Source organism: Anas platyrhynchos, chromosome 1 (genome assembly GCF_047663525.1).
Source record: "Anas platyrhynchos isolate ZD024472 breed Pekin duck chromosome 1, IASCAAS_PekinDuck_T2T, whole genome shotgun sequence".
NCBI lineage: Eukaryota > Metazoa > Chordata > Aves > Anseriformes > Anatidae > Anas > Anas platyrhynchos.
The window spans coordinates 21,823,339-21,878,517 of record NC_092587.1 but is presented as its reverse complement, the minus strand read 5'-3'; the positions used below and the strand labels follow the sequence as shown (position 1 = coordinate 21,878,517).

The 55,179-nt window shown below is 38.3% G+C and overlaps 1 protein-coding gene and 1 long non-coding RNA gene across 6 annotated transcripts; one reads left to right on the top strand and one right to left on the bottom strand.

Moving 5' to 3' along the window:
• Positions 1-25,357: 25,357 nt before the first annotated feature.
• On the bottom strand, positions 25,358-40,224 carry ZNF800 (zinc finger protein 800). 5 transcript variants are annotated; one of them, XM_027458213.3, is made up of 6 exons: positions 39,968-40,224; positions 39,618-39,728; positions 37,357-37,452; positions 32,062-32,205; positions 28,169-29,912; positions 25,358-26,853 (listed from the first exon to the last, which is right to left on the bottom strand). In XM_027458213.3, exons 2-6 carry the CDS (start codon positions 39,676-39,678, stop codon positions 26,844-26,846), a joined length of 2,055 nt encoding a protein of 684 aa, XP_027314014.1. In that variant the 5' UTR covers positions 39,679-39,728; positions 39,968-40,224; the 3' UTR covers positions 25,358-26,843. The 5 variants fall into 5 exon arrangements, with proteins under 5 accessions (XP_027314014.1, XP_071889221.1, XP_071889243.1 ...); XM_072033120.1 differs by having other exon boundaries at positions 39,618-39,725; XM_072033142.1 differs by lacking the exon at positions 39,968-40,224 and adding an exon at positions 39,866-39,908 and having other exon boundaries at positions 39,618-39,725.
• Positions 39,779-53,721, top strand: LOC140001528 (uncharacterized). The gene is made up of 3 exons (XR_011806800.1): positions 39,779-39,922; positions 48,371-48,465; positions 53,156-53,721. It is a non-coding gene; the product is annotated as an uncharacterized lncRNA (long non-coding RNA).
• The last annotated feature ends 1,458 nt before the right edge of the window (positions 53,722-55,179 follow it).

Genomic DNA, 55,179 nt, shown 5'->3' with positions numbered 1-55,179 from the left:
CTTTTCCTAGCAGTCCTCAATGTCCCTCTCCACAGCCTCTGTGCAGACAGCTCACATGGTCCTGCTCTGAGCCATGGTTCCTCCACCACTTCTTATGAAACATTGGCCTCTCCTCACCCAGGGCCTTTGGAGAGAGATAGGAGGACAGCCTGCCCACAGCTCTCCACTGTCACCCAGGACTACGCATGGGACATGCTTGTCCTCCCTGTGCAGGAGCAAGGTCCCCCAACATGGGGTGGGCTATGGTGCTCCTTGTCATCTACTGGGGTGGGCTATGGTGCTCCTTGTCACTGCGCAGCAAGAAGCACCTGTGTCAGTACAAGTACCGTAGGTAGATTTCCACCTAAATCCAGCCTCTCTGCATAATCTAGACCAATGTCATCACAGGTGTTTTTGTAGTCACATCTCTGAACTGGAGGAGCTCTGCAGCCCCAACACATCCTTGGAAAAAGTACAAGCACGTGACTTAATTGGGAACAAGGTTTTACCATACATTAGCACAGGAATTTTCTTCCTTTCTGTGGTCCCATTGGAGGCCATGAAAATCTCTCTTTTCATACAACACCTTCCAAAGAGGAATTTGAAATTGAAGCAAACCGGTACTTGTGCTCAACTCATCTCTATTTTATTAAAATATCCCAGCATTTGTCTGCATGTGCAAAATTTCAGAAGGGGGTAATTTGGATGCAGGTTTCTCAATGCAGTGCAGATATATCCTGTGAATTAGCTGTTGTATAAACAGGATTTTAACGATTAATGCTCATAATTGTAGCCTTGCAGAGGACTGCTCAGTGAGCACACTTTGTCAGGATTCTTAAATGCTTCTGTTTCCAAGCTGTGATATTTAAAGTTGTCACATCAACCATGAAAAGTGTTTAATTGAATAAAAGGAAATTAAGATTAAAACATATACACATTTACTAAAATAAAATGTAATTTGCTCTGGTATCTGTCAGTTAAAAGTACACTTTTACAATTAAATTTTAAAGCTCTAGAGAAGCTAATTGGGTTAATCTGGAAAATTTTTAAAGCTTTTTCTCAGTGGAGTCAATTTCAATTTGGGGATTAAATGAACAGCTAATAGAGACATTCTGATTTATTTTTTCCTTATATATGATGCTTTTTTTTTTTTTCCTCCTTGATGTCTGTTTAAGGACTTTTTCTTACCAACTGCCCCTTCAAAATCACACTACCTTCAATGAGTATTTAGAACACGTGATATTACAAACTTAAAATAAGCCCTAAGTTATTAAATTTGCATCCATTAATACCCTTGCATTGAGAAATTACTTTTCTGTAAGAGCCAGTTTTAATCTGCTGGTACTACTTGTTTGTGTAATGACTACGGGCTTTTACCAATATTTTTAGAATTTAAAAATTGTGCAGTCCTCAGCAGCTATTGATGACATACTTGGCACTAACAACACTACTACAACCTCATGCATGTACTCCATATCATGGTGCCTGTGTATACTCCACGTACCACATTTCCTCTTCAGTAGAAAGAAGCATGAAGTCAAAATAATGTAAACTGTGTGCAGAAAAGAGAAGGAAAAAAAATGTTCGTCTGTGGACAGTGACTCCTTGTGAAATAACCTTTGAATATTCCCTCAGATCAGGAACAGTCCTGTTAAGCTTGTTAAAGCCTTATTTAAAAGTTTTCCAGACAGTAGTTTACCTAGGATTAACTGATCTACAATATCATGTGAATGAAAAATTGATCCATTTTGGAATGGATTTCTTGAGAGATTTCTTGTTTTCCAGCCTGATCCTTCTGACATCCTCGCCATCTATTTACCACTTCCAGTGTTCAGTATACTTCTCTATAACTCAGCCAGTTTCAGTTCTGCAGCTACAATTCAATCAAAAGTCACGTCGGGGCTCAGAGTTATATTATCTGAAATTAGGAAGGCTGGCCATTTGTTACTTTTGGTGTCATATTTGTCTTCTGGGTCTCAGCTTTCCACTGAAGACAAATTCTCGAGGTTTTTATAACAACTGAAGAATTTCATTTAATTATTTATTTATTTATTTTACAGAAACTTAGTGCCCTCTGGTATTTACCCACTGTCCAGGTTTTTACAAATGGTCACATATTTCATAAGACATATGACCAAAATCACAAGAGCTGGCAGCACTGACATTTACCCACCAAAATTACGGGGTGAACAATTACAAAGACCATGTATGAGATCATTAGATATACAGAAGAACTGTTAAAAATATTTTTTTCTTATTCATTTTGGTTTGGATCCAGTAAAGAATTTAAGGGCTGCAACCCCTGACTTTTAGGCTGACTTCCAGAATGAAACCCAGATGTAAATACCTGAGCTCCTTCCCAAACTTGAGCTGCTTGGCAAGAAGAACTAAAAACCCTGCACATAGATGAGAACCCAGGTCTCATCTTTGCACGTTGTCTGCCCTCTCCACAGTTAAATCCTCAGGAGGCCTTGCTCCCCCCTGAGCCTCACCAGGGGGCCTCACCCTGCCCCAAGGTTACAGTGCTTTACTGCACAAGCAGGAGCCTGAAGTGTCTCAGGATGAGGATGTCCCACTCGTTTCTACCTCCTGGATGAATGTTCCAGCCACAAGATTATTAGGTATGAGAAGTTCATTAGAAACAGTTTATGTGTAGTTATCACTTGGGAGGAACCCTGTTTTAGCAGTGCATGAGGCAGGCAGGATTTTGCACGTTTTTCCCTCTAGTTTCGGGATCCACTGAAGCCAAGGGCAGGCTGGCAGCATTGCGAGCTGAGGAAATAGGTTCCAAAAGTAATTAGAAACCATCAGGGTTAAGCAGTCACTGGACAGGGGTGCTTGGATTAAAAAGCACAAAGAGCTCTTCCCAGTTGTCTAGACAGAGAAGATGCCTGGTATTTTTTGTCACGTCCTAGCAAGGAGCAGCTGGGAGACATGACAGAGGCCACACAAGAGACCTCTGGAGTGGCAGCAGGAGGTAAGTAGATGCCCTGTAGTCCCCATAAAGGGAACTAGATTTTAACAACTGGAATAAGCCTATAAAATGACCAAATCCCATATTAGGCATGGAAATCTTGGGCCTTGCTTCTAGCCTTTGGTGTACTGGGAGGATGCTGCCAGGAGCAGTAAACACCAACCAATTAGCGAGAGGTGAAAAGCAGCTGAAAACGTGAGCTCTCCTATACATTTTATTACATTAATAAAATGTTACAGGAAACAGTCCGTGCCAAAGCACAGACTTAGATCTGCAGCTGCATGTTGTAAAAACTAGTGGGAATTGAGAATTACAAAAAGGTGAGATTCAGCTGCCTCCAATTTCCACTCTCTTAAGTCGAACAGAACTTCCAATAGTTTGCAGTCTTCTGGACAGAGAAATCTATCCATGAGTCTGGTCTAGTCTAACTAGTTGTAGAGTGAAAGCCCAATGATGGGAGAGGAAAAAAAAAAAAAAAAAAAAAAAAGGCAGCTACATAGCTTTGGGATCAAATGCTTATCCCAGCAGGCTGCTTGTTTTGGACACATGATGGAGAAGGTTTTTGCCAATTTCTGTTTAGCTTGGCAAACCCCATGGCAAGTGTAGCCAGAGTGAGCATACTCTTAAATCAGATGCTACATGTGGTTCCAGAGCTGATACGAAATGGACAGATGAGGCCTAGAGTGTAATGCAACCAGTTTAAGCACTGTTTGACAGCAGTAGCTTTGCATACTGTTGCATTCAGCATATCCAGCCAAAACCAGTGCCATAAGGATCTTAGTTGTGTGGTTTTTTTTTTTTTTTTTCCCTCAGACAAATAGCAGTGGGAGTGAAGTAAAAAATGAAATTATATCCAATTGTGTATCCAGACAATATTTTTCCCAGACACAAAGGCTGATCTTGGACACAGTCACTAGACAAGACTCACAGCAAAGTCAAACTCAATTATAAAACAGATAGCAAGACATTAATTTTTAGCAATTGGGAAATGTGAGCAGGAGGAAAGAGACAATATCAACATGCTGGTGTGAAATCAATAGGAACTGGGGCAGCCAAGCAGCCTAAGGCTTTTTTTTTCCTCATTTGTCTTCAAGGGGATCTTTTTATTATTATTAATAATAATAATTTATTCATAATCATTTAATCCCATGTGCTCCAGGAGTACTGGATTTTTGAAAATGTGACCATTTGAATCCTGGACATTGTGAAGCTAACACTTTAGGAACTTCCAGAAGCTCACATGGCATTTCTCTTTATTTGATTTGCCATAATTTTTGCTATGTGCAGCAAATAGCACCATGACAGGATAAAAAGGGTCCAACTCAGAAATTTATGACTGTAAATGGATTTGTTATACTTAACAGATTTTCTTGTTTGGATTATTAATAAATCATGAGTTCCTTATGCCAGTGGAGATGAAAAAGCCAGTACATGGTACATAAAGCCAGTATGGAACAGAAAAACTGCAAGAAAGTTTGAAAATTCTGTCACTTGCTGACCTACTGCAGTAACTGAGTGGTTTTTCCATATTCACCCATCTACTCTGATACAACTCAGTTGAGCCCTAGATGTCGAGCTTCTAAGTGTCAATCTGTTCTGATCTTCTAAGTGTCAATCTGTTCTCAAATCGCAGATAACTGATAATACCTTAGCTAACCACAAAGTCCTTGCTACAGAAGGTCAAACCAAACCATACAAATGCGGGGCTGCAAAGCATCAAGAAAGTTGTTATAATTCAAAGTAAATCACAATCATCTTCCCCACTGCCTGCACACCTTTATGATGATGGACAATCCTTGCTTAGGTTCTCCAAGCACTCATAAACATGATGTGGCTGCACATTTTCCCCATTTTCCCATGAGAGCAGATGGGGAGAGTCATGGGCTGTGACTCACATGCATGAACAGATCAAAGAGGTATATGCACAATTTGTAAATAATATTTTCAGCTGATGTATGTAACAACTTCAAGACAAACATAGATGTCCTCTTCTGATTTTCAGATACAGAAAGTTTGTTACCAGAAAGAATGGTACACAAAACACCATGGAAAGAGTGCGGCATAAGCCAGCTGGGACACAGGACAGCCCTTGTCTCCCAGATTGGGGCCATGCTCAGGGACCTACAACACCCTGCCTTTCCCACGTTGCTTTACCTTTCTATCTGGCTAATGAAGCACCATCACTAACATGAGGTGACTGTGTAAGGTCTTGCCAAGATCACTTTAAGTAGTTCAAGGTGTTATAGCCTAATATGTTTCTCCAAACTACAGTTAATTAAGTATACAGTTTTCACATCCCTGGGAAAATTTCACCAGAAACACATTTTCCTGCTGCATACAACTTAGTGTAATATAACTAGTTTTTGAATGGCTCATCAGCATCTGGCAATGGGACCTGTGTGTATAGTTCATAAAACCTCAGCATTCCCTATGAATTAAAAGGGCTTTGTCCTTGAGCTTCTTCAAGAAACAAGAAAGTCTGGAAGAAGATGGACATTGATTTTTAAGAAATATTGGTATAATGCTCAGAGAAGAAAGAGCTACAGAAAATCTAATTAGATATTAAGAAGGTTAAAAAGGATGACCTAAAGGGATAGACTGGTATTGATCGCACACAAAGTGATGGAAGGCTGATAGGGATGCCATTTGCCATGAATAAGAGTATGGTAGCATAATTAATGCCATTCAGTAAGATTACAGGGAACAGATTTTGTCACACAAATACCATTACTGGAGGAGATTAGAATTTTAGGTGATAAAGGTAATTATACTGACATAACCAGCTTTGACAAGGTATTTTACATCATGCTGCAGGACTTCCTGTTTAAAAATAAGTTTTGTATAAAAAGAAGTGTAGCATTATAAGAAAAACAGGATTGAAAAGCTTCATAAGATTATCTAGTTCATCATCCAGTTGCAGATACTTGATTATTCAAAATAGATTTCAAATGGAAATTGGATTTATAGATAGCCAAAGAGGAGTACTTTAAATGGTGTTGCACAAAGTTTCTATTCTTGAATGAAAACTATAAAATATCTTTGTTATTGAATACAAAAGAATCACTGCTGCTAAAGTACAAACTCTGGCAGCCAGCTAAATGATCAGAATGGGTCAGCTCAACACAGTGACTGTGGCACTAGAAGTGCTAGTTTCATCTGAAAAATTGAATGTAGGTTAAACATTCAGATATGGAAAAGCAGTATCTTGTAATTCAATGACTTTAAGAAGAACTCTAGTTTAAGGGAAAGAGCAAATGAAAAATAAGCTCATAACATGACTGCGTGATTACCATGGCTAGTGTGATGCCCAGATGTGTAAATAAGAACAAATCTGCTATAAGTAGGAAAAGTACATACCACCCAAGATCTATTTAGATTTTTTTTTCTGACATATTTTTCATCAGAAGACTCCGCATGTTCCACAGGGAGGTAGAATTTCAATAAAACTCTTTTTTTAGAGGAAACAAAACAAAAAAAAAGTGGGAGAAGGTTTTGATTTCCACAATATTTCTCTTGTATTTTAAAATATATGTTTTATTTTTAAATTTGGCATGACTTCTTAAACCTTAGGTAACACCATGTGATATTAAAAATAATAATAAAAATTACTTTTGAACCTACAGTTAAAATCTCTTTTTGTTCTAATTTGGGAAAGGGAATCTGATTTCCCACATTTTCTTCCAGCTGAGATTGTAATTCAAATGTTGGAACCTGAATCCAATGTCAATATCTGACAAATACAGGAGGCCAAGAAATGTTATAAACAAGCGTCAAGAAGAATCTGAAGTACGACTTCTTCAAACTGTTTGAAAACAGGGGCGTGAATATTTCCTTAGCTTGCTAGACCAAGAAAAGCAATACAAGACCTAATGCAAGAACCAAAAGAATTTAAATTAGAAACTAACTGAACATAAAGCAATAATGCTTTTGTCTTGTGGCTTTAGATTAAGAAATACATTTTCACACTTTGCTAATCTTTGTATAATGCTTGCTTCAGAAAAACAGGCCTATTAATAATGAAATTATTATAAAAACGGAAGTAATTGTGAAGCTGTATGAATATAAGAAATGTTTCTTAATTCAGGTCCAAAAAAAATAAAAGGACAATTCTTACTAATGGAGACATTTGCATATGACTGATCAGATAAATAGTCATCTTCCAGATCTATTCAAAATTCAATAAATACAATTCAATAAACTCCATCTACTTGCCTTTATCTATCTTTAGACTGCAAGTTCTCAAACCAGAGACTGTCTTTTCCTGAATTTTTGGAAAGTGTTCAGCAAATTGTAGGAGCTGTCATAAATAAATAATAACACTCTAATCACTGGGGACATTTAAGTAAATTACACTCTGCTTTAACTGTTACACTCCTCTTCCAAAATCCCAGGTGAGCAACAATGTTCAGAATCCTGATTTTCATTTATCTTCTTTCATTAGGAGTTTCCTTTCATCAAAATACTGAAGAAACTGTACATGGCTAGTTCATATAGTCTTTCACCATGCACCTGCTATGCTCAAGACAATCATCTTTCTTAAATGTCGTGTGACTGATTCTGTTTTATTTATTTATTTTTGCAATACAGAGTCAGCCAGAACTGAAGAGGGAAGAACATGAATCTTCTTTTGCCAGTTGTTTATTGCACCTAAGGGATGCTTATGTTAACAGATGATGTAAGGGAATCATCGCATGGAAAAAGAAGACACCAAGGAGCCATCTAGCCCTTGGGGAGGACAGTGAGAACTTCCTAGGAAAGAGCAGACTGGAAAGAGTTTGCTGCAACTCAGCAAACCACTGAGGTCGCTAAAATAAGGACTCACATGGAGGAACAATAATTAATATATTTTTTTCATTCCCTTTTTATTTCTTTTAAGATCTTTAAGTTCTCTCCCTTTGAAAACTTAATTTCTTATTTTTTATTCAAATAAAGTTTGAAGTTCCAATAATAAATAATAATAATAATAATAATGTTAGTCTTTTAAGAGCATTAATATAAGAAGAGGTCTTCAGAAATCCACTTGAAAACTGTTTGATGCAGGGTCACATCACACACAACAGGGACAGGAAGAGGCCTGCCTTCAGCACTGTCCCCACAGCAGGAGCAAGGATGGAGTCTTTCACACCCGGAGGCTTCACTGCCATCAGAAGTGGAGCAGTAAGTGTAAAAGAAGGAATGAAGTGGAGAAATGGGAAGTATTTTGAATGATAACAGGCCTCCTCACCTCCCCACACACCAAATGTCCTCCTGCAGAAAGGACAAGTCCAAATGAGAACAACCAAAAGAGAATGAAAATAGAAAGCAAAGGAATATTCAAGGAGAACAGTGAAAAGTTAAACAAAGGATGAAGGAAAGCTGGAAATCACATGATCACTGGCAGCAAAAGCAGAACACCACAAGTAGATCTTTCCCTCAACTTATCCAGAAAACTCTTGGTTATCCTAAAAAGAGAAAGTTATCTCCTTGAGATACTGAGTTCAAGAGTGAAAAGACAGCTACGGCTCAGATGAGATGATGTGAGATCACCTTAGACAGGTGGCAAAGGCTGGAGACAAATGTTTCTGACCCATAAGAGGTGGTGTAAAATACAGATCATGCACCAAAACAAGGAGTTGCAAAATTGTGTCTTCAGAAGAGGAAGAGGGTGTAAATACTCAAGTCCTTCTTAACACATAGCACCTGGAAAAGATATGTGGATTTTAGGTTGCAGTTTTCTAACACCCTTTGAAAAATATAGTTAGAATGAGGTGGTGCTACAAGACAAACATGGATTTTGTTGGTACAACCTAAAGTTTTAACTATATCAATTAAAGATGGGAATTTAAAACAAAATAAAAAACCCACAACCCCCCCTCTTTTTAACCACAAAGTTCACCTTCATTTAAGTTTGCAGGACCTGCTGCCAACTGAGATGCAGTTTATCTCATTATATTTGTGGAAGGGTTCAAACACCAGTCTTTCTTCCCCTTTTTTTCTGGTGTATCAGTTTGTCCTTTGCCAGTTGACCTGAACATGTGCAACAGCAAACCTTCCTTTCCTCAAATGGGAAGAATAAAGGCCGAAATCTGTGCCTGAACATAGTGGTTCTACCTGGCACTAATACTTTTTCAACTTTTGCATCCTTCTAAAAAATACGATTGTTTTTTCTTCCCCCAAATCAAACTAGATAGAACTAATCAAAGTAGATACATAAAGCAACGAGAAAGTCAAAATGATAATCCTGTGGCCAGAAAATTCTCAGACTGGGATTAGAGGTTTGCATCTATGCCAGAGCATTGCCATATATATGAGTAACCATTAGAATAAAAGGAGAAGTGTCACACGGGGTTCTCCAGGGGTCTGTCCTGGCTGCAGTACAGCTCAGGATTTACTCCATGATTCAGAGAATGCATATTAAGTTTTCAGATAGCATGAACCCAAGAGGAAATAAAAGGACTGCAGAAGTCAAAATATTCTCAACAAAAAAGGAAATAAATTTTGTGGGGAAGGGTGTGTGTGTGTGTGGAACACCAACAAGAATGCACCCCATCATGGACAAAATGAAGATACTATAAATATAAAAGCTATTGAAGCACATAAGCATTGGTGCCTCTGTTCAGTACTGGTGAGGCCATACCTGGAGCAGTGTGTCCAGTTCTGAGTTTCCCAGTATGAGAGAGACTGGGACATATTGGAGGGAGTCTGACTAAGAGCCACCAAGATGACCAAGGGACTGGAGCACATCTCTTAAGAGGAGATTATGAGAGAGCTGGGGCTGTTCAGCCTGGAGGAGAGAAGTCTCAGGGGGCATCTCATCAATGTGTATACACACATTGATGTGTACAAATGTGAAGGGAGAGTGCAAAGAGGACAGAGCCAGGCTATTTTCAGTGGCACCCAGGGACAGGACAAGTGACAGTGGGCACAAAGTAGAACACAGTTTGTTCCCTCTGAACATCAGAAAGCATTTCTGTGCTGTGTGGGTGACTGAGCCCTGGCACAGGTTTCCCAGAGAGGCTGTGAGGTCCCCTCCTTGGAGATCTTCAAAAGCTGCCTGGACGTGGTCCTGGGCAGCCTGCTGTGGGTGGCCCTGAGGGTTGGACCAGGAGGCCTCCAAAGGTCCCTGCCAACCTCAGCCATTCTGTGATGCTGAGATAAGAGAACATAAGAGGGAACAACTGGTTAGAAATCAGTTCTGTATAAAAGGACCTGGAACTACATGACACAGGAGCCAAACAGAAATCAGCATCAAGCTACCACAGAACAGGTCAGTTCCTTTAGGTACCAAGAGGATTCTGCATGCACCCAAGAGCCAGAATAGCACGCAGAGCACAAGACATAACTCTTGTACTTTTTGCTACAGGGTGCAGCTGTGACACTGCCTTGTTCTCAAAATATAAAAATAAATTAGTAAATAAATAAAAACTCAGCTGGGGCAACTGGAAGGAATGCAGAGGACAGCTGGAAAAACAACACTGGGAAACATTACCTTGGAAGAAAGATGGAGCTGCGAGGTTTTGAATCCAAGGAACACAAGACCAAGTCATGGCATAACAACAGCCCTCAAGCACATAAAACACTGCTGCAAGGAGGGATTGAATTAGTTCTCCATGTCCATCCAGGAGAGGGTGAAAGTAACAGCCTTTAATTTTAACAGCAAGGATGTTATTGAAGACAAGGAAATATTCTGCTGGCAAGAATAATGAAACGTGGAAATAGATTGCCTGAGGAAGAGGTCAGATAAACCTTCCTTGAGAAAGATAAAAGGTATAACCGACCCTGTGTTGGAGTAAAGATAAACTCCAAAAGTCCCTTTCAGCCCCATCATTCTCAGCTTGCCTGTACATATATTTTATTATTTTTTTTAAGTGAAGATCTCACACCTTTTAGAAGTAGCCAGCCTCCCTCACTGATTAGATAACTATGTCTTGCTGTGTTCTTGCTTATCTGCCCTCCCCAGATCAGCACATAGTCTTTACTTGCTCTGGAGCTACTACCTATTTCCTGTGCATACACCGGGGCTATTTCTGCTTCCTCTGAGCAACACTCTGTAGAGGATACAAAAACTTTTATGGATGATTAATAGCTAGCTTTCAAGGCTTAATGATTTGGCTTAGAAATGACATCTTATAGATCAGTCAGCTAATCTAGATCTTGGCCAGCTTCTCTTTTACTCTTTCCAACAGACAAAGTGACTATTCAGCTCAACATCTTTCATTCTTCCAGTCATTATTCTCCATTATTAACCACCTATTCAGATGCCTATTCCCAAGTCACACCACTTTGCTCAACAGCCCATCACTACCGTATTCCCAAAGGGTAAGCAGAGAGACATTAAACACCGATCAAAAGAAACTGTTGCTACAGACACAGGAGTAGTTCAGGAATTAGTCCAGTTCTCCAGTTTTGTGCATTTAGTTTTCCATTTTTCAGCTCCGCAATGATGAGACTGCATTATGTCTAAAGAAGAAAACACCGTTTTACTACACATTGGGCAACGTATACAATTTCTAACAGCAGAAGCTCTTTCCTTCTGTTACTGGAATAAAGATGAATAATAATGTTAAAATTAGTTACAGCCAGTATGTGGTAGATGGACTGTTGCCATATGGTGGTTATGTAAATTAAATGACAAAATAAGGAGCTAGCATTTATAAGCAACTTTTGTACACTACAGAAACCCAGTCTGCATGTGCAATACCTACTAGTCTCTACTTTGGGGAAAAGATGACATCAAAATCCACTTTTTTCCAAGCCACTTTAACAATTATTTCAATGAAAATTCAATCCTCTTACTTGCCTAATGCACAAAGAAGATTAAATCCAATCTCCACTCTTGTTTGATATGCAAAGTAGTCTTCTCCAGTTAATTTAAATGTCTATTTTCACCTGGCAAAACAATCTCCTGATAATGCACGGCTGTGTTGCCTGTCTAGAAAGGTGTCTGACCACACTTTGCAGATGGCTTAAATGACCAAACTTAGGGCAAACAGAGTCTCTGTCTGGAGGCCATCAAAGCTACCAACCTGTTTTCCTTGACTAGATCAGAATTTAGGACCAGCTTTAGTAGTCCTGATACTCCATGTATGTGTCATTTAAACACAAAATGGGGACTTCAAATAGGCAGGCAAGATTGTCCCATACCACTACTCAGTAAACTTTAAACATGCTGGAAGCAGCATTTCAAAGTCCATACGAAGCAGCAAATTGTAGTTGTACTTACTATACATAATTTAAACTATTTCAATTTTTTATTATTGAGCAGGCAAGGGCAAAAGGTACCAAGAGAAAGAGATAACTGTATCAGAAATCAAAAAAACAGTTTATTACAAAAGCTGGGCCACTGTATTAAGAGACCAACCCTCAATTCTCAGGTTATAATGAAAGCATAGCACCTGCTATGGAAAATAAAAATTGAAATTAATTATGTTGTATAACAGCTTCATGAATCCTTGACATACAACACAGATTAGATTCAGGACTCCTACTGTCCCACCACACAAAACCACAAATATTTTTTCTCTAAACATATGCACAGAGGCTAATTAACACAAAATCCTTTTTCCTTACTGAAAAAAAAAAATAGTCTTCAGGCTTTATTAGAAGAACAGGAAAGCAATTAACTAAAGATTAAAGGGGCTCCATCTGCAAGAAGCATGATAGGAATTGCCAAAAGGAGCAGGAGACAGGTAACAGAGGATATTATAAAAGAGAGAGTGAGGGAGAGAGAGCAAGAACAAACAATAGGAGGTTAATATTAAAGTCAAGACTGGAGATCTTTCTCAGTAACCTGTTGCAAGTCAGCCAGAGAGGTGACAGGTCTAATGTAGGCACAAGCCTAGGCAGGATATTCAGGTCGGATTATGTGATTGCAATGGTCCTTTCTAGACTCATAAACCTAGAGGACATGTGTATGAAGGCAGAAGGAAATATTAATCATAAAACCAAGGTGTAAACTGATGTTGAACTAAAAAAAAAACTTACACGGTCAAGATAGCAGAGACAATACGTAAAAAGCTTAACTGTTCCTTGACATCTCTATCCAAATATATACTCCTCTACCAGTTTTTACAGGCAGTTATATAATTTATAGGGAGTAGTCCCTTGGCATCTTTCTGAAGAGTACAGGACTATGCCAAAATTATCATCGGCTTTGACCCTTCTATCATAGAGTAGCACATGGTTAACTTACAGTCTCCTGTACAAATTGCTAGCATTGGAACAATGTGTAAAATCCATAAAAGTTGAACAGATCACAGTCTCTGTGGATCAAATGTAGCTATTTTATGGCACGGCTCAAAGGAGGTCGAAGTTTCTACATAGGTGTCTCTTCTAATACATCCCAGCCTTTTGCCCTATGGAAAACTGCAATCCATATTAACTGGCTTACTTCTGTCAACATCAAAGCTGACATATATCTGAAGCATCCCCTGTGATGAAGATGGCTCGGGAACAGGAAGAAAAGGGGAAGGAAGATCTCATTAAGAATTTCAGTAAGTCTCAAGGGGTCCCAAGGTACTCTGACACACAGCACATGGTGGTCAGAGGTCTTCCCACGAGCACCCGCATCCCCTCTACGCTTCCAGATATTAGATCAACTTCGCAGTCCATTTTGACAGAACAATGCAGGTGCGATCCATACCAATGAGTATGTCAAACCTGGCAGACAGCTCCCGCAACACCATGGACAGACTTGGTGTCATGAGCAGAATTATGCACTAGCATAAGAGAGAAGCAGTAATATATTTATTGACAAAAATAGTGATTTAGCAAACCTTAACCTTGAATAAAACAGTGATTTAACTAAGTTCTAATGGTAAACGTAAAATTAACAAGATTCACGATAGCAAGTTCACTTGATTATTTACTGCATAGAGGACAGCTTCAGATTAAAAGCATCAGGGAGATTCTCATGTCAAGTCAAGGTTCACAAGGGAGTCCCTTTTGCCATCCAAACTCCAAGGAGTCTAGATACAACCAGATCCTATCCCAATCCCAGACTTTATTGTTTATTCTTAAAGGATATTATGCACAATCAATCCTTTATATCACTTAGATAGGTTACAAAGTTTCAGCAATGTTTAGCAAATTACTTGCAAATTTTCAACAAGCTAGCTATTAGTCATTTACCGAGTGTTTGTTGCAGGTAAGGAATCTCTTGACCTCGAGGAATCCCTGCTCAAGGGGAAGATCCTGGCATGCAGCCTCCTGCAGCATGGGCTCCGGGCTACCCACTATTTGTGGTGAAAGATTGAGTCAAATATGATTAGTCATACTAGTCATACTTGAACACCAGCCATATGGTTGGTGCATGCCCCGCCAGCCCTTGGATCCATTTCCCCCAGATGGAGCTTGAGGCCAATTCAGCTATCAGGACCAGACATCATGGCCACCAGTGATAGCTATGGCTTGAGCAGAGCTACAGGTGTAGGGCCAGGGGGAGTACATCACCACACTTAGCTCCCTGGGGCTCTCCATGAGACCCCTTCCACAGCCAGGCACTGCAGCACACAGCACCATGGCTTACGCTGTCAGCAAATGGGAGGAAAGCTGACACATCAGGGCCTTCTCGCGGCTTATCAAAAGCTGAGAGGTCCTTGAGGAGAGTGACTAGTCCTGTAGATCAGCTGGCAATGAAACCACGACTGTGAATTTGGCAGATGGAGCATCCTGGTAACTCATTTCCTCTGCAGATAAAAATATTCTGCATATTGGATGAACAGCTTCTCCCTAATGACTGTAACTGGTCATCACCGATACAATCAGAAAGACAATGATAGCCCTCAGAGAACAGCTCATTCCCTTAAAGAGATGAATTCTCATTTTTTCTTGAGACAAGGCTGAAGAATTTAATGGAACAGAGCACCTTCACTATAGATAAATAATGCCCTGTGATTTTTAAACAGTTGAACTTCAGCTGTTTTCAGCCAGAACAGAAAGATCTGCAAATCCCAAGGGAATGGCAAAGACTGAAAGGCAGGAACATTCTGCTGGTGCTCGTAGTATTTCACTCACCTAAAAGCAATACAAAGACCTTGGTAGGAAAATAATAATCTCTTCTAGTACAGATACGAGTCAGAAACACGTTCCTACACTGTCAAACATCTGTTAATATCATCTGGTTGTGAAGTATATGATACAACTGCAACAGGTATACAAGGGCCATGGTGGGGTGGGTGTAAGGATGGGACAATCTTCTGGGTGAAGCTCTCCAGAGCCCAGAGTACTCTTCACTCTGCAGAGCTGAAGCTTGAGTTACCTGTACATCTCCAAGTTTAGGAGGACCAAGAGGTCTGACCTGGGCTAAAGTGTGGCTGTGATTAAGAGAGAAGCAGAAAGAAGAGCACGAAGAAGGCAGCACTAAGTTTTCGTGTGCGATTTAGGCATTTAGTACCTTGATTCAAGATTTCTAGATGTTCAGAACTGCAGACATTACCATTGCAGAGCACTCAATTGCAGCAATCCCGTCATTTCACATAAGCACTAAATTTAAGCTGCACACTTTGTGCATCCAACAAATGCGACACAAAGTGCTGGAGAGTGCTCACACATGCAAATGGGCTTGCAGACAACTGAGCAGCATCCGTGCATTAAATCCAGCATGTCCTGAGGAGGTCTGATTTGACTGTGTACAAAGAGAATAACAGCTCACTGCATACATTTTAAACAGCATGCACAAACATTTCTTCTCACGCAGAATTACAAGCTGTGAGAGCAAGGGACTGACGTGGCACTACTGATTTTAGCCATCACCAAGACACAGAGCAGTCACTATACCATACACTGACCTGTGTATGCCTCATCATAGCTACCAAAATATTATTGCATTCCCTGCAGTTACTCCTCAGAATATGAGGCACTGAGTTATTTCCTCTCGTCTGGTGCCTGAGGGAAGAAAAAAAAATCTGGCGTACTTATTTGAAAAATATGTTAAATGCATATTTTTTTATGTGTGTGGTTTTATTTTGGCAGAGACTTTGCTAACTTGAAATTTGGTAGTCACCTTTACCAAAAGCTCAAGAAGATGATATCTATCTGTAGACATGACCCGTGTTTCTCCTTTCTGAACGATAAGTCTGAGAATATAATGGTATTCAAGATCTGAAAACAGCGTGTTTACAGACACTAAATAACATAACAATGCAGCAATTTCTATTTACGATATCTCTTCCATCATCCCCCAGATAAAGCTTCAGCATTTTAAAAGGTAGAGCTAATTTTGCTGTCAGTAGTTTGCTTTTTAAAAGCAGAGGGATGTTAAATGAAGCTTGGAGGAGGTAACGCATTAATAAAGTACAATTCCTCTATTGATATTCAGCAAAGGATTAAATAACAGCACTAAGCCTGAATGCTGTTGAACTGCACAGGCTCTTGGTGTGCCGATTTTGAGCGTGTCTGAGCAGATGACACCTTACAGAGTGACAACGCAACATCCCCAGCCCTGTCCCAGCACTCACAGCCGGGATTCAGAAATGAATGCAATCAAGCAGACTTAAAGCCCTTGTCCTTACAAACATATTCAGGAATTTCAAACACCACAACCTAGAAAGTGTTTAGGGAAATCACAATAATGACTCATTCCTTCAACACAGGCTTGACCAAATCTGGCCTTTCCACAGTCATTTCTCTTCACTTTTAGAATATTCACCTTTTTTTTTTTTTTTGTTAATCTTTTTCTTCTCACGGATGTGCCTCCAGAAATCAGCGATATTTTAAAAAAAAAAAAAAAAAAAAAAAAAGCACAACTTGTGGATTTGCCATCTCCAAAATCCTTCTTCTCGGGCTCTCTCCCACGGCAGCAGACGGCGTGCTGCCATCTCGCGGTTACAGAGGCAGGGCTCAAGCCACAACTTTCTGTCACTCAGCCCTGCAGGAGCACCGAGACGCTTGGTGACAGGGAACACTGCAAATGCCTCTTTTTTTTTTTTTTTTTTTTTTTGGAAAACAGCTACAACGCCAGCTAGGATAAGTGATTTTCATTCAATCCTCTGAAAGTCAGACCAGTGGGAGCTCAGGCTGTGTGCTTCCCTCACCATCCTAGGAAAGGGCTGAAGGTGCAGACGGGCTCCCAGCAGGGCTCCCAGCAGGGCCCCCAGGCATCCTCTGCACCAGCTCCCCAGCCACATCTGACCCCATCCTCAAAAGCCGCTGCAGATCCCATTGCCACACCAGAAAGAGCCTCCTTCTCCATGGTCTCAGCGCTTCCCTGCCCAGTTTGCTCCAAGCAACCCCTCAACACACCCCACACTTGGATTTTGTGCCGTTCCTTTTGCAGTAACCACCTCAACAGCCAGGCTCCTTCCTGGCTCAGGGTCCTCACGTTTTCCTGACATCTCGCTGGTGGAGAGAGGAGGTCCTGCCAGTGTAACAGCAGATAGGCACAGCTGAAATGTAATCATAGCCCTGGTTTCCTTCCTGCCCACACACAAAACACTTGTCCAAAGCCCTGCACTCTTCATACCTAAGTAAAGTGAAGACAAAATAACCACTGTGTAAGACTGTGAGCTCCTCAGGGCACCAACTATCCCATTCCTCTCACATGCACTTGTTATAAAGCAATTCAAACACATACACCAACCTCAAATGCTTTCATGAGACCTACTATAGTTACATAGCTGTTCTGCTGAACATTTTTTTTTTTTTTTTTTAATATTTTGTTGTGCAATGAAGACAAAAATAAGGTGCACATCCATAGGCAGTAAACCTGCTCCTAGCAGGAGACAACAGGATCCCTTAATGATTTGAACTGAGGTTTGTGCTACCTTTCACTGGCTCAGAATGACAATTTAATGACTAGGGAGAAAATAATTCAAGTGCACCAAACCTCACCTGCAGAGGGAAAAAAATAGAAAAATTAGCACTTCATTTCTGATTCAGACACAGAAAAAGTGAGAAAAGTAGTGTTGGACAGGGCCTGAAGATTTCAAACCATTTGCTATGTGCCTAGTGCAGGGAGGGAAATGTTATTGCTGGCAACTGCTCCTCTAATCTATTTTTAAAGGCATAAATATAAAAGGATCCACATTATTCCTGTCTCAATCTCTCCCTGTCTTGCCTTTTCCAAAATCATTTAAGAGACTCCATAAACTAATTTTGATGTCCCAAATTGTGAGGTTTGCATCACCTTGCTCTCCAGAAAAAAAGTCACTGACCCAACACTATCAAATGCCAGTTTCAGAACAGATACATTAACAAAATCTTAACTCGCACAACGTTACATACTACATAATCATACTCTTACCTCTGACAATCAAAGTAGGTCAAAAAAACTCCAACTTGCAGTAAGTGGAGTTGATAAGTGTTTAAAAAAGCTAAAATAAGCAGCAGCTAAATAGTTCAGCATAATTCAACTACAGCCAAACACTGAAATGTTGAAAAAATAGTCTGAGGACTAAACAGCTACATAAGCAGATGACCATCTCACTGATGAAAACAGAAAAACAATGCAAGTTTTTTAATTAAAGAATGAGAGATTTAGCTACAGTAGTACAGCAGCAGGATGTCATAGCTACGTATTTCTACCTTTCTCTCATTTACGAGATTCTTACTCACTTACTAAGTCTTGTCCCCAAAACCTGTTCAAAAAAATGATCTTGATGATCCTGCTGTTTTTAGATTATAATGCCCTGTGCTACACTATTGTGAACACTGGAAAACAGACTACAAAGATGAGATTAGCTCCAAGATAAAGAATTATAATGTTCTATACTTCAAGATACAGCAGTATCCTAGTCTGTTAGTCTGTTTTTGAAGCCAAGAATGTGAATATATTGCTTGCTATTTCCTACCACAGTGAGTCAGTCCATGGCTGTGCATGCATTCTCAGAGAGTTTAAAAGCCACTCTCCATGCTCCTCAGTACGTGCTTTTCCATGAGGAAATTTCTTTTTAAAAGGCAATCTCACTCAAAACATAAGGGAGCGCCTGGCTCTGCATTGCTGCAATCAGTTAGTTGCCTTAACATTCACAGAAAGATGACAAGGAAAACAAACATTGTATTATTGCATCTTGATAAGCTGACTGTAAACTATCAAGCATCTTACTGAAAACAAAGCCCTGAAAACAAATCTTCAAATCAGCGTAGAATATCTCCAGGATCACCTCAAGTAGAATAAAATCAAGTTATGAAGTTAGGAACATGAAATACTGATAATTTAACTGTAACTCAGCATAGCAATGGACAGATTAAGTACTATTTATGAGATGTTTGCCTGCTGTTACACTGCAGAAATGATGGCATGCACAAATGGAACTAATCCAGCCTGAGCTTCCAGACATTATTGAAATTTAAGAAAATAGTCCATTAAATCTTTTAAGCATGCAAAACTATTTTCATGTTGCCTAATTTGCTAATAGTTTCAAGCCCGTTTCCTACATGCTTTCAGTACCAGCTGCAAGCTTTTCCACTTGCAAGAATCCATAATACTAAACAGTTGGCTTCAGCTTCTTAGGAATAGCACTGCAGCCAAAACTCTTTAAAGTGAGATGTCAGTACTGCTAGCTGAGGTATTCAGCGTTCCAAAATCATTAATGCATTATACATAAAATGGATCAATCACCTTAGTAGGACCCAGACAGATGCTTAGGCAAGGATAATTAGAATTAACCTTTTAATTAAGAAAATGCACATTGTCTAGAAATCTACATAAATAAATAACACTCTTACAATGTTTTCCAGAAGTCCCCAGACACAGCCTGTAGAGTATGTTAAATTCCCAGAGACTTGAATCAAACCAGTCCACCTTGGCACTATTCTCCTGTAAATGATGGGACCAAAGAGAGTGCATGCCTACTGTCCTGTGATAACACCCTGCCAGGGAGAGGCAGTTTAGGAGGGTTACAGGTTTACCAGTGGTAATTCCAGCTTTGGACACCAAGAGAAGAGGGTTAGCCAGTGTAGGTCACCAACGGTGCCCTCACAGGCAGGTTTGCTACCAGTCTCCAAATGTTTCTACACTATAGCTCTACCTCCATACAGAGGACACAGTGAGACAACTGCTGGCGCTGCCCTAGCTAAGCAGAAGCAAAAAGGGAGCTGGTCCTTGCCCAGTGGTAGCTGGAACATGGTCAGCTGGGAAATGGCTCCAGGCTGCTGGACAGAGACAGGAGGGAGGGAGCCTGCTGTAACGCTAGTGGACTTTAAGAGAAGCAGGAGAATTGCAACGAAATGAAAACCTACAGTCATGGTGGGAGCGTCTTTGAGGAACCTCAGGAGAGACAGCAAGCAGTTGGTGCAACCAGGAGCCACTGTAAGTTAGCTAATATTAGAAACAAACAAAAGAAGAAAAAAAGAAAAGAAAAAAAAAAAAAAAGAAAGAAAAAAAGCATGCAGAATGTGCTTCATTTTCAACCTTCTGTTTTTCTGTTGTTGTTTCCTACATCTGAACTATCATATTCTGCTCCAATATAAGGCTTTATTCTTCCATTTTAATACTTTGTGTTCTAACAGCTTACACGTATCAGTAGTCCTCCACACTGTGAAATAACCACTTAAAAGAGAATGTGGGACACTTTTGACCCATGGCTCTGGTCATCTCAACCCCACCAGTTAAAGATAAATGTATGTACCTCAGTCTTGCTATCTAAATTCTCCCAAGTAGTCCATCAACATTCCCTCAGCCTTCTCGTTTTTATACTTAGGAGCCATCTTAAATGAACAATTACATTTCAGCATGCCAAAGAGATTTTCCTGTGCATCCTTCCTTACACGTTAGTATTTACATCCTTATCCATCCCCAAGTCACTTGTACACAGGAAAAAAAAATAGTACAGGGGTATCTACCATATGCAAGTGTTGCATATCAAGTGTCCACATTCACCTACTGAGCTCTAATAAAAAAGTTGCCCATAGCCTGTTCAGTTCTAAGCAAGGTCAGAAATGTGCACTTTGTTTTCTTCATTTATACTGACGGGAACAAGTACCCTAAAAGAGTATAGACTCCTGAACTTAAATGGTATGAACCCAGATAACACCTAATCTACTACTGGTTTGACATTGTGCAGGGAAATCAGGGAAACCTCAATGAATTTAGAAACATCTTCTGACTTTCATAACTGAGATAAATAATTGATCTTCTGTGACCTGCCTGTATCAGGAATGCATTTTTGCTAGAAAATGTGGCTTTAAACGGTTAAATGATGAAATGTGCCCATTTTAGGCTTGCTCATTCTTAGGTAGTTATGTGCCTTCAAAGAGAGAGTGACAGATCAGATTTAGATATGTAATGAAGGAAGATGATTACTGTGTTTTGCACATCCATGTCTATTTTAAAACTAAACTGTAACTGACCTGCCTTGCTACAAGAGTGACTTCAAACCAGCGTTTTCATAGTCTTACTCATCCCTTTGTTTGCCACAGAAAAGCCGGGGAGAATTGTAAGACCACGACATCCTGGAGAACAAAAACAGATTGTGTTTATCTGTCTACATTCTGCATCAGAGCCCACTGAACTCTTCGAGGTAGCATTAACGACTGCAGGAAAATCAGCAAAGCAGATTGTTTTGCTTCTAATAAAGGAACTGACTCCCAGGATCAAAGAACATTAGTTATGTGGAAAAGTAAATCCTGTTCAGCTGACAGAGTTAAAGTTGCTATTACTTGGAAAAGGCTTGGCACTTAGAGGTCAGACCAGGTAAATCTGAGCTCTCTTAGATTGACGTGGCAGGAAGGCCACCACCATAAAAACCCACCAGTATTACCAGATGCCAATACATTTAGTGCAACTGACGCAAAGAACCTCAATCCCATCCCTAACAGAAGTAAAAACACTATGAAATCTACTTCTGGAGAATAACCTTATAGCAAGATACAACAGCGTACCCTCATCAATCATCCAGACTTCACAGCCCTGTCAACATTGCTCCTGGCAACACAGTGAAACACTTCATAGTTTAATCTGCTTTGAAGAAAAATGTACTTGGCCTTACGTGCTATCTAAGTCTCAGGTTATCTTCATTTCCCACTAAGTCCTCCGAAGTCAATGATATTGTTTCCTCATTGCAGATATTGTTCACAACATTTTTATTAAGATTACCAATACCTTGCCAATCCCCAAAGGGATCGATGAACTCAAGCAATCATAACTTCTCAAACTGCATTCCATTTTGTGTCTACAAAATTACCAGTTTAAGACAGTGACTGAGGGATACAGGAAAGCATGCTCTGCAAGCTCCAAACAAAGAGAACTAAAAAATACTCCATATAATTCACTTCCCCTCCACTCCCTTTTTGAAGATGGTTACTGAACTTCTATATCTAGCCAGCAGTCCCTCATGGAAGTCTCCTTACTTGCACAAATGCCAGGGGTTCTCCATTAACAAAATGACTGCAGTCCCATTATCTATCATCTAGCCAACCCATACGAGACCAGTATAAATTACCCCTTCTCCACTGTCCACACAGCTGACTTCACTGTCAGCACCCTCTTTCTCCAAAGACCTTCACCGTCACACTGCTTCCAATACCAACTTTACTCTGCTGGCATATTAAAGCAGAAGCTGACCATCTGTACAGCTATGACCACCTAAGAAAACAGAGACAATTTACTCACTTTGCTGACTTCTAGCATCAAAACCAAAATCTTCATTTGTAACACTAGTTCTATATTTAAATCCTGCAGCATCAATAATTCATAATAAAAGGAAATGAAGGCTGTACAAACTAATCTCTAGCTATCTAATGAAATGGGTGTAGCCAATAATATTTATTAATTCCTGAATTATACAAGCATAACATACTGGTATTTCAAAACTATGGAAATTAGTCAAAGTAGCATGAAAAGGTTAAAGAATAGATGCGTATATAAGAAAGGGAAACAGTGTCACATTATTTATTGTAGCTCTTCGATGTAAAGGAGTAATTTACTGCTCAAATGAGAAGCTTCTTCTGTTAAGTTTATCAGTAACTGAATTAAAGCTTTGCACTAATAGAAAAGAACATTTTAAGCCAATAAAAGATAAAATTAGAAATCAAATCAAAATCTCATTAAGAACACTTATTTTTAATACGATTAAGTTCCTTTTACTTCCAAAACACAACTTTTATTAGAGTCCTCCTTAGAACAAACTTTCATACCAAGGATAGTTTGTATCTGCTGAAGACAGCCTTACTGCTGAAGCTACCACTGAAGCTGCCCAGCTGTTACAGACTGCGTTGCCCATTTAAAAATCTAGTTACAAATTCAAGGGGGGCAACCTGAACTAAGCCACATGAGCTCTTTTAGGTGGCAAAATCTGTTTACTTTTTGGATTCACAACTTCCAAGGTCAGCAAGGCCCTGTATCAGCCACTTAGGAAGAAGATAATTTCTCTCTTTTTTAATAAAGGGATTCTTTTTTTCCCTCCATAAAAGAGATTGGGACAACCAAATGATTTATCAGTGTCTCAGCAGACTTGTTTCTACCGTAAATATCCAGCTTCTTGGATATCCAAATAAGCGATGTTATTTACTTTCTACTTCTCATCCCCCAACCAATATACGTCTACGTTTGTGGTTAACCAATGGTTGTACTTCCCTATTCAGCAAAAGGGAAACATGTAATTATCTACCCACAGGTTCTTACAACCATCAGTCAAAACTCATCTCCCATTTCCAAAGTACTTCAAGCATTTGACAAGTCACACGAATTCTTCACACAGTAGCTTCAAGTTCACCTCGCTGGAGTCCAGCAAAAAACAAACGGTGATAATGACCAGAAACCATCTCAACTACAAATTTCTTTAACTCTTTTATAAAAGAGAGTGAAACAAACATTACAAGGATTTCAGGCCCTGGAACCTAAGATTTCATAGAGAAAAGACAAGTAAAACATTAAAAAAAAAAAAAAAAAAGTTAAACATAGCAAATAAATAAATAAAGCCACAAAGAAAAGACACTCTCAGCTAAGAGACGATTGACTAATGAAAAGGTGGTTTTGAGACAGCAGCCAGCACTTTATTACACTGGGAACTTCAGCAAGTCTCAAGTTATTTTCACTTCTCTTTTATGCAACGTTTCACATCAATTTGACATTAAAGCTAGCTCTCATAGCCTTGGCATTAGAAAAGATACGTATCGCTTCTTTTCCGCACTAGTCAGTCTTCCATACAAACCATTTAGAACACCCTCAAAGTTTTCCATAAGGTATGTCACATGCACTCTGAACCAAAACCTCTTTCACAAGGCTCAGCTTCATTTCTGAAGTCACACTAGACAGTTCACATTTCTCTTTGGCCATTCCAAGCAAAACAAGCCAAACCAACATGTCTTATCAATGATAAGACCTATGCAAGATTGAATCTTAGTTAACAACTTATATCATGCCACATTAACATGGAATCCTATTTATAAAGTGCCCACATGGATCTTGATTATATTCAAAGCTCTATTACAAATTTCCAGGATTTGCCAAATATATATATACATATACATATATATGTATGTATATTGTGTTAATTAAAAGCAATTAGCAATCCTTCTCATTTTTCTTTTGTTCACGAGAGTTCCATGAAAAGATTTTAAAAAGTTGCATATGTTGGGCTTGTTCAAATCAGTTATTTATTTTCTTGTGCATCAAAAGAGCTACCCAGTAGATTTACCAAAAAAATAAAAATAACAATTACTAATTATTAAGCCACATCGTTAAAAGAAAATATACTACCCAAAAAACATCTTTTTCCCCTTGAAGTTAACTATGTGAATGCAGAACTGGAGGTCCCTTAGCAGAAAGCTTACCTTCGAATACCAGGAATACCTTCACCTTCAAATAAGTAAAGATGCAGCCTGCACACCCACCCAAAACAGACCAGAAACCACAGAAAGGCTCAGCTGAGAAATGAACAGTTATCCTATCACTATTTCTTCATTTTAACTTCCTAATCTTAACCCACAGGCATTCAGGGCCATGACTTAAATTGCACTTACATAAATAGCTTGCCATCGTCCTTTGGAGAAGAATAAATGACGACTATAGTAGTTCTTATATTCCAACCATATAAAGAATTAACATTAGCTGGCCACCAACATGATCTTCAACACAAGCTAGGTACAGCAATTTTTGTATTAAAAATGAAATGCATAGCCTATCTCCTTCAATATCAATATTCAATTTTGTTGGAAAAGGATCATAAAAACAAGCTTTGCTCATCTAAAGAAGAGACACCTTTACAAATGCCAAAATCCAGTATCAAAGGGTTTTCTAAAAATACAGCAAGGGTCAACCATCAATGTGGAGAAATGTTCACTCCACAAGTGCCAAACTTTTCATAACAAAACAAAAGCAAAGGAATTTATTACAACAGAATAGTACAAACAACTAGTTTCCATGATCAGAGGGTAAAATTTTACAAAAAAAAAAAAAAATGCAAACAACGTAATTCTGCTTGAGGAGTGACAGACAGATACACCAGGTTTACAAAAACAACATCTTCTTGTTTATGCACATCTAAGTGATTTCCAGTCTGCTTTATTTTAAACCAAATACAGTACATTTATCAAAAAAAAAAAAAAAGAAAACAGCATGTACATTCAATATAAAACATTTCCAGCAACAGCTACAGTCCAGTTCCCATTCACAGTATTTTTAGTGCAATGCACTAACAGGGCCAAATATTTCTCTATCCATAAAAAGTATTTTTACTTCTGATCTTGTGATCAACATTTTTAGATATATTTTATACAAAAAGTATATATGAACACGAGGCACCTCCCTAAGTAAGGGAGTGAACCTATATAAAAAACATGGTATTTCTTCTGATGTACAGTACCTTCCAAATTGTAGCAATTTGACACAAATCACTAACAAAATATTTTCTAAAAAGTAAAAAATAAAATAAAATAGAAAAATAACAAAACAAAACCACTGATGCACAAAACTTGCCAAGAATCCCATAATGGCAGGCATGCAACAGTTTTACTAAAATTCTGATTAAAAGGTTTAAAAAAAAAAAAAAAAGGATCTAAAACATTTTCCAAATTATACAAAGTCAAGTGCTATCTATAGTGGTCATTCATCATATCGAGAGAAAAATTACTTTGAATTTCTCCCATACTATCCTCCCTTTTTATTAATATTTAAAGAAATAAACTAACATTATAAGTGGTTGTGCACAGATTGTCTGTCTATAATACATCAGCAAATATTCACTACCTTCATATTAACATTAGTGTGTTGATCTTTCAAAAAATAAACTGAAAATATAAACTGCAACTATCATTAAAGTGCTTGTGTATAAATTTTTTTTAAAAAATTCAAGAACAGAGGAATGTGGATATTCTTGTAAACATTCTAGATGTTTACCAAGTTGTCCTATGAACCACATATGGAAAAAATACGGAGATCTTTGAAGCAACTGTAGTACAGTGAAATTCAGAACGTCCCACAACTGGGAAATTAGTCAGTATGAACAAACTGATGTTATGGCAAATACTAAAAATTAGTACAATTCAGCCAATATACACTACATTGTTTGCTCTTATACATTCATTTGTAATAAATTTAAACAGTATATAACACAACAATTGCCAAAGTAGATTTCACAAAAAAGTTAAGAGCTGTTCATCAGTTAGCGCTATTAGGGAGGAACAGTATGTACGATGAGCTCTCTGAAGATGGTTTCCTAAATGAGGTCTTCTTCCAAAGCTGTTGTTTGAGTTGCCTCTGTATTATTTTTTTTTGAAGTTCATGTATCAAACCTCAACTGCATAGACATAAGCATAGTTAACTGCTAATTTAGAAGTACATGTGTATTTCAACTACTGCAGTGTTTTGGGAGGAAGCACTGTCTAACAAGCAGTCAGAATGGTCGTAATTTAGTAAGAAAACAACAGCTTATGAAAATATTTCCTCCTCACAGTACCATTATCAAGATATTAGCGGTTCCAACACCACATTAAAAGTCTTTTTCATGCAAATGAACTCCAAACTTTCCGAACATCACTTGAACCTATCTGAGGAGAAATGGGAATAAATTAATGCTTTGCGTTTACCAATATAATTCTGTTTGAAATTACAGAAGATAAATAATTTACAAGGTTAAATTTTTAATTCATCATCAAAATACAAGTCACTCTTCCTCTTAAAATTACAATAATTCAGGGTCCAGTTCCATTCCATTCAGCCAGGATTTGTTACGAAGCCATGAACAGGTCAGAATACATTTTAGCCTAGCTAACACTACAAAAACTGAACTGAAATCAAATTACCTCCCACTTCAGAGTAAAAATATAGAGCAAGGCACATATACTTGTATTTTTTTTTCCACCAGATATGTTATAAGGCTATTTCTAAATAAGAATATTAAAACCTCTTATAGGTATTGCTAATGTCTCTCCATTATAATATTTTTTATACAATCCCCACACCTTTAGGCATGAGTCAATCACTCTGAAATACACAATATTTCCTTTTTCTGAAAGGTCCTCTTAAAAAACAGGTCATATTTAATACAAAAGGCACTGGAAAACTAAGAAAATACAAATACAACTCTCAAGTATAAAACAATTCCCAGTGTACCATATAAGCAGAAGTTTAGAAAATTCTTGGCCAGACCTCTACATATATTTAGACTTAAAACAAAAAGTCTTTATGAGACTCAAACTTTGAAAAATAAATGACCAGAAGTCTCTGAACTTGTGCTTGTATAAATAAGCACTAAAAGAATCAAATCCTAAATTTGGTGATTTTAAGTGTTCACAGGGACCTAACTCAAAACTGATTTTAAATCAAAACAATTAAGTGCCCAAATTACATTCAAAGTGTTCTATGTCCTACTGCAGGTAGAACATGTGTTATAGCCTAATATGCATGAAACATTAAAAAAAAAGATAATTACTGTACATCATAGACATTTTCAGTCAACAACTTTTACCGTGGTATTTTTAGCACTTCTTCAACTAGGTTACAGAGCTGTTCGTTAACAGGATAAGTTATTCAAACCAGACAAAAGCACTGATAATTTAAAAGCATACTATTTTAGACATGTATTTATGTTAGCTTGACTATAACAATTTAATTTAAAAACAATTTAAATAGTCAACTTTGTACACTTTAATCTATTTTCTACTCCAGTTTGCTGCAATGAAAAATTTAGAAATTAATTCTTTTCCTAAAAACTAAAAAAGAAAAAATAATTAAGAAACCGCTTTGACATATATCGTAGTATTTCAGCCTCTAAACCATAAAATCTATGGAAAAATATGGTGGTTTTGTTTTGTTTGGAGAAAAAAAAAAAAAAAGACAAAACACTATATTTTCCTCACCAGACAACAGCTTTAGATCTTGTACTTCTGCCTTTGGTTTTATTTTCTTCAGGTGAATGAGATACATTCGCCTTATGGGTTTTCTTATGATGTTCTAGGAAAGCTTTTCTGGCAAACGCTTTCCCACATTTATTGCATCGATGAAGAGAAAAGTTTTTTGTTACTTTTACTTCAATGCCAACATCAGCTCCTTCATACTTTTTATTGGGCGAATTAGAAGTGACATCCTGTTTGGAACCAATCTGTTTTGTTTCATCCCTCTGAGGGCCTCTTTTTGTCACCTTATTTAGAACAAGATCAATTGGCTTTTTTATTGCTCTAATTTCTAAACTTGCAGTTATTTTCCCAAGGTAGCGCGGTGACTTTTTATGAACTACAGTTATATGCCTTATCACATCGCGTTTGCGACGTGTTTCGTACGAGCAGAGCGGACACCTGTAGTATTTAACATAAATGTTATTCCCATCTGTGTGTAATTCGATGTGTTTTGTCAAGTTCTGTTTTGAAGTAAATTGGCGTTTACAGAGTTTACAGTAAAGTTGCTTGAAGTCAAAGCCAGCTGAAAGTTTTGGCTTCCTGGTTTTTTGCTGGCCACCTGCAGCAGATGCATTGGTTGATTTAGAGGTTGGTTTAGAGGTTGACTTAGTGGTTGATTTAGAGGTTGATTTAGGGTTTTCTGGGTCCTGTTTAACTTTATTTTTCTGTGCTGACGGAGTGCTTTTTTTCTCGTTTGAATGATTTGTTCCCTTTAATTCATTCTGTGGAGAAAGAGCAATGGAAGGGGGTGAAGGTTCTACAGAATCTGCTGGTTCAACTTTTAGTTTTATTTCTGTTCCATTGGCAGTATTGTTGGGTCCTTTCTCTCTTTTAGAGTTCTTTCCAGAAAGAGTTATCTTGTGAACAATTTGCATGTGCCTTTTCAGCATTATTTGTGAACTATATTTTCTCTTGCACAGAAGGCATTTGCACGCAGTTAAATTGTATTCAGCCTTTGAAGACGACTTTTGTTTTCGGGTCTTAAAAGATTTTTTAGCAGAAGCTGTATCCAGGAACAAAGGTTGCCCAGGTTTTGTAGCTATATCAGGAGTAATGGAATCCCTTCTTAATCCTCTATGAACTTCATCAAAATGCCTCCTTACGTTGGCTTTTGTGGCAAATGATTTATAACACACAGGACAACTTCTACCTAATGTTACAAGAACGTTCTTATTTCGTCCCTTTGTGGAGCACTGATTTGGTTTCTTTTTTGTTTCTATGTACTTCTTTAGCTCTTCCATCTTTTTTTTGTGTACTTTTCTAATGTGCCGGCGTACACTGCGTCTGGAATGAAATTCTTTTCTACAAAGGCAACAAATCAGCTGGTGGCCAAAATCAGAATTATCCAAAGAGTCCAACTCAGGAGTTACTGCTGGAGGCTGTTCTTCAGGAGTAGGTATCACCTTGTTTGTAACAGGATCAGCAGGAGGTAATTCTACAGTCTCCCCCACTGGAGCTGGAGCTGAAACAGTCTTGGGTTGCTCAGTGCTAGGTTCCTGTGTCTGTACTGGAGTTTGATCAGGAGGACTACTACTTTCTGTGTTCTCTTCTGGGCTATCAGTCCTTGATACATATTGAAATACAGCATTCTGATTAGTTTCTATAGGTTGTAATTTAATTATATATTCTTGTTTGTCTACCCTTGGATAGATTGCTTCCAGGAGGTCATTTATGGCTTGACTCTGTTTATCATTTATATCTGGGAGGTCTGCAAAAAAAAAAAAAAAAAAAAAAAAAAGGCAAAAGTATTATTTTAAAATCAGTTAGTAACTTAAATTATTTAAGTTTTACAAATTTCAAAGTGCCTTTTTACCACTGTGTCTATTCAGACACCAAGTTTGCATAAGCCACGTATTTTTACTATTTTACCGACCTTTTATACTTACAGGCTTTGAGTAATCATTTTTACCATATCAGCACAGGTGACATTTTTAGTAGAAGCCAAGACTGAAAGAACATCCTTCTAGTGTGCTAACATGAAAACCACCTAGGCTAAAAATTAGTTTGTCAGGAATTAAACTGTTATCTAAAAAGCTGTATCAATTGCAAAAGTAAGGACACAGGACTAAGCTATGTCCTTAGGACTAAGCTTCCAGTGTGCAGCTAAGCCTGAAGCATCATTAGAAGCTGATTTTCCTACTGCTGGAAACAGGCGTTCTCAACAGAGAAATATATTTCCAGAAATAAGCTCTTTTTCGTGAACTCTGAATAGTCCTTAAGAAAGAATGAAACATCTGTGTAACCTGAGCACTGCATGAGGACAGAAGTAGATGAGACGGAATTTCTGGGGCAAGGAAAGATGTTAGCACTACCAAAACAGTTAGTAGGCTTAGTGATACAGTATGATAAGCGTAAGGACAGACAAACTCTGAATTTAGGAAAAAATAATTTCTCAAAAGAATAAAAATTCAGTGAAATAATATTTCATGAAATAACTCCACTCAGCTTACCCAAAGGTTCACCCTCTGTTCTGCCTTGATAAGGAGTTGAAATGAACTTAAAAAGCAAGAAAGGATGATATGGGGATCCTCCTCTCCTTGTTTGCCTGATACCAGTAACCTAAACTTTGCAAGCTTGTAAGTTTGTAAAGTTTGTAAAGTACTTTTTTAATATACCTACTTTCAAAAAAGTTTATTCAAATGTTTTTCAAAACATTTATATCCCTGGCTACCACAATGATGCTATGTGTATTTTACCTAGAAGAAAAAGAAGTATTAGTAAATTTATTTCCTGAGTAAAGTAAACCCACACTGAGTCAGAGTCATTCTTTCTACACTCTGAAGCAGAGGAAACAGTGTCAGAACAAGAAATATGCTGTTTTGTTGCTCAGAACCATGTTTTAACACTGAATTATTATCACCTTTTGCAGTTGGCTTCAAATGGGGATTGTCTGTATAATTTTTATCAAGGGTAAAAAGTCATTCCTATTTTGTACCATCTCTTCATACTATCCAATGACTACGCAAAGTACCTCAAAAGAGTCCTCAGGGAATGGTATTAGGAATTTTTTGCTATGAGGACTACTGAATTTTTATTCCTATAATAATGTCACTAGCTTTTAATTTTATGTATTGAAAAAAATTCCCACTTCATTCAATAATCTTCATTCTCAATTTTATATAAAACATAAGGATTTATATAGCTTTATTCAGAGCATTTATTATTATTCTCTTCATCTGGAGCACATAGCATTGTTCTTGTCATTTGAACCCTTCTTAGTGGACAGTAAAAAACATCAGTTAAGCAGACAATTAAATGAAGGTTAGAATGTCAGGAGCAGGACTGGAAGTCTACTCAGGGTAATCTTATTTTGCTTAGAAACTTTCACATTTAGGTCAGATGCACTTAAATTCTGCTTTGCAAATACAACTCATCCATTTCACAGAGAAGCTCTAGGGCTCTGCATCTGGCCAAACACACTAATTTAAGGAGGGAGACAGTATTAGTCTTTTCACCTTCTCCTTCACAACACCTGCTGACACAGTGTGGGAAAACAGTCACCTAAGCAAATCACTAGTTTCTTAATTTTTTTTTAATTATTGAGGCATGAGGATACTAACAAAGGAAGAAAAAAAAATCATTGCAATGTTGACCTAGTCAACAGAGACCGAGATAATTAAAAAAAATATGCTGATCTAAAACTGAAATGCCTTGTTAGATCCAAGCTTTTCTATCAAATTCAGTTTCCCAATCCTTTGGCATACTCTTCAGTATCTTCCACCATAAAGAGAAGAAATGAGAAAGGAAAAGGACAAGAAGGAATAAAAAGTGTTAATAGTGACATTAAAAAGGTTGGGCCTAAAATCTAGCTATCAAACTATGACATGAACACAAATATTACAATTAGTAAAACTTACTATCATCCATCTGGAGACTTGGAGGACAATAAAACTTTTTATGAGTAATTAAATTTGGTAATCCTCTGAAGAGACTCCGGCACAATTTACACTCAAAAATGGTGTCCACATCTTTTAACAAGATATGTTTAAGTTGTTTAGTTCCTGTAATAAAAGGAAATATTACACTTAAAGGAAGGTTTTCTGTTCATCTAACTCAAAGCAGCTCATGCAAGCAGAAACATTTTAAAACATGACAATTTCAATAGCATTTTATCTTGCATTTATGCTTTCATTGCACTGTTTATGATACACACAAAAAGTTTCACTATGAAAACAAGACTAGTCTGAAAAAAGTGTTTACACACATTACAGCTTATAGTGAAAGAGCAATGAGTTATTAACAGAACAGCACAGGTTGGAAGGAAACTTCTTTTGTTTGTTTTTTTATAAGCTCCCTTTAAATATTGAAGGGCTGCAATGAGGTCTCCCCAGAGCCTTCTCTTCTCCAGGCGGAACAGCCCCAGCTCTCTCAGCCTTTCTTTCTAGGAGAGGTGCTCCAGCCCTCTGATCATTTTAACAGCCCTCCTCTGGGCTCGCTCTAACAGCTCCACATCTGTCTTGTGCTGGGGGCCCCAGACTTGGATGCAGCACTCCAAGTGGGGACTCACAAAGGCAGAGCAGAGGGGGCAATCACCTCCCTCCACCTGCCAGATATTCCTCCATTGATGCAGCCCAGGACACAGTTGGCCTTCTGGACAGCAAGTGCACACTGCTGGCTCATGTTGAGCTTTTCATCCACCAGAACCCCCAAGTCCTTCTCTGCAGGGTTGCTCTTAATGAGTTCTTCTCCCAGTCTGTGCTCATGTCTGGGATTGCCCCGACCCAGGTGCCGCACCTTGCACTTAAGATTTGTTGAACCTCACCAGGTTCACATGGGCCCACTTCTCAAGCTTGTCCAGGTCCGTCTGGATGGCATCCCTTCCTTCTGGTGTATGACTGCACCACTCAGCTTGGTGTCATCTGCAAACTTACTGAGGATGCACTCAATCCCATTTGTCTAAGTCATTGATGAAGATATTAAACAGCACCAGTCCCAAGACAGACACCTGAGGGACACCACTTATCACTGTCCTCTACCTGAGCACTGAGCCATTGACCACCACTCTCTGGGTGTGACCTTCAAGCCAATTCCTTATCCGCTGAATGGTCTACCCATCAAATCCATCTGTCTTCAATTTAGAGACTAGGATGTCACGTGGGACCATGTCAAAGGCCTTACAGAAGTCCAGGTAGATGACATCGGTTGGTCCTCTCTTGTCAATTGATGCAGTCTCTCCATCATAGAAGGCCAGCAGATTGGTCAAGCACGATTTGCCCTTGGTGAAGCCATGCTGCCTGTCTCGGATCACCTCCTGTTCTGTGTGCCTTGACACTGCTTCCAGGACAAACTTTTTTTCATGATCTTGCCAGACACAGAGGGGAGGCTCACCAGTCTGTAGTACCCTGGGTCCTCCTTTCTACCCTTTTTAAAAATGGGAGTGATGTTTCCCTTTTTCCAGTCACTGGGGGCTTCACTCGACTGCCAGGGCTTTGCAAATAGGATGGAGAGAGGCTTGGCTACTACACCAGCCTGTTCCCTCAGGACCCTGGGATGCGTATCACCAGGCGCCATACACTTGTAGCTGTTCAGTTTCATCAGGTGGTCTCAAACCTGCTCTTCATTTACAGTTGGAGGGACTTTGCTCCCCCAGCCCTCATCTACAGGTTTAAGGAAACAAGAGACATGGGAAGCCTGACTGGCGGTGAAGACTGAAGAAAAAAAGTTGTTGAGTACCTCAGCCTTCTCCATGCCTGTTGTTACCGTTTTTTAAGACCCAAACCAAAGCTAACATTAAAAAGGATTCCATACCAAGGTACCTGGTTGCTGCAATACATTTGCCTAACAGCAAAGGACAAGCAACTGAAGCATTTAAACAGGTCTGCAGTGTTTTTTCTTTAAGCTTGTCCAACAATGTTAAGAAAGCAAGATACCTACAGCTATTTCACTTTTTTTTTTTTAAAAGCACTAAGGCAAAAAATGACAGAGCATACAATTAGACTCAGAGAGCAACTAACAGGTCAACATCAATGTTACTACATCTGTGCACCTGACCCAAGTTCAAAGTGATTGAGCTTATGCAAGAAAATAGAACTGGAGACATATTTTCAGCCTGCTGAAAGGAAAATACAAGTAATTTAAGTCAGAAACTTTTCTGTTAAAACACAACTAATTTGACAGAATGTGCAGTTTTCTCACACTTGTATATTCCAAAAAGAACCTGCAAGAGTAAGAAGGGCTGGAATTTGAGAACGCCAACAATGCTAGACCAATCTTTAAACTCCAAACTTTTTAATTGTTTAAGTTACACTTCAAGACCAGATTTCACATCTTGCTAAAATTATGTACGTAATGCCTACAATTAGCAAAGGATTGATAAATGATGAATACTTGCCCGTGCCGAACCAGAAGGAAACACTAGCTAAACAAATTCAGCTAATTTCTCCAATTTGATATTTTTCTTATAAAGGAATAAATCAAAATTAATCTAAATTAGTCAAACAAGCAAAACCATAATGAAACTGGGCAAAGAATGAATATCTCAGACAACTACGAAACAGCAAAAATGACATCAAGATATTCTTCCAGCCCAAACAGAAGTTCAAATTTTCACTCATCAGAGGCACTGAAGAATTCCATTTAAAGATCAAACTTAGAATCACACTGCAGAATTATTTCTTAAACCAAACTTTTTGAGTAAACCTTACATAGACAGCTTTTTATTTCTAAGTCTAAAATAAAGTAAAAAAAATAAAATATTTTTTTTTTTTATAACTGAGTTTTGGCAAAGCACAATGACTTCTCTTCTTCAGCTACTTAAAACTAGGATCCAGACTTGACTATCTGAGGCTACCATCCAGTTTCTTGCCTTGGCTATGCCTTTCCCAGGCCACTGCCTAAGACTGTTTTTTCCTCCCACGGGCTCTTTCCTGAAGTGTTACTAACATAATCTTCATCTGACCTGTATTTCTACAGACAACAGACTATTTATTGAAATACACCAAAGTTATGAATTGTAGAGTTCCCCAAACAGCACATTGGGTACTGAAATTTCACCCTCAAACAGCTAAATTTTGGCATTTTTAAGACAAACACTAATGAAAACCCAGCTGAACAAAACCAAATATACTCCACATAGATAAAATTCCAATGAATCACTAACTATAATTCAAATAAAAAGGCCTCCAACTTGGTGATAGCACACAAACTAATATTTGGCTTTTGCTGTTGATGTGTGCCCTAGCCAAAAACATCCCTCTCAAGTGAAGAAAAAAAACCACCATCTAATTCACCACTATTTCCCACTTAAGGGGACACACAAGTCCCTCATTCTCTCTTCCCCTGCACTCTCTCATGTTATACTGACAGTTCAGTCTCTTCCATTCAGGACTGATTTTTTTTTTTTGTCTAATTCAAACCATTGGTTTTATGAATTACTGGATGAGATTTAAGGACTTATACTGGAGGTGTGAATGGATGACACGGTGGTGTCTCTGGTTTCAAACCTTCCTTATTTAACTGTGAAACTTTTCATAAGTAGCAGTAAAAATATTAATTGCTCTTTATGAATTAAACAGTAGACCATTACTGACTTTTCGAAACAGAAAATAAATTAAAACATCCACTGGTTTCATTGATGCACCAGGCAGAGAAAAAGCAAGCATATCCTCATTCTTCACTAACTGCAGGTTGCAGCAACAAGCAGTCAATTTTCTGCCAGCATATGCTGCCTCCAGCTTTTTTAAGCCTTCTCCACTTTGTAGCTGCAGCTAATTGGGCTAAGTGATACTTTGTCAAATCCTGTTAATATTTGTAAATGTAGATGCTAGAAATAACACCATTGTCAAAAGAAACTGTTACAGCACAGTCATAACAAATACTTCTCTGGCAGAAATACCCAAGCTTACGCCTTTAGCAAGCAATTTAACTTTTCAGAAAAATCTCACCAGTCCACTTCCTTCTACAAGAACATTCAATTCTATTACAGAGTTACAGAATTCTGTATTAGAATGTTGTTTGTTATGTTTTATTGTGTTTGAATCATTATTAGAAAATAGCTACTAATTCATTTGTTATTCTTAATGTTCTGAATGACAGAAGAAGCCTTCTGCTAAAACTGGATTAAATGGAGAACACTCCAGCTTTCATACCTATTTCTTTAAGTTTACAACAGGTATCAAAAGCGTTTCTTAACATAATGAAATGTTGCTTGTTCAAAACTAACTAGAAAAATCTGCTCCAGGTCCTTTTGCCTTCTGTCCAACTTCCCCTGGTGCAGATGACTGAAGAGAGCAAGGTAAGCCGTCAATTTAACACATGTCAGTGAGGACAACCTAGAAGCAGCCCACGGACAGATTACTTGTGATTAGCTTGTGCTATCTCCAATAAAGAGTCCATTAATCTGCCTCAAGTGAAAGAAGCCTGCCACACATATTTGAGGCTTTAGGTGAATCTCATTTAAACACACATAAAAATGGTTACTAATGATGACTCACATCCAGTTTTCCTTCTTCTATTAAGTTTCTAAATGCAAGTGGAGAACAAACTGAATATTGTGCCATTCTACAGGACTCAGCTCATATGCAACCCATTACATATCATCAATGACTTACATATGAAACATTTACTTATACATATATATAATGATCTGTTGCTTTATACTTATATATATTAATAACTGCTATGTTCTTGTACTAAGGGTTGTAAAAATAAAATGTGTGTTTTGCCACATCAGAAGCGTAGAACCAGCCGGGAAATATTGCAGGTTTCAATCACCTTTGGCATGCTCATCCAAACACTTGTTATTCTTAGGTTCACTGCTATGATTTGCAACTCCAGAAAAGAGTCAATGAACACCTTAAAAGTATGATGATACAGCAGTATTAAAAAGTTCAAGGCAAACACCAAATTTTCTCAGCCTCTCAAGAGTTTCACTATAAACAAATCAATAATAGCAGTTGGAGGGATGACACCAAACAAGTCATTTTTTAAAAAATATTTTTGAAAGGTAAATATACTGCAGGAGCTGTATCGTGACTACTTTATATGAGAACCCTTATGAAACAGAACAGCACCTAATGCCAAAAACTTACAAATATTTTGCAACCATGCAGAAACACAGGTGTTGGTGGCTCTTTTGTTTTAATACATATTAAATACACATAACCCTCACAACAAGGTAATAAATGTTTTCAGAGTCAAGAACGGTTTCATACCTGATCGAAAACATTCGATGATTTGTTGAATACCGGATTTTGACGTTTGCAGAGGCTGCTGTAACAATGGAGGATCACCAGGTTCCAACATATGCACTGAAATACATAAAGGATAAGCTGTTAGAGAAAACTGAGATGATTTTTTATTAGGTTACATATTTTCTGTGCATACAGTAAACTTGATAAAAAGAAGGCCAAAACTACAGTACAAGTTGTCTTGCTCAAAAATTCTCATCAACACTGAATCAAAAAATATCGCAGCGTGAATTTTCCAGCCATGGTACCTTTTGACAACACACTGTCATTTTGATTATTTAAAGAAAATGTGCATTCAAAGCTATGTGAATCAAACAAAAACAACTATACAAAACCATAATGACTCATAAGAAATTTCGATCAACTAAGGCAATTCCCCAGAACAGCCTACTTGACTCCCATCATTTAAACCAAAACAACAAAACAAATGTACAAAAAAGCTTTACCAAATACCATATTTCTTCAGAATGCCCTATGTGATTCCTGTGTTGTCAATACGTACCTAAGTACTGAATTCACATCCGTTCAGCAATGACCAGAACAAGGCATAAGCATATCTAAGTAGCAGCTATTATAATTACAGCTGTTATAATACTTTTAACAACAACAACAAAAAAGTTCAAGAAATACTTCTGGTTCAAGCAAACTGCTGAACTAACATCTTACTTCTGAAGTTTCATTCCATCCTGCAGTCTTCATAAAATCTATTACAACTAAAACTGATCTAAAACTCTTTACTGATCAGGATGATGATTATTATTCTGATACACAGTGTTTATGCATGTGGAAATTAACAGCATTCCATTGGTGCATATGCATAAGACAACTAAGCTTTGCTCAGAGAGAAAACCAAATCTACATGAACAAGAGCACCTACTTAAGCGTATGTGTGCAAAATCACTAGTTAGGTCTTTGTCATTTCATAAATCGGTTGCCCACTTGGTAGGACATTTAGCTCCATTATAAGGTCTCAATTTTCTAAATAAGGTACTGAGCATGTCTAAGAAATTTGTTTTTAATGAAGAGCAATAGAGACACAGTTTAAAACTATTTAGGTTTATTAATTGCAAATAGATTAAACATTTTAACAGAAAAGTTATGCCTTTCAATGTGAAGTTATAAATAAATTCAAGCTGGAAAGAGCATCAGAAAGAAAAGAATGATAAAATGAACACTCCATGCAACTCTCATGACCCCATTATATACTATAATATACAAACATGTAACAACCATTACAAATCAGCTCATCGTTTAGGAATCTCTAACACAATAACATTCTACTAGCTTATTCCATATTCTTCAAACTAGTGTACTTTGGGTTGTATACTGCCTCTAGTATGCACGTGCAACACCCACTGACATCAAGAGGAGTGACATATATGAAGCATACGTAACACATCACTATTATTTGTAAGGCAAGAATAGTATTTTACCCTTTATAAAGCATTAAAGCAACTCAAAACCTCAAAATCTTAAACACAAAGAAGTGTTTCTACAAGCTGAATAATACCTGCTTTTAAATCAAAGTTGCCATGCTCAGGCTTTCAACAATTAATTCCAAAACCTGATGCCTTTCTTTTTGAAACACAAATGAAAGCATCCAAATTATAAGCTCTACAATAAGTCAACAAGGAAGGAACCACATTTCCTTCTGTGCTTCCAATTATAACAGCAGGCATAACAATTAGAAAAAGAAGCCTACCAAATTAACTGAAACTTCAGAGCACTCAAAGTACTTTCCACTGACAGCATCCTCTGTGTCATAGAGCAGTGGATGCGTACAGTTGTTTTAGGACTTTTAGGGTTTGTGTTTTGTTGTGTTTTTTTTGTTTGTTTGTTTGTTTTGGTAGACACTTAAGAAGCAGACCCCAAGTTCATCAGAGCTCACCCGGGGAGACTCAAAGTAAAGATACACTCAATGAATTCAAGAGACTGTCAAAAATGTCTTTTATAATAATAGCTTGAAATGGCATGCTTTTTGGAAACACAAATGTTGTATTTCTTGCCTTCCTGTGCTCACTGTACGCAGTGCCCATTTGAGGGCTTGAGCACTTTGACAAGCCCTGCAGGAACTGAGAAGTGATCTTTGTTCGATACGTCAACGTGACAGCGGGAGAACACATAAACATTCCCAAACAGAACCCAAAGCTTTTGATACCCCAGAACTTCCCCTAACGGTGCGCACCCGTCGCATCCCCTCAGTTTCTCGGGCTTTCTCGCCCTACCTGGCTCACAGCACCCATGGTGATGGTGGTCAGTCTGGCAGCACTTGTCCCTCAGAGGCATTTTCCGCGGGCACCACCTACTTCCCTTCTACATCCAGCAGCGCGGTCCTGCTAAAACAAGCAAACCGAGAGTCACCTCGGGAGAAAGAGAGGGCGAGAAAGCGGCTCCGCGGCGGGCCAGGAGCACCCTCGGCGGGGAGAGAAGGAGGGAGGGAGAGAGGGAGCGAAGCCGCCGCCTCGCAGCGCACCTCACGGCGCCCACGCTCCCGCTCCCCGGCCCGACCACGCGCGCCCGGCCGCGGCAGGTGACAGCGGGAGGCGGGCAGGGAGCGGCGGGCGGCAGCGCCTACCTCCGAGCCGCGCCGACGGCCGGGCCCCCCCGCCCCAAGCTCGGCTCCCCTCAGCCCCGTCCCGCCGCGGCGGCGGCCGCTGACCCCGGAGCCGGATGGGCACGGCGGAGGAAGTGACTGCGGCCGGGCGCCGCGGGGCCGCGCACTGCGCACGCGCCCGGGCCGCCGCTCCCCCGCGGCGAGCCGCACAGGTGCCGCCGGGCGGCCGTTGGGCGGCCGTTGGGCGGCCCCGGCGCTGCCCGCCGGTGGGGTGCTGAGGGGCGGCCCCGGGTGGCGTGTCTGCGCTCAGCCTGCTTTGTTACAGCTGTTGGTGTTCTGTTTGGTTGTTGGTTGGTTGGTTGGTTGAAGTTCTTCTGGTAAATTTTGCCGTGATGGGTATTCCCGTGAGGTGCGTTCCCAAATCCAGTCAGGGGACGTTGGTGTGGTGCACCGAGCGGGCAGGCACCCGCTGCCTCCACACGGCTCACAGAATCACAGAGTCATCCAGGTTGGAAGAGACCTCCACCATCACCTAGTCCAACCTCTGACCAAACACTAAAAGTCCTCCACTAAACCATATCACTGAGCTCCACATCTAAACATCAAGGTGTCTGCCACTGCTCTGCTGGCAGCAGCTCGGCGGGGTGGGAGGGTAACACTTGTTTGTTTTTTTCAAAGGAAAGGACATGAGTAAGTCTTCTTCCACTGCAGGACAAGTGTCCATCATTTAAGGAAAAGCTTTTGTAGGGAATACAAGAAGTAAACACATGTATGGGGAAAATGCTGAGTGATGGTACCAATCTGTTGTCAAGTTTCGGCTTGTGATTGAATCACTTCTTGATGGAGACAGGATTCAGGGTTTCAGACAAAGTTCAAAGTCAAACCTACTGTCCGTGTTACATCTTGCTCACCCTTTTTCAAATCAGATACGGGGAGTTTTTACCATCTGACCACCAATTCATAAACAATACAATCTCTTTAAAATACGGATATTTATTTCACCAGTAAGTCCTCTGTTTCCAAAGCAGCAGGAGGCAGAACTGAAACCCATAAAGTCCATTTGGGTTTTGATTAATGAACTTGATGCATCTTAAGTATCAGAGAACTGTTCAGTCCAGAATCATGTGGCACAGCAGCAGAAATCAATTGAAACCGTTAAGTTAGGCATCCAAACACCGGTCTCTGCATCTATCCAGAAGTGCTCTTATCTTGATGAGCGTAGCTACATCCTGAGCTCGGCTGCGTTTCAGACACAGACAGGAAAAGGCTTAGCTCCACCCAGACATGTAGCTGGCTGCGCTCAGTGCCTACATGTGGTTACAACCACATGCAGAGCTCGTGGGAAACAAAGTGCCAGGAACACAGCTGCCAACTCCTTTTTGAGCAACAGCCCACTGACTGTAGCACTTTCCCAAGTAGTGAACTTGGAGAATTAATGTTCCCTGCCTCCCAGATTTCAGGTTCAGATATAAGTTTCAAAGGCAGATATCAGGTTCAAAGTAAGATCATATTCCAATCCTGCTGATGCCGCTGTGTTGTTACAAATGTTGACATAGGAGGAACAGCAGCTTGACTTTGTATCTTGGTCGTTCACCATGAATGGATTCAAAGCACTAGCACAACTACCAATATCATTTTTACTGAGTGATCCAAAAAATTATGAGAGACAAAAGCAAACTGCAAAGCATAAGCTCAGCAATAGATGTTCAGAAAACTTTGTTTGCATTGGCAGTGACTGAAGAAGTTACAATGCCTTTTGTGAATGAGTGCCACCAGCTAGCACAAAGAGAAGTAAACACAGTCATTGTTCATCTATTGGTAAACTCACAGTGAAAAGAACTGGAATAAAGGTCTGCTAACCTTTACTGATTTCTTATAATCCTAGCCATTATTTGTCACAGGGAGATGTTTTACACTATACCAAAACAGTCATTAAAAATTCTCCTGCTTCATTAAAGTCTTAGCTAGGCATGGTGTCCTCAAAGGTGAGCTATCCAGTAGTGGTTCCTCCACTCATTCCTTGAACTTCACTGATTAAATCTGATAAAATTGCCCCGGTGCCAGCTCCTTTATGGGGGCAATGCTGAAAGATTTAAAGAGTGAGATGAATCCAATGCTGGTGAACCACTTCATGGAATCAAGTGCTGGAGAGAAGAATGCCTGCCCAAATCAGTGGTAATGGCATTCCTCAATTCAGTACCCTAGTGAGGCATTTTTTAGCATGTCATCATCCTTGATGTTGATAGTGAGCTAAGGTCCAGCTCACTATTTGACGTTTTACTGTAACAGTCGTCTCTCAAATATTGAGTTATGTTGATATCAGCTTATAAACATCATCTTCTAAGTACAGGGATTAAAGACAATGGACAAAGCAAAAGCACATAAGTGCTACTTCTACTAATTCTTTAACTACAATTCATTCCTCTTTAGTTTCAAAACATCCTTTCTCCCACATCACAGGCACAATTTTAGATATTGTGCTAGAGAACCCGAATTTCTTCAGCGTCTCTTTATGTAGTATGCTCCAGACCCTAGAACCATCTTGACTGCCTTCCTCTGGCTACTCTTCAGCTTGCAAGAATCTCTCCCACAGTTAGGAGCCCAAACTGGACACGACATTCCAGATGTGGTCTCACAAATGCTAAGTAGAGGAGAATAACCCTTCCCCTTCACCTTGATGACAACCCTGTCCTCCAGCACACCAGCAACTCCCCAAGTTTCACGTTATCCACACGCTTGCTAAAATGCATTCCAACTCATCACCCAGATCACCAAGTACGTTACACAGAATAAGCCCCAATATTGCGCCTTGAGGAACACCACCCGGACAGTTTTTCCATTCCAACTGGGTAGTCCTGGGTGTGGTTGTAGGGATGCTATGAGAGTCCATGTGGAAACCCTAACTAAAATCAAGGTAAATGACAGTCTCTGCTTTTCCATCATCATAAAAGACAATGAGATTGGTAAGGTAAAATACGCTCTTCTGTCTTCCCCTGGCCCAGTTTTAGTAATTCCAGTTAAATAAAGGTTAGCTACTCTACTATACACGTATAGTAGGTTCAGGAGGAGGAGGTTGTGTATTTTTGGAGGGTGACTAACTAACAGCTGAAATCTCATTCTATCTTAAATGCATATTCATAACTTTTGCATTCCAATCTTAAGGAAGATCAGAAAAATGGGCAGTGTTGAAAGCATGTATGAATCGCTGTATCTAAGCTGACCTTATAATTTGTTTCTGGGTGGAAGACCCTCATTTATATCTTCTTGTGTGTAATCCATCATATATTTCATAATATAACCAATTAGTGATGTTGGCAAGCAAATGCACCCAAACTTTGACCAGTCATGTGCAAAGTGCCTGTTACAGATAACCAGCACAGATCAGGAAGATGCTTGCAGAGAGGAGCCCCTTCAGCCAGTGGCCGGACATTGTGTGTGAGAATTTCTGATCCAGGTGTAAAGCTCATTTAACAACACTCTGCTGCAGTTGTTCATGCAGCAGGATAAGCTGGGAATCAGATTTGAGTTTCTCTGTTTAAGTGAAGAACAAGCAGATGATGTTTCCTAACTTTGAAAAATGCAACATTCAGCCATTAAATTTGAGAGAATATTGAAACCTATAAATAAGTTATAAAAAAGCTTATTGAATAAAAATAAGTCAGGGGGTTCTTTGCAAAAACTGGTAAATTTTCTTTTTGACTTACACAATTAAGGAAAGGTTCAATGAAATTAAAAGAAGGGCGTTTTTAAAGCAATAAGAATTATTCACACAGCTTGTAGAACTGGCTACCAAAAGAAATCACCGTGACAAGAATTCAGGAAGGTTCGAAGGTGGGCATCTATGTGAATTACAGTAATATTTAGTTTTAATATTAAATCAATAATAAGGTTTGTCCAGCTGAAAAGTATTTTGGCACTAAATTATTACAAACCCTTTCCTTTTTAAAACTGGAACAAATACCTATGCATACAAAAAATCTCTGAGACTTAAGAGTTTCACTATTATTTGTGACGCTGAACAAAAAGATCATGCTAATTGCTAACTAATTACTGCTAATTATTAATAACTGCCTATATATAGGCTAAGAATCCACTGCAGTCAGAGGTGGGGCTTGACACACCTGCTTTTCACCTAGCTAACATGGATGCTGCTATGAGATAAACGTCCACGATACAGCAGCACTGTAGGTTTTAGTAGATCTGTGTAAATCTGCCCAGGACACTGTACACTTAGACAGCTAAGCCACAGTGCAGTCCAGTTTGCTATTTGCAATTTTGCTCTGATGTTTTTATGCTCTCAGACAAAAAAAAAACACCTTTAAAAAAAAAAAAAATTAATATGGCAAGCATACTAAAAGAAAGAATTACATCCTGCATAGGCTGTGTTACTGCCTTCCCCTTTCACAGCACTCCAGGTGGCTGCTGCTATATTGTGCTCTCTAGGTTTGCCCACTTTTGCTTTTCAAAAAGAAAAAAAAGGGGAGCGAGGGAAGGGTCCATTCCCTAAGGACAGGGTCTCAGGTAATGAAGGCCTTAACATTCCATTATGAGTGCTATCATTTCTATTGAATATTCCTCTCTCCCTCTTAACATTTCTACTAACCAAATATGAAATTCAGATCACTCTTCTGACTTGCCAGGTGCATTCATAAGTCCTGAAAATTCCTACCAGTTATTCTCAAGTAATTCTGTATGTGTTTCTTGCCTGTGAACCAGCAGTTTCATTTGGACCACTGTAGTCTCAAAGGAAGCACCTGTCTTTCATGAATTCATCTGCTTATTCCTGAAAGTACTGATAAACATTTAGCATCTGAAACAGCCAGTGGCAATAATTTCCACTATATCAAGCACTTGCAGAATTCTTTGTGTGTTCAATATGCTTCCTGATAAATTGATTCCCTACTACTTCCTGTAGGAATTCCTGCAGAAATTAATGAATTATTATTAATTTTAAAAAGGATCAGTTTAGAAACAGATATTCAACATACCAACATATTCAACATTTCTCCGTAGCACTTAAGATGTTGTTCTATCCCAGCTCAGTTGCCTGTTATGCAGACTGGGAGTCCTCGTTAACTTAACCTTCCTGTGCACTAAAGCTGTTTCACCATGTTTTGGCTACCATTGTCTGTGGTTTTAGTGGTTCTGTTATATCATTCATAAGGGGGAATCATTACAAATGTGTGTGGTATCCAATGAACATTAATAGTTCACAGCCAAACCACATACAGTGTTAAAAAGTGCAGGGTGCTCTTCGATGTAACGAAGAGAAGGATGAAAATCCTCCTGATTCGTTTCATGCAAATTCTAGGCATAAAATACATTATAGGTGAGTTTTTGAGTTTAGCTTTTGTCTTCTGGGTAATGATCTCAACATAACCAGCAGACTTAAACAGCATCTGTTTGTTCATTGCACTTTAGATTATATGGAACTGGTGACGTGTTTAGAAACGAGTTCTGTTACAGCTTGATGATCAAATTCTTTTTAAATTGTTTCGCTGTTGTGCTTAATGGCTTTGAGAAATCCAAAATTCAGAGAAATTTCTCTCAGCAAGAGAAAAGAGTTTCACACTGGATTGTGTTTCCAAGGTGTATAATGACATTCTAGCAAGGGAGGTATTTTTTGGTAGAGAATATTGAAGTGTTATGTCGAATAGTTTTAATGGTAGGGTTAGTGTCCACTGAGAGGTTTTGTTCTGCCAAAGGGCTGGTAGTAACACCTGCTGAGATGCCTTGCCATCTATTTATACGTCCAAGAGCTGTTAAGATTTGATTAGCAAAACTTTTGCTCATACCCTCTGACCAATGGCTCTTTCTCTGAATTTGGGTGCATTTTGGATGAAGCTCCTAACTTCACAATAGCTCTCCCTAGAAAAAGTAGTTCTAAGCTGGAGCGAACTAATGCTGTGACACTGCTCTGAGCAGAGTTCAGTTTGGCAATGATGAAGGTAGAGTTCATAAATGCCAAAGGATCTCCCATGTCATGTGAGCTAATCAAACGGTGTCACAAATCACAGTCATACTATATTTTACTGCATATACAGATATTCCAGCATTCCTTAATACACTGCTCTTAGGTTATATTTCTGATTTGATGTGGCCACATGTAGTGTTCGCACTGATAGCATCCTGTGATGAACAATGCATTCATAAACTCCAGATTAAACAAAATTTAGATATACAAGTCTGAGAGCAATTCAGACTGTTTCAGGCACATTAAGGCTCCTTTGTTAGTGTCTGCATCCAAGATGGCCAGATGGGTAGAACATTCACCAAGGCAGCAGAAGACCTTGATTTCTAAATCCTAAACTACAAATTGAGACCCCTTTTGTTAAGCACAAGGCACAGTTCAATCAGGAATGCAAGAGCTGGGGGACTAAAAAGAGATTAACAAAGACAGCCTGATTCTATTGAGAATGCGATTAACTTGGGGAAGGGGAAAACAATGCTGAGTCCTGCTTGCTGTTCCCAGAGCTGTTTGTTTATTTATATCCAATGATGCTTAAATGGGAAATGCATAAACAAGTCTTTAGAGCACAGACATGTTGACTTTCAGATAAAGGTGGGATCACTTAGACAACTCTTTTTTTGTTGGGTCAGTCAGTATGAAAAAGTACATTAAGAGTTTTCTATACACTACAAATGAAGCAAGATGTGAACTAATTCTCCCCATGCTATTTGCTAGCCCAATACAACTTGCTTACAATATTCACAGTTTTAGAATGCTTATATTTATATGCCTCACATTTCTGGTGAAAACTTAAAATTAAATTCATTTATATTTGCATCAAATCTACAGTTGCATAACTAAAGTTTACATGATCCTTATACCTTAGACTTGATAGTATCTTATGGAAAATCCCTGGTCCAGAATAATTCCGAATCTTCTGAATCTAATAATCCAGAATAATTCCGAATCTTCCGTATCTAATTCTGAGTCAATATGTGCTCCAGTCCAACAAGTAGCTACATCTTCATGCTCTGTTCCCCAATTAGCACAACACTTCATTACCCTTTGGGGATGAAAATAAACTTCTATATCTATTATCTTACCCCTAATTCATTTATTTACAAAGTTACTACAACTCATAATTAACTAGACCTGTCGTGGGATCTAATTTCCTTTTATTCTTTCCAGTGCACTGATATAAAATTTAGCAAATGGAACGATTTGCAATGCATCTGTCCCCTAGGAGAGCCTCATTGTCATCTGATCACAGATTTCACCTCTTCTGTGTTTTCCCTTTGCACCCTACAACTTAGATTCTTGGTTGCAGAGTGATCCAACTTCACATGGAGGCATGAAAAAAAAAATCCACTCTAGAAATATTTAGCTTCTGATTACATCTCTTTCCTGGAAAGCATGCACAGGTGATTCAGTCTCCAGCAAGGATGCATGGGGATTGGAATCCAGATTTCCAATTTCATTGCTGCACCTTTTTCTAATAACAGTTTCTGGTAGAAGAGTTAGGTAACATACAGAGTAAATACTTCAAAAAAAAAAAAAAATCTGTACAGCTGGAAATAACAGAAGAGAAAAGCTTTGGTAAATTTCAGGTAACAAGAAGAAGCCCTTGAAGACATTCTGAATCATCAGATCAGTGTGGCCAGTAACCCTCTGACATGAGGAATAAGGAAAAGATGCCTAACTACTTTGAAGATGTAGCTTAGGTAGTTTATGAATGGGACTTGGGCACATGTTCCATAGGGAACTTAACTCAGCTCTCCAAGACGTTCCAGTGTTCTCATTTCCTTCTCATGGATCGCTAGCAGGTGCAGCATGATTTTCAAATTAAAGATAATTTGTTTTACATATTTTTCTTTATGAAAGGCATCATTCTGTGTAAATAGTCTTCTTAATTTTTTGTTCCCTTTTAGTTTACTGTTACTTAGCTAGGGAAAAAAAAATGCGCTTCTCACAGTAGTGATATACTATCTAACCAAAAAAAAAAAATCTCATCAAATATACTAGGAAACATGAAAAACTTGCTTACAGTACTATGAAATGAATTTGCATCTTCTTACCACATTCAGTTTTCATCCAGTCCAGTGATTTTTTTCCCTGCACAGTCTTCCTATAGAATGAACATAAAGTTAGTTTAATTCATGTTCTCATCCTTGATTAATCTGATTAATACAAAATACAAACAGATATGCAACACTTTGAGATGCATAATTCCAGAAATCATTTAATTGAGAATTATATTTTAAGGGTTTAATTATACTTATGATATGCATTAAGAAATGGAGGAAAAGTAATCTGAATAAGCAATTTGATGCAGAATGCAGACCTTGTCTAGCGTGCTGACTCACAAGTTGATTATGTCCTGTACCACATAGTGTATATAAAACTATCCATACCCATGAACCTTGTGAGGTTTGCAATCAGTATAAAGCAGTAACAGCTGTTTCTTTCTTCTGCAGGCAATGGCAAAAGATACAGACAACTGAAGACAGAAGAAGGAGGAGGGAAGACAAGACAGAAGAATTCCTAATCCTTTCACAGAAAAGATAAAAAAGTATACTCCTTATCTCCAAACATGCTGGGGGGGAAGGTATTGGACAAAACTGGATGTGGGAGTATTGTATCTCTGTGTGTGCACAGACATTAGGTGTGTATATACATGTGCAGACCTATGGATACAATGTGGGAAGGGGAGGGAAGCAAGGGGAGGTAATTTAGAGAAACAGGAAAGTACAAGAGACATATTTGGGAAGCATTTTGAAGAAGTAAGAATGAGAGAGATTCATGAGAAGAGAAGAGAAAGAAATTGGAAAATTACAGAAAAAAATCAAATGAAAGAAGGTAATTGGGTGCAGTAACTTAAAATTATGCAAGCAAGACACAGCAAGAAGCATAACTGAAAAGGGTAAGAAGAGGTAATCAGAGCAAATCCAGAAATAATAAGATTATTTCTACTCAAAAGGAAAAACCTACTTTCATGAGCTTATTTATGAAGTGTCTGTGTCTATAAGTAAATTAAGTCACATATTGCAAGACAATAGCAAGCTTTTAAATTTCATTAGGGAAATTCTGATTTCATTAGCAAATTGGCAAGATATTACTCAACATCAAGGAACAAATACAAGTACTTCAAGATGTTTGAGGGCAAATCATGAAACCATGGAATTAAGAAGAAAAAAAAAAAAAAAAAAAGCTGAATTTCAGAAGCAATAATGTCAAAAATCCTAAGAACAAGAAGTTGTAGAAATCCAGTTTATAAAGTAGCTAATACAACTTAAATAATCAGCATAAAAATAGTTTCATAGAAAGACAGACTACAAGTGATAAATTACATGATGGCATGAGAGGAAAATGAAACAGTACATTGTCTAATGAATACCAGTAAGTAACAGGTAGCAGATGAGATACTCTACATGTGTCTACACGAGAGCAAGCTTTAATAGAGTCCTCTCTTTTGGATGCAAGTTTAACAGTATCCTTAATGCATATACTACATATCCACCTAAATGAACTGCTCTGCCCTCAGTAGGAGACTCTGCCTGGTTCCATTCAGCTTGCAGGAATGTTGTAACACTGAGACCTTGAGTACTCTCAAAATTGGCTGCAATGTTCCAAAAGGTCCCAAAGCAATTGCAAGCTTCACAATGACAGAATGTACAACTGAGTGAATCTTTCTTCCAGAAGAAGTGAAGCTAGAACTACAGAAGGAAAAAAAAAAAAAAAAAAAAAAAGAGAGAGATGAAATTCATTCAAATAGACAGTTGATTGCCACTACATTAAAGTTAAATACATTTTGCATTTGCACTGCAATTTAGATATGCCTCTTGGATAGTAGTACATGGCATGTCTAATTTGTACTGGAAGTCTAAAATAAAGGACACTTCAGTTAAAATAAAGTCAATGTCAATAAACAAAAGGTGCAAAATGAGAGATATAAAGCACAACACAAATCTGAACAAAAGAGACCATACAGTAAATGTAACAGAAAAGACTGACACAAGGCTGTTTCTAGTTCAGTGTCCAAAATCCCTAAATGCTTAAGAGAGACATACACTAAAAACTCAGGCACCAGAAGGTTTAGAAGTGGTGACAAAAGTAGTATTCAGCAATAAGAGAAGCAGGCAGTTAAGTCAAGCAACATCATTTCAGCAACCTCCATTCAGGTTGGAAATAAATACAGAGCAGTGACAAATAGCTTCAAGGAATCAAACCTCAATCAGAAAATGAATCCTTATAATGAGCAGGGCTCACATACTCAGATGCTCTGGGTCTCTTAAGCATTTTGTCAGTACCTGTGTGGCTTGCCAGGCTAATGGAATTTAACTGAAATGTGACTGGCAGAGGATATTTTGGCAGAGGATATTTTTGTCCATGACTCTTGTCAACTCATTATCCCACAACTTTTCCTAATTTTATAATGTGTTAAAGAAAAGGGTTGTGTGAAAATCAACATATTATTCATTCATCAGTTGAGCACATTCTTTGGATACTTTCTCAGAAATAATTTAGGATGTGACATTTAATTGGCCACTGAAAATATATCATCCAAGCACCATGCCAGCCACCTCCCAGGTGATTTAATCCTGTCATTTGCTTCATTTATAATACATCCTCTCAACCTCGTTGCACAGTTAATAGATCATTTTGTATTAAGCAGTATAGATACTAGAAAATAGTTCTGCAAAAAATATTAATTTGGTCTTGTCACTAGTCAGGTAAATTTATTGTATCTCCCCATTTTTATGGTAAGGAGTATAGGCTGGCTCCCAGGCAGCTACTGTATTCAGTTAGTTAGGTGCAAAGGAACAAGTGATAGCCCACAGAGGATTGCAGTAGCTGTGGGCTATTAAATAGCAAAAGAGTAGTTAGATTGCATTAATTCAGCATTGATGTTATCTCATCCTGTATTCACAAACACTGGAACAAGGTAAACACATTATTTGTACTTAAAAAAGAAAAAACAGAAGCCAAGGCTTTAAAAAAGCTGTCAGCTTGCCTTCAGTCCCCCCAAATACTGAAGCAAGTAATGGAAGACAGTATTATTAAACATTTAGAAGATAAGGGGGATACATAAAGCCAATATATACTTGTCAAATACAAGTTGGGACAAGTCATGTAATTTCCTTCTTAATGATTAATAGGACTTGAGAAAAGAGAAGTGGAACCTAACAGGATTTCAGGAAGGCTTTTGATGTTTTCTTATGCGGTACCTTCATTCAAATGCAAGCTACAGTGACTGGAAAACTAGATGGAAAGAATTTTTCTGTGCTTTACAGTCAAAATAGAGAATTATTTGAAGACTTTATCCTGGTCCAATACCATAAAATATGTTCTCTCATAACTTGCTATATTACTTAAATTTGTAGATGATTTCAATTTGAAGGATCTGAAAGCACATGGAGGGCCAAAATGAGAGTTTTAAATGAGTTTGATGAATTGAAAGAATAGTCTACAAAAATAGGACATAGTTCAGTTTGGAAATGTGAAATTCTGCTCTGGTAAGAATAGACATTCTGTAGGTGGTAAGCATGCATTTATAGTTAAAAAACCATACAGGGTAATAAGTATAGATGGTACCAGAGTCTACGCATACATGAATCTCTGTGAGTTATATTATAAATAGGAGAGTTCTAATATTGGAGCTATATTCTAACAGACTACCAGAATGGTGATACTTACCACAAAAAGCCAAATCAATTAGTGATGAAGAAAATGATAATAATGAAAGAATTCAGTTACTTGCTGTCATAAGATTAAGCTCCCCAACAATATAGAAGCAGGTGTTAATAGTCCATCTTGTGATTGCAAAGGTTATAGGCAAAAGGAGATTAGACTTCTTCAACAGTAACATTAAACTTTTGAAAAGAAAAGGAAAATTTAGAAGAAACAGTTTAAAAAAAAAATAATAAAAGAAAAAGGTTTACATTGGGAGGGAGGTTTTATACAATAGGTCATTGAATACCCTCAATTAAGAAGATATCAAAAGCATTTAAAAGCAAAACAACACAAGTGTTTTTAAACTATAAACAAAGAAAGTAAACTACAGAAATAACCTAAGAAACACACACACACACACAAAGTAATCATGTCCGAAAGATGAAAAAAACACAAGGAGAAGTTATATGATCTTAAATGTAAAATCACAGATAAGTCAAAAACCTCTATTTTGAAGAAGTCCTAGTTAAATGTTCAAAGCCTTTTTAACCACATCAGAAAGAAGCTGCTCACCAGACCATCAGTGGAACTGATCATTGATCACAAGCAGCTCTCAAGAAAGATAAACAATATGAGAAAAGGCTAAATTACTTCTTTGCATCTGTTTTCATTGAAGAGAAGGTCAGAATGGTTCTTAAAGCAATTATTCACAAGTGATGAGTCTGAGGAACTGTCTCAGTTTAAAGTATTAATAAAATAGACTTTATAACAAACCAATAAAAATTACTGTACTAAATTACAAGGACATGATATTAATCATCCCAGAACTGTGAAGCAATGCAAACATGAAATTACTGAGCAGTAATACTGTGGTATGTAACCTATGGTTTAAATCAGTCTCTAAGGCCAGAGGTCTGGACACTGACAAATGTGAGATCAAGCTTAAAACAGGCTCTAGGAGAAATACTGGGTATTACTGGCCCATCAACCTGATTTATACTTTCAATCAGTTTTCTTTCTGCATAATTAAATATTGTATTAGTGGACACATGGGTAAATATAATGTGCTGGCAAAGAGTCAGCAGAAGTTCTGTTTGAGAAGTCCAGCCTCACAAATCCATTAGATATCTCTGACAGACTTAATAAGACAAATGTCTTCTGATTGGTATGGTGTTTTTTCTTCATAGAGATTCATAACAAAGGCTCTTGAATAAGTTACTCTGACATACATAAGACACAAAACTAAGAATAAGGTTAAATAATCAGGTTTTACAATGAGAAGAAATTAGCAGTGGACACCTCCTTAGAATCTGAGGCAGAATTTTTGGTGTTTGATGCAGTGATAACCATATGGAAAAGGGGTGAATTGTGAAAGGACATGATTTTGAGGTGATAAAGTATTATGCAAGCTAGACAAATATAAAGCTGACTGAGAAGAAATCCAGAGAGATCTCAAAGTACTGAAAGACTTTTCAATAAAAACAACCAAATTAAATTTGACAAGTATAATACCATGCATGTAAGGTAAAAATACCCTAATTAGAGATACATAACAGGTGGTTCATACTGTGATATCCATTATCTTTCAGGAAGAAGTCTGGAACTACTAATGGTGAAAAAGCAAGAGATAAAAAGATTTGAAATTACAAGGAAAATGAAGAGAAAAATAATTCTCATTATGTTACTATATCAGCTTCTCTCAATCCTCCTTTTGAATGCTTGATACAGTTCTAGTTAGATATTTTCAAAAGAAATGATATAGAATAATAATATTAAAAAACTACAAAGAAGAGTCAGTTTTTCAGATGAACAACAGCTTCAGTACAATGGAGATGAAAACAGACCAAGACTTTCCAAGCTTAGAGAAGAGATGGTGGAGAAGGATGTGTGATAGGTATATAAAATTGTAAATGGTTTCAATAAGATGGTTCAATAGGGTCCCCTTATTAATTATTTCTAACCTCACAAAAGATATGTCAGACCCTTTATGAAATTATCAGGCAGCAAGTGAAACACAATAAATCTAACTATAATATGTAACTAAATTATAGACCTCGTTGCCACAGGGAAATAAATAAATAAATAAATAAATAAATAAGAGTACAAAAGAGTTCCAAAAGTGATGTATAAATAGTTGCACAGATGTCCATTTGTGGCTGTAAATCGTGATGTCCTTCAGTCTGTGGAGTTCCTGAGCTGAGAAGATAAAGCAAAGGAAGGGTCACTGTCATGCTCTTTCTGGAATTGTCATGTACTGACTTCTGTCGTGAGCCTGGTTGCCTGGTTCTTTCCATCCAGCAAGAAAGGCCAGAGGTTCCTACAAAATGCACAAATGCAGCATTGTAAACGGTTTGCTAGGAGGGAGTTCTGCAGAAGAGTTTTTTGGGTATATAGTGGATGACAAGCAGAAAAAGAGTCAGTAATGACATCCTGCTTCAGGAAATTAGAAGTATTAAGCACAGAAGTATGAACATGAATGAGAAGGAATATTCTACCCAGGTTAAGTCTGGTAAATCCTTAGCTAGAAATCTGGCCATGTTTTGTTACTGCTTTTCAAGATGGTACAGAACGAATCTGGAAGTATGAAGAATGTCAAAAATATGACCTATAGGAAACATCAAAGGAATTATAAAACTTTAATTCAGACTGGAAACTTGCAATATGTAAAAGGTAGCATCAAAGAAGGAAGAAAATTTGCTCACTAGGTCATCTACTGAAAGAATCAAATGTGGAAAGCTTAAACTGTTAGACGACTTAGGCTACACCTCAGGGAGGAATTTTTAACAAGATCTCTAGCATTTGTGTAGATTGCCAATCTTTATCATCCTAGGAAAGTGTAGAAACCTATCATCCTAGGTTTTTAAGACAACTGCTAGATCTAGATCTGCACAGTTTAAGTACAGATCATCCTGACTTCCAGAGGTCAATGGGCTACATAAGTGTTTAACATCCACTGGAGCCCTATTTTTTCAGACGTTTGAGGAATGGCTTGTCTAAAATGTATACGGTAAATTGATACTATTTTGCCTGCATGCTGGCACTCAGCTATGCATGCTGTCTTTGTTTATATTTATTTTCTTCCTCACTCCCTCTCTAATCATCTATAATTTTATTTACATGCTCAGCAACTGTTCCTCACTGTTATAATCCTCTCCATTGGCTTGCCACTCGCTGCTTAGTCTTATTTCCTGTAGTTTATCATATTCCCCTGGCTCATTTTTCAAACAGCCAGGGGTGATTTGTTCCTATTTTTATGAGGACAATTTCAAATTTTCTTTTACTTATTTATTTTTAAAATCACAATATATAACAATCGAGCATGTTATATTAATATAGTTGCAATGCCCTTAGTACATTCTCTTAGGAAATACTTACTACCTTGGTGAAAAGCTCAGGTCAGGTCACCCAAATATTTTGTTTAACCATCCTCAGAGGAAAAGCAGTTTGTGCTTTAAATTTAGTGCAAGCTGTTGGCAGCAAGGTTACACTAAATAATTGTACACTAAGGTTAGGCTTACAGGATGAGGCTAGGAGCAGAGTGTTTCTGAGGAGGAAATGGGTCTCCCATGTTCCTTCATGGCAGAAAACCTGAGATAACTTTTTCAGAATCTTC

What these genes read in the sequence shown, in the direction of transcription:
- ZNF800 (XM_027458213.3), bottom strand. Translation starts at nt 39,678, where the DNA reads ATGCCTCTGAGGGACAAGTGCTGCCAGACTGACCACCATCACCATGGG. An exon ending in CCATGGGTGCTGTGAGCCAG is followed by an intron (nt 37,453 to 39,617) that starts GTAGGGCGAGAA and finishes TATGTATTTCAG; the next exon opens with TGCATATGTTGGAACCTGGT. An exon ending in CATCGAATGTTTTCGATCAG is followed by an intron (nt 32,206 to 37,356) that starts GTATGAAACCGT and finishes CTTTTATTACAG; the next exon opens with GAACTAAACAACTTAAACAT.